This window comes from Crinia signifera, chromosome 9, assembly GCF_055691185.1.
Source record: "Crinia signifera chromosome 9, ASM5569118v1, whole genome shotgun sequence".
NCBI lineage: Eukaryota > Metazoa > Chordata > Amphibia > Anura > Myobatrachidae > Crinia > Crinia signifera.
In genome coordinates, this window is record NC_139225.1 from 125,816,607 (window position 1) to 125,877,195 (window position 60,589).

Sequence of the window (60,589 nt, forward strand, 5' to 3'; positions counted from 1 at the left end):
AGCCATCTCGCAAACTGTCAGATTGCAGAAATGAAAGAACGTTTTTTACAGCGGGGGTACTCATGTAACGTCATTGAGAGATGCCTTATCAAGGCCCAATATCGGTTTGCACACCTGATGGTCCAAACCAAAACTATTAACACCAAAGAGACAGCACAACTTGTTAGGGTGGGCAGCTATGCTCATACTGAATATACCACACAGAAGATCTATATAAAAAGCTTTGGCCACTGTTTATGAGTGATCCAGCACTGAAATTGCAGAGATCAGGTCCGCCTATGAATTAATACCGCCGCGGCCTGAACTTACAACAGATGTTGATGAGACCTACACTATATCCACCACTTGGCACAGGCCTACATCTCCTGATGTGCTGGATGTTCCAATTTCCACATAGTGATTACTAGCACTTCGATTAAACATCCACATAATGGCAGTAGGATTAACATCAGACACAGACTCACATGCACAGGCTCATTTGTGGTGTATGTTTTGATCTGTCTGTACACACTCTAATATGTTGGGATGATGACCAGGCCCTTCCGGGACAGAATGGTTAACCATCATTATTCGATCCGTACAGCGTTATCTACAGGCATGTCTATAAACCAGTGGCCAAACACTATCCTGCAATGGGCCACCAAGTGGCCACACTACGGTGCATATTGGTGGATAATGTACACAAACCAGTTAGGGGTGGGAACCGGACATCGCTACTTCCTCATCTGGAATCATGTTGGATAAATAGGCTGAGTATCATCTTGCCTAGGGGACTTAATGAAAACAATCCACTTACAGTAACTGCTTCCTCTTATCCTGAGTGCTGTCTGCGGACATGGGGGAACTTTTGATACTGAGTCACTGACCCTCTTGAGCCACTTGCCATGAGCCCATGGGAGCACTGAGACATCTAGGTGGTTATTGTACCATTGATAGGGAACTTTTGTGCCATTTTTTGCCTAATGAGGACTATATTTGTACATATGTATAGCTGTTATGATTATTATTTTTCTATATTTTTTGTATTTTATTTTATGTATTGTTGTTATTATTATATATTTTTGGTTATATGTATAGCATGTAAAATCAATATAATTTATAATTATATATGGATGCTGGCCAGTAAGTGGACTTACCTTTAGATGGTCGTTTGCATATTAGATTTTTCCAGAGGTGATTTATTATGATATATAGGGTTTTTGTGTGTTGCGCAATTAGCAGCAGCTGGCATGGGGGTAGTCACTCCCCAATATAAAGCTACGGGAATAAAAGTATGTATTGTGCCAGTGCTGGCTGAAATGAATTTGCAAGATGGTTATAAAATTAAATATAAATTTTAATAACTACACATGACAAAAAAAAAAAAACATTTATCTAAAAAGTGCCACAGTGTGCATATAAATAATAATCTAGAATATTGCAATTTTTAGACTGACTGATGTCTTAGTCAGACATGAGGAAAGCACATTCAAGTTCCCACTGGATGTATTGAATATTACCAATCCACACTGTGGGGGTTATTCTAGTTCACTCTTTCTGACAAAATCCTTCTTAGATGGACAAAACCATGTGCACTGCAGGGGGGCAGATGTAAAATGTGCAGAGAGAATTAGATTTGGCTGAGTTATTTTGTTTCTGTGCAGGGTAAATACTGGCTGCTTTATTTTTACACTGCAATATAGATCTCACTTTGAAGTAAAACCCCGCCCAAATCTAATTCTCTCTGCACGTTACATCTGCCCCACCTGCAGTGCACATGGTTTTGTCCATCTAAGAAGGATAGTGTCAGAAAGAGTGAACTAGAATAAGGCCCTGTGTTGGAGTAGATGCTGGATGTGAAGAGCATTAGAGGATAGAGATGTAAAATCTTACGTTTTTTAGAAGCAATGTCTCCCTTGTATCCTCATGAGTGTCTTTCAGACAGTAGCCAGGAATCTCTGGGTTCTCATACCGTGGTACAGTGGCGTAGCTACAGGGGTCGCAGCGGTCGCAACTGCGACCGGGCCCCTGAGCCAGGGGGGCCCAACCCCCGCCACTGTCCGGCCGTCCTGGAAGAGGGTATCCAAATGTACCGTTTTTTTGCAGTGTCCCTGAAAAAGGATTCCTCCTCCAGACTGTACCGCTCGGCTCAGCAGCCTGTGCGGTGCCCGGCTCTCCCCTTCTGAGGTTCCGTTCCCAAGAGTGCTTTGCGGCGCCGGCGGGCATTGCATGACGTCATGACGTCGCGTGCCACCAGCGCCGCACCCTGCGCACAGTCAGTGCACTCGTCAGGGGACGGATGAGAGAGTAACTGTCTGCCCAGCCTCACTGCGATCATGTGAGGCCAGATAGTGTGAGGTGGCCGGCCAGGGCGCGCATGAGGGGGGATCTCTCCAGGAGGGACCGGTTCCGGAGCCAGCCGCTGCCTGCAAAGCAACGTTTGAGAGAGGAGTCTCATCTGCAGCAAGACGCTGTAAGTCACACAGTATTAAACGTCTAATGTATCCAGCCTGGCCATGTTCCACCTTTCTGCAGTGTCTGACAGTGACCTGGTGGCTTAGTTTTTATAAGTGGGCTGCTGGCATATTAAATCAGTTTATTATATTTAATATACTTAAAAAAAAAAAAGTATATTAAATATATGCTGATTTAATATGCCAGCAGCCCACTAAGCCACCGTCTAACAAAGTCACAGTGACATGCAAGCTTAGTAGTGGGCTGCTGGCATATTAAATAAGTATATTTGATATACTTATTTAATATGTAGTAGTACTAATATATATATATATATATATATATATATATATATATATATATATATATATATATATATATATATATATATACACACAACTAGAAAATGTACACATTGTAGTAACCCAGAGCAACAGACCGAGATTTTAATTTTGTTGTATGTAGGGGGGCCCCAAGCTGACCTTTCGCACCAGGGCCCATGAACCCTTAGCTACGCCCCTGCCGTGGTAACTGTATGCTGGATTAGGAACAGATGCCATGTCCCAAAAGAAGTGTCCAGTCGGAGTTAGGGCTTATTCACAGCGATAAATCGGTGGATGTAATGAAGATTTATTATGGTATACCATATGGGGTATGGATCATAGTATAGACAGCAACTAGGTCGACAAGCATTAGATCAACACCACTAGGTCGACATGCATAAAGGTTGACACAGTCAACATGGACACTAAAAAAGTGCACCGCGCCCACACGCATGGCTCACTACACTTGCCATGCTTCGGGCACGGAGCCTCGCTATGCTCGGCAAACTATTGTATTTTCCCTGCCATCTAGTGGATGGTAGGGCATGAAATAACACCTGTATACAGAAGAATAAAAGTCGATGTTCTTGTGCGCTAAAGCAGCCTATGGAGAGTTCAAACTAAAAATGGTGACCCAAACACCATCAAATACGCAGAAAGACAACAATAGGCAGATTGTCCTCTCCACTGGCGCTCTGGCAGGATGGTACCTCCCTTAAATTTGAGGTACGGTCCTCTTCTCCCAAAAAGTGATAGCAAGGTGTATTAATAAATACCATACATCCCTCAAGGTACAGTGACGCTCCTCTTCTCCGCCTCTGTAAATAGCAATCTGTGTCACCAAGATTTTGGTCCCTTCTGATAGATGGGTGGTCAATTAAGCTCTCCCCAAAAAGGAATACAGAAAATGGCAAAAATAGTATAATACTTTCCATGAAATAACACCTGTTGGCACATGTCGGCTCAAAAAAAAAACACCCCATGTCGACCTTTTGACTGTCAACCTAATGCCCTGTCGACCTAACCCATGTAGACCTTCATGCATGTTGACCTAGTGGTGTCGATCTAATGCTTGTCGACCTTATGCTTGTCAACCTAGTCACCGTATACCACCATACGACCTATTGGGTATTAAACAGGTCCACATTAGAAGTATGTTTATTTAAAAGTGGTGCAATAAGAAGCCTCTATGAGTATGTGACATACATTTGGGCTGGTATATGCTAGGAGAAAGGTATGTGTTGAACGTGTACATTATTTTTATACTTTTAAGCCACCATAATTTGATTTACACAGCTACAGATGGAGCGCCTCTCATTCAAGTCACAGCATACCAGGTCAATTTCATAGCCAACTGTAGTAACAGGCAGCAGCATACAGGTTCCTACCATAGCTCACACCTCGGCCTAATTGCTTGGGCAGCTAATCCACCATCAAGAGCATTTACTTTCTGCCCTGGAAACACTTATTTCAGGAGAGCACAGGTGCTGCTGATTACACAACCCTGCGGCTACTACTGTACTTCCAGACCAGCTAATTTGGTGGTATTTTTACAGCATGTCTTTAATATTTAATTACCAGCTATTAGACCAGCTATGTAAACAGCAACAACAAAAAAAAACTACAACAGAGAACTATACATAAAATAAACACATAAAGCGATAATGTATTTCAATAATTTTTAAAGATATCAGTGATCAGCGAGGAATGAAGCACAGCTGGTAATATCGCGGGAAATTCCCAAATCCACTCTGTAGTGGTGTTAAGTCTATTTCTTCTATGTCCACTGGGGATCTGAGGTTGAAGTTCTGTAAAATGGTGGTAAAAATGAGGAATAGTTCTGTTTTTGCCAGTCCTTCTCCGAGACACACCCTTTTCCCTAAGGGATAAAATATAATATATTTTTTTAAGGATAAAGCAGCTAATTGTCTACAATCTCAGTTATCAGCAATGGTAACATTAACATTATGGACAAGATGTAATAGGGTCTGATCTGATCCCTGATTGGCTGTAGGCATCTCCATGAAGATGCTTTCAGCCAGTCAGGGCTGAGCTGGGTCCCCAGCATGAAGGGTAGTGGAATTCCATGTGACGTCAGTCACAGGCTCTACCATCTAAATGGGAGAGAGGAAGGATATGTAATAAAGTTTTACTATTCTGTGTGTGTGTCTTTATTTTAACATTGTTTTTACAGGTGAACTATAAGTGTAAGGGGCCCATTAATGCCCCACATGCGGGGCAGGCCTTCTGTAAAAAGTAATGTTTTTAATCTAATTTTTAAACTCATTTTATCAGCCCAGCATCCACTGCCCAAGGATGCCGGGGACAGCCCCGGGCTTCAGTCCTGGACAGGTGAAGCCTGGGGGGACCCCTTGATTGGGGGGTTCCCACTCTCCCAGATACCCCTTCCAGGGCTGACCAGCCATGGTTATCATGTTTCAGCCAGGGGACCACATGTAAAAAGTGCCCCCGGTTGTGGCATGAGGCTGGCTGTTGGAGGCCGGTGCTGGTTCCAAAATATGGGGAACCCCCAGTTTTTTGTCCTCTGTATTTTTGGCACCAAGACCAGTCCAAGAGCCTGGTACCGGTTTCTTAAATAAAGGGAACCCCAGGACCCCCCCTGTATTTGGGGAACCAGAACCAGGACTGGCTCAATGACCCTAGGGCCGGCTATGTTTGGGGGTGGGGGGCCCCATGTAATTTTTTTTAAATGTTAACTTTAGAACACTTTAGAACCATGCACAGATCACACTGACCGGTAATGAGCTTTCTTATTTTATACCCCGTGGATGCCTATTACAGATCGAAGAGGACACAAGCTATGCCGGAGACCACAGTAAGTATAATTTTATTCCACAGGTACCGCTAGGATACTACTGGAGAAGTAATACAGCTATTGATTGACTGCTCTTGATATTTGTTTAATAGTATATTTGTATCTCTTATGCATATTGATAGCAGTCGGGGCATTTTGAGAACATTGGTGAATGGTTACTGGTTTTGCAATATGTATTTATATACTATGTATTTATCTTGTTTTGCGTTTAGATTGCTTTACAATGTTCTTATTATTTTTGTATATACATTTATATAAGTATTTATATGATCGTGTTTTATCTTTATTTGTATTATTGAATGTTTTGGTGGCTGGTTGCTAGGTGACGTCTTTATCCGTCCCGACGCTCCGAGCGTCTCTCCACCTCCTCGATTTGTGGCGGCCAGCGTGTCTCTGTTCACTTGGTAGTTTGCTTATTTAAGGTGAGTGTGTTTTTGTATATTTCATATATTGAAGACGGTATAATTAAATACCGAAAATGATGAAGTACATATGAATACTTGTCGTTATTGAACCAGCAACGTGAGTGCCACTGTTAAAGTGATTTTGTATTGGACTATCCGGGTTGTTAATCGGAACACTTTATGGGGGCACCCATTCAAGTTTACCGCGTTTTGTGAGTGCTGGATGCTATACATACATACATACATGCATACATACATATATATATATATATATATATATATATATATATATATATATATATACACACACAATGTTCCCAGGTAGGTAGAACTTCCAAATAGCATGTTTATTACCTCAAGATAATAAACATGCTATTTGGACCTAAGCTGCAGTGACATGCTCGTTTCTGGGGAAGTTCTACCTACCTGGGAACATTGTCCATATGTTATTTAAGCTAAGGCACGCAGCAAAGCTGACCAGTCGTGGTGAGTGCCAACCCGACCCCTTTGTGTATACAGGTTGAGTATCCCTTATCCAAAATGCTCGGGACCAGGAGAATTTTGGATAACGGATTATTCCGTATTTCGGAATATTTTAATATTTCAATGATGTATTTTGAAGTATCTTGCATTTATGCTGTATAAACACATAATATACACACAAATATATTTTATTACCACATAAAATACACACAAATATATTTTAATTGTTCAAAAAACAAGGTTTCAAAACGTGAAACAAAATGTGTGTACTATCTCAGATATTGAATTTGAATGCCAAGCAATCATTGTCTTGCACATATATAGTGCCAGTTACATATCATGTCCCCAGTGATGCTGTTACAAATGTCCCCAGTAAGTTTTTAGCAAAAAAAAAATTTTTTTTTCACTTTCTGGAATGTCCGTATTTCGGAATAATTCGGATAACGGATATTCGGATACGGGATACTCGACCTGTATATATATATATATATATATATATATATATATATATATATATATATATATATATATCACACCCTGATGAAAAATGTGATAATACATTTGAAACCTCGGTTTATCAGAATTGGCTATTGAGTCGTTTGTTTTGGAGTGCCACCCACCTGCTTGCTGTTATATATATATATATATATATATATATATATATATATATATATATATATATATGGTACTTGTTTCCTATCTGGGCGCCCACTAAGTAAATTGAGCACCATGCTATTCTCCGTAGTGAAATCTGATCGCATCGCATCGTACACATACACGATATTGAACGATGCGATGCGATGCGATGCGATCCGATTCGATTTCCCATAGGAAACAATGTTAAATGGCTCAATTTAGCCAAATTATCATAGGAACAATAGTAAATGGGCCAAAAACACCCCTGAACATTGAAATGTCCCCCCAAAAGTAGTTGACGCCACCCCACCATCAACGTGAACCCGAAGCGTGGCGAGCGCAGCGAGCCCGCGAGGGTCGGCGGTACGCGTCCTCCGACCTTTTCATGCCCTACTATCCACTAGGGCGTGGAGTGAGAATAGAATAGTGTGGCGAGCGCAGCGAGCCACCGAGCCCGAAGCGTGGCGAGCGCAGCGAGCCCCGCGAGGGGACGCGGATACCTTCACAGGTAAACGCGTCCCTTTGCGGGCTTCCCAGGTGTCCGCGTCGCCATGGACACCTGGGAAGCCCGCGAGGGGACGCGTATAACTGTGAAGGTATCCGCGTCCCCTCGCGGGGCTCGCTGCGCTCGCCACGCTTCGGGCTCGGTGGCTCGCTGCGCTCGCCACACTATTCTATTCTCACTCCACGCCCTAGTGGATAGTAGGGCATGAAAAGGTCGGAGGACGCGTACCGCCGCCCCTCGCGGGCTCGCTGCGCTCGCCACGCTTCGGGTTCACGTTGATGGCGGGGTGGCGTCAACTACTTTTGGGGGGACATTTCAATGTTCAGGGGTGTTTTTGGCCCATTTACTATTGTTCCTATGATAATTTGGCTAAATTGAGCCATTTAACATTGTTTCCTATGGGAAATCGGATCGCATCGCATCGCATCGTTCAATATCGTGTATGTGTACGATGCGATGCGATCCGATTTCAGTACGGTGCCATACGTAGAAAACCTGGGCGCCCAGATAGGAAACAAGTACCATATATATTTATTATATATATTGCTATTTTTCCGCTGGAACACCGTTACTGAAGTTCCATTGAAAAATGACCTCATCAGGAATGGTGTTCCTGGACTTCTAACCAGCGGCGGTACAACTTCCACAGACTCCGCGGTGGCTGAGTGAATTGAGTTCCGGCGACTTGTTTGCCCAGGTCAGCCCCTGCCTCCGAGTCCATAGACGCACGTCACGTCACTGTGCAGTGCGTATACATAGTGTAACACACTGGTAACTTCCGCCCGTGGCCTGCCTGGGACACGCGCACTCCCACATCACAGTGTGTGGCATACAGTATGTATAATGGATATCACGGTGTGTGGCATATGTATAATGGGCACCTCAGTGTGTGGCATATGTATAATGCGTATCATGGTGTGTGGCATATTTATAATGGACATCACGATGTGTGACACATGTATAATGTGCATCACGGTGTGTGACATATGTATAATGTGCATCACGGTGTGTGACATACAAGGGCGTAACTACCATAGGTGCAGGGGGTGCAACTGCTATGGGGCCCAGAGCTGAAGAGGTTCCAATTTGCCTGTCAAAGTATCATGTGCTGTATACATTTTTTAGCATTAGGTGATAAATAGGGGCCCTTGAAAACTTTTGCTATGGGGCCCACATGTATCTAGTTACGCCACTGGTGACATATTTACAATGGGCATCACAGTGTGTGGTATATGTAGAATGTGCATCACGGTGTGTGGCATTTGTGTAATGGAGCATTTGGTGGTGCTCCAAAAAATGTCACTCCGGGTGCTAGTAGGCCTCACTCTGTTTGAAGCTCCACCCCCGCAAAAGCTCCACCTACATATCTGCCTATTGTGCTGTGTGGGGCATGGCCAGCTCTCTATGAGCTGCTGCCCATGACCCATTTTCCCTCTGTCTCTGTAAAGAGATGCTGTGCACAGCGAGTGACAGGGGGACTCCCTACAATATATATATACTAGGTGATTAATCGCGCCCTACGGGCGCTCTTCACACCGTCGTAAGGGGCTGCGCCCCCTTAATTTGTGAACGTTTGTATATGAGAAATATGGTTAGAATTGTATGAAAGATGCCCTGTATTGCAACTTAGGTGTCCGCGAATCGCGGGAGGGGGGGTCACGGAGGGTGCCGCAAATTGCAGGAGGGGGGGTTGCGGGGGGTGCCGCGAATTGCAGGAGGGGGGGTTGTGGGGGGGTGGATGTTGCGAATCGCGGGAGGGGAGGGATTGCAGAGAATCGCGGGAGGGGGGTCGCGGGGTGGGTTGCCGCAAATCGCGGGAGGGGGGTTACGGGGGCGGGGGTTGCGGCGAATCATGGTAGGGGGGGTCGCGGGGGGTGTGCCGTGAATCACGGGAGGGGGGGTCACGGGGTGGGGTGCCGAGAATCGCGGGGGGGGTGTGTGTGTGCCGTGAATCGCGGGAGTGGGGGTTGCGGGGGGGGGGTGGGGGGTGTGACGCAAATCGCCACAAGAAAAAATCAACACAGAAAGGTCAACACATGTAAATGTTGACATAAGTGTGGCACTTCATTGGTGTCCATGTCGACACATGAGAATGAATATGAAAACATTCAAAAAATGAAAAAAAAAACTTCAAAAACTCATGTCAACCTTTTTCATTGTCGACCATAGCCGTGTCAGTGTTTTCCATGTGCAATTTAATTCTGGAGCTGCCGCGAATCGCGGGGGGGGGGTGCCGCGAATTGCGGGAGGGGGGGTCACGGGGGTGGGTGCCGCAAATCGCGGGAGGGGGGGTTACGGGGCGGGGGTTGCGGCGAATCATGGGAGGGGGGGTCGCGGGGGTGTGCCGTGAATCACGGGAGGGGGGGTCACGGGGTGGGGTGCCGAGAATCGCGGGGGAGGTGTGTGTGTGTGTGCCGTGAATCGCGGGAGTGGGGGTTGTGGGGGGGGGTGGGGGGTGTGTGACGCAAATCGCCACAAGAAAAAATCAACACAGAAAGGTCAACACATGTAAATGTTGACATAAGTGTGGCACTTCATTGGTGTCCATGTCGACACATGAGAATGAATATGAAAATATTCAAAAAATGAAAAAAAAAAACTTCAAAAACTCATGTCAACCTTTTTCATTGTCGACCATAGCCATGTCAGTGTTTTCCATGTGCAATTTAATTCTGGAGCTGCCGCGAATCACGGGGGGTGCCGCGAATTGCGGGAGGGGGGGGGGTCGCGTGGTTGGGTGCCGCGAATCGCGGGAGAGCGGGGTTCACAGGGGTTCCGGTGGGGGGTTGCCGCGAATTGCGGGTAGTGGGGTGTCACGGGGGGTGCCGCGAATCGCGGGAGTTGCGGGGGTGTGTGACGCGAATCGCCACAAGAAAAAATCAACACAGAAAGGTCAACACATGTAAATGTTGACATAAGTGTGCCACTTCATTGGTGTCCATGTCGACACATGACAATGAATATGAAAACATTCAAAAAATGAAATAAATCTTCAAAAACTCATGTCAACCTTTTTCATTGTCGACCATAGCCGTGCCAGTGTTTTGCATGTGCCATTTAATCCTGGGGCTGCCGCGAATCGCGGGGGGGGTTGCGGGGGGTGGGTGCCGCGAATCGCGGGAGAGCGGGGTTCATGGGGGTTCCGGTGGGGGGTTGCCGCGAATTGCGGGAGGGGGGGGGTCGCGGGGGGGGTGCCGGGGTGCCGCGAATCGCCGGAGGGGGGATGCGGGGGGTGTGACGCGAATCGCCACAAGAAAAAAATCAACACAGAAAGGTCAACACATGTAAATGTTGACATAAGTGTGGCACTTCATTGGTGTCCATGTCGACACATGAGAATGAATATGAAAATATTCAAAAAATGACAAAAAAACTTCAAAAACTCATGTCAACCTTTTTCATTGTCGACCATAGCCATGTCAGTGTTTTCCATGTGCAATTTAATTCTGGAGCTGCCGCGAATCACGGGGGGGTGCCGCGAATTGCGGGAGGGGGGGTCGCGGGGGTGGGTGCCGCGAATCGCGGGAGGGCGGGGTTCACAGGGGTTCCGGTGGGGGGTTGCCGCGAATTGCGGGAGGTGGGGGGTCACGGGGGGTGCCGCGAATCGCGGGAGCGGAGGTTGCGGGGGTGTGTGACGCGAATCGCCACAAGAAAAAATCAACACAGAAAGGTCAACACATGTAAATGTTGACATAAGTGCGCCACTTCATTGGTGTCCATGTCGACACATGACAATGAATATGAAAAAATAAAAAAAATTGAAAATAAATCTTCAAAAACTCATGTCAACCTTTTTCATTGTCGACCATAGCCATGTCAGTGTTTTGCATGTGCCATTTAATCCTGGGGCGGCTGCGAATTGCGGGGGGGGGGGGTGCCGCGAATAACGGGAGGGGGGTCGCAGGGGGGGTGCCGCCAATCGTGCAAGGGGGGGTCGTGGGGGGGTTCTTTTTGCCGCGAATCGCGGGAGGGAGGTCGCGGGGGGGGGGTGTTTTTCCGCGATTCGGGGGGGGGGTCACGGGGGAGGGTGCCGCGAATCGCGGGAGTTGCGGGGGTGTGTGACGCGAATCGCCACAAGAAAAAATCAACACAGAAAGGTCAACACATGTAAATGTTGACATAAGTGTGCCACTTCATTGGTGTCCATGTCGACACATGACAATGAATATGAAAACATTCAAAAAATGAAATAAATCTTCAAAAACTCATGTCAACCTTTTTCATTGTCGACCATAGCCGTGCCAGTGTTTTGCATGTGCCATTTAATCCTGGGGCTGCCGCGAATCGCGGGGGGGGTTGCGGGGGGTGGGTGCCGCGAATCGCGGGAGAGCGGGGTTCATGGGGGTTCCGGTGGGGGGTTGCCGCGAATTGCGGGAGGGGGGGGGTCGCGGGGGGGGTGCCGGGGTGCCGCGAATCGCCGGAGGGGGGGATGCGGGGGGTGTGACGCGAATCGCCACAAGAAAAAAATCAACACAGAAAGGTCAACACATGTAAATGTTGACATAAGTGTGGCACTTCATTGGTGTCCATGTCGACACATGAGAATGAATATGAAAATATTCAAAAAATGACAAAAAAACTTCAAAAACTCATGTCAACCTTTTTCATTGTCGACCATAGCCATGTCAGTGTTTTCCATGTGCAATTTAATTCTGGAGCTGCCGCGAATCACGGGGGGGTGCCGCGAATTGCGGGAGGGGGGGTCGCGGGGGTGGGTGCCGCGAATCGCGGGAGGGCGGGGTTCACAGGGGTTCCGGTGGGGGGTTGCCGCGAATTGCGGGAGGTGGGGGGTCACGGGGGGTGCCGCGAATCGCGGGAGTGGAGGTTGCGGGGGTGTGTGACGCGAATCGCCACAAGAAAAAATCAACACAGAAAGGTCAACACATGTAAATGTTGACATAAGTGTGCCACTTCATTGGTGTCCATGTCGACACATGACAATGAATATGAAAAAATAAAAAAAATTGAAAATAAATCTTCAAAAACTTATGTCAACCTTTTTCATTGTCGACCATAGCCATGTCAGTGTTTTGCATGTGCCATTTAATCCTGGGGCGGCTGCGAATTGCGGGGGGGGGGGGTGCCGCGAATAACGGGAGGGGGGTCGCAGGGGGGGTGCCGCCAATCGTGCAAGGGGGGGTCGTGGGGGGGTTCTTTTTGCCGCAAATCGCGGGAGGGAGGTCGCGGGGGGGGGTGTTTTTCCGCGATTCGGGGGGGGGGTCACGGGGGAGGGTTTGCCGCGATTCGCGGGAGGGGGGGGTCGCGGGGTGGTGGTTATGCCGCGAATTGCGGGAGGGGTCGTGGGGGGGTTCTTTTTGCAGCGAATCGCGGGAGGGGGGGTCGCGGGGTATTTTTGCTGCGAATCGCGGTAGGGGGGGTCGCGGGGGAGCGGGTGTTTTTGACGCGAATCGCGGGAGGGGAGGTTTTGCCGCAAATCGCGGGAGGGGGGCGCTCACCTGGTGGCTGTGGAGTAGCAGTGCTGGGCAACATGGGAAGGCAGTGGGTGTCTGGCACTGTCTGTGGGCTCACTGGGCTGGTTCTCTGTCATATACCTCCCAACATGACCCTCTCCAGGAGGGACACAATGCTCTGTTTCTAGACTTCCCCTTAATGTATGATTGCCATCACCTGTTTTAAACAGGTTAATTTCTCAGAAAGGTGTTCAGCACAGATGAAGGCAATCACACATTAAGAGGAAAGTCCAGGAACAGAGCGTTATAGACACAGACACCCACTTTGAGTGACAGATGTAGCCAAATATATAGGAGATATATATATATATATATATATACACACACACACATATATATATATATATATATATATATCTATAGATAGATAGATAGATAGATAGATACTGTATATTGCTAATAAATGTTTACATTAACATTCCAGTTGTTCTATTGGTAGCTTCAGTTGTGAGCTACTTACCTGAAGAGAAAGGCATAAATGCATCATTCCGATGGAAGTTTCCTTTATCATCCAAAAAATGCCCTGGATTAAACTGATCAGGGTATAGAAATTGTTTGGGGTCACGTAGAACAGAACTCAGCATTGTATAGACAGTGGTGTCCTAGGAATACAGTCAATGAGAAATGCATTAATCCACAAATTATCAATGAGGCAGGTGGGGAAGATGTAACATGTGCAAAGAGAGTTAGATTTGGGTGAGCTATTGGCCTTTATTCAGATCTGATCGCAGTACAAATTTGTTCTCAAAATGGGCAAAACCATGTGCACTGCAGGTGGGGCAGATGTAACATGTGCAGAAAGAGTTAAATTTGGGTGGGGGTGTGTTGAAATATAAATGAAACGTAAATATAATGCAGCCAGTATTTACCCTGCACAGAAACAAAATAACTCACATAAATCTAACTCTTTCTATACATGTTACATCTGCCCCACCTGCAGTGCACATGGTTTTGCCCATTTTGAGAACAAATTTGTAATGCAATCAGATCTGAATAAGGACCATTATGTTTCTATGTAGGGTAAATACTGGCTGCTTTGTTTTTACACTGCAATATAGATATAGATATCGTTTTGAAGCACACACCCCACCCAAATCTAATTCTCTCTCTGCACGTTACATCAGCCCCACCTACAGTGCACATGGTTTTGTCCATTAGCCAACCTGAATCACCCCCTTAAAAAAATACAATGCCTGTGAATTTAGGCAATGGTTGCATACCCTCCAACATGACCCTCTCCATTAGGTTCAAAATGCTCTGTTCCTCTACTTCCCTCTTAATTTATGATTGCTGTCACCTGTGTTGAACTAGTTCATTTATAAGAAAGGTGTGTCACCACAGATGATGGCAATCATATAAGTAAGAGTGAAGTCCTGGATTAAAGCATTTTGCACCTAATGGAATGGGTCATGTTGGAGGGTATGTGGTTGGTGATGCCAAAAGATCAGACTCCAACAGTTACTTTTGTAAAGCAGTGTATAAACTGAAGGCAGATACCAAAATACTGTTACAAAACTATGTTTTTAATTTCACATTTTCCATAAAACCCTCCAAAGATTTTCTATAATTTAATACACACCAGCCCTGATTCTGGTACAAAACTATTTCTGAGGGGGAAGGGGTTGGGGCAGATATTATAGGACCATATGCACTAAGCTTCAAAAGTGATCAAATGGAGAGTGATAAACAGCCAGCCAATCAGCACCTACCTGCCATGCCACAGACTGTGTTTGAAAAATGTCAGGCAGGAGCTGATTGGTTAGTTGTTTATCACTCGCCATTTTTTCACTTTTGAAGCTTAGTGCATGTGTCCATAAATGAATCAATGCAGCCTCCGGCACTCCTGCCACCCCCGATGGGGTTTGTGGCGGCACTCCTGATGAAGGGGAAACTCTCCACAAAACGTTGAAGTGTTTGCGGTCTCAATACACGTTTTGCTGTGCATATATATATATATATATATATATGTCGTAGGGAGTCCCCCTGTCACTCGCTGTGCACAGCATCTCTTTACAGAGACAGAGGGAAGATGGGTCACGGGCAGCAGCTCATAGAGCGCTGGCCATGCCCCACACAGCAATTTTTTAGGAGCGCATATTGTAGATCGCACGCAGGAGTCCCGACCCCACTGATTTTAAAAGTTGGGAGGTATGCATACATACTGTACTTACACACATAGCATACCTGCTCACTGCAGACACAAACACACACATAGCATACATACACACAGCATGTACACACACACACACACACACACACATATAGCAAAGATACACACAGCATGTACTCACACAGCAAAAATACAGACACACACATAGCATAGATGTACACAGTATGCACAAACACAGACATTGCATAGATGCACACATCATCTACACACAGACACACACATAGCATAGATGCACACAACATTTACACACAGCATTACCCTTCCTTCCCTCAGCCAGCAGCACCAGCTCCCTCAAACATTAGCGTAGTGTACACTACCTATTATCTGGAACAGACAGTCCCACTCGCTGCCGCCCCTGGCCAGCTCTCGCCCAGTCACACGGATCACTGCCTTTGAGGAGCTGCACACTGCCTCTGCAGCTACTGTACTGTAGCTCCCCCTTGTGTTAGTCAGCCCAGTGGCAACCTGTCTTCTGTACTTGGAGGCAGCTGCCGGGAGATGCACATCCTGCCTGAAGCTGTTTTAATATCGGACAGCTGGTCCGAAAGATTGGCGGGGAGGGGGGTTCTATGTACTAGGAACCCCCTCTGCTTGTGCGTGTGGGAGTGGGTGGGCGAGGTCCGGTGGACTGTCCACCCAGCCATGGGTATCAACCCAGATCTGTCACTCTGTGACTGCGTTCAGTCATAGAGTGACTCCACCCAGCGTTATACACACAGTCACAAAGTGACAGATCTTTGCTATAATATAAGAGATTATTAGTTTTACATTTTTTTGTCTTTTTTTTTTTTTCATTATTTCTTTAAATTACATTAGTTTTTTTTTGATGGCGAACAATTTAAAGGTGCCCATACATCTGCAGGCTCAATCCTCTTACTCGTCAGCACCAACATTTTGCCAACTGAATGCATCAATGAGTGGCCAGCGACGATCAGCAATTCTTCAAGGGAACTGGGAAAAATAAGCATGATAAAAAGTCCTGATTCCGCAATCCCAACTTAGATAAAAGGATGTGACCATCAGAGCAGAGCCGACCCTAACTAATTTAATGCCCTAGGCAAAATATTGGCTTCGGGGGACTCAGGAGCGCTGAGGAATTTAGGTGCCTGAGTCCTCCCGAGCTGCCGTGAACATCCCCAAACCTGCCACCTGTGGTCACTGCTGTGACTGGCGGCTGGGGCAGCAGCGGCAGGGGAGCTCAGCCTCCGTGTACAAATGCCGGAGCGAAGGTTAGGGGGGAGGCTCCTACGTTCGTGCTGTCTGACTTCCACTTGCCGAATGCCGCCTCTTTTATAGAGATCCGAATCCGACGCAGAATGATGAAGTTTCAGCCTCATTTTGGATTCGGGAAGATTGTGGGAACCGGCAAACTCCTCGGATACGGCATCGGATAAGGTAAGTTGGGGGGGGGGGGGTTCGGATCTCTAGGATCCGAACTCGTTCATCTCTACTGAAAATGAATGGAAATTAATGTTATTGAGATTAATAATCGCGTAGGAGAAAAGAAAATCTGCAATTTGAGCATTTTTTTCCAAAAAACTGCAGATCCAAAACACAAAACACGGAAGGGTGGAGTTTAAAAAAAAATCCAGATCCAAAACATGGAAGCAGATCCGAGCCAAAAACCCAAAACCCGAAAAAGTGGCTGGTGCCACATTCCAAGTAGCAAGGATTTTTTTTTTCAGGTACTGTATGCTCAGAATCGAAAGGGAATCCCTGTTAACTGCACCCTGTGGACTGCAAGTGAGATAACAGAATAGTCCCAGGGGATCAAATAGCCCCCTGTCCACAAAATATTATATCTCAACAAACCATTAACCACACACCAGCTGGTCTTAGATTGATTGTTATGAAGCAAAGGCGGAATGTACACTCAGTATATTCACCAGTATAAAACAGATCACATGTATACATTGCTAGAAGTGTCCTCACCTTTGGAATGATAAAATCTCTGAAGTGCACATCCTGAGTCACTTTGTGTGGAACGCCCATTGGGAGAAGGTCAATGAATCTTTGAATCTCATGGATAACAGCGTCCATGTACGGCATACGAGAGCGGTCCTCATTACATGGGGCACGGTTTCTGCCAATGACTTCATCAATTTCTTTATGGATGACTTCTACAGAGAAGAGCAATGGATATGCTTAACTATATCCGCTTTAACATTGTACTTTACATACAGTGAGCATGATTCTGACACTCCTGAACCCAGATCATAAAACATGATTGCAAATTGCGCATATTGAAACTGACAAACTTTTTGTAGGTTTGTAACCACAAAGTGTAATTAACATTTTTATTGCTCACAGAGAGATTGGTTCTGATTGGCTGCCTGGTTATTACAATGAGTGATTCACTGTAAAAGAGCAATTACTTTCTTAGCTGCAACAGCTGTCCATGAGTGATTCAATTTATCTACAGTATGTGAATTTTTCAGATTCCAGTTGAGTATTTACAGGTACATAGGACACTACATTATAACTACACTGTAGAAGAAATGATGGGACAGTGTTATAAAAAGGAGACACAATTATTTTTTTACTAAAGGGTCCAATGCTTGCAGTGCATTTATAAAATGAGGGGTCCTTATTCTAGACAAGGCTAAGTGACACTGGGCTGGAAGTTAATGTATTGTAAAAATGAATAAATCACCTTAAACCACATACCATGTGGCTTAAACCACATGTAAAGGAAATCCTGTGCTTGGGGGCTAAAGTTCATATCCAACATATAGACAAGTCACCACAAAATCTTGTTGGTTTAGCAATGGTTTACTGGAGAGATTGGATCCTACCTTATAAGTTCACAGCTGCTGCAAAACCCCTGAGACGTCATGCTTTAAAATAGAATAGAATAGAATAGAATACAGGTCCTCAGGACCCCACGCAGTGCATGTTTTGCAGGTCTCCTCACAGAATCACAAGTGAAATAATTAGATCCACCTGTAGATCTTTTAAAATGTGTCAGTGAGTAATGAGTGCACCTGTGCACCTGTCAGGTGACCTGGAAACCGTGAACCGTGCGGTGTCCTGAGGATTCCGATTACTAAGTCCTGTCCCTGACAACAAAATGCAGCCATTAGAGCAGGGCTGGGTAACACCGGCCCTCCAGATGTTAGAGAACTACACATCCCAGCATGCCTTGCATCAGTTTCAGCATGGCCACATAGCAAAACTAATGCAAAGCATCCTGGGATATGTAGTTCACTAACATCTGGAGGGCCGGTGTTGCCCAGCCCTGGATTAGAGGGTCTATTGCAAGGGGGCTGGCATAAAATTACCTGATTCTAATGGACTCTTGTTATGTTGGCTTTGCCCCCGCCCAAATTGCAACGAGGGGGTGGGGATTTGTAATATCATGCTTGCTTTCTCTCTCCTGTCAGAGAGGGTTTCTTGTTACTTCATTCACCAGTCTAACATTGTGTCAGTGGAACCCTAGACATCCCAGTGCAGGGGCGTAACTAGAATGATGTGGGCCCCATAGCAAAATCTTGGAAGCCCCCCCCCCCCCAATTGTCATTACAATGCTCATTGGGGGGGGGGGGGGAGACAGAGGAAAGAGTGAGAATGTATGAGACAGGGGGTATCGGGAGAGAGAAAGGGGGATAGGGCTTCATGGAAAAAGAGGGGGAGAGAAAACGAGGGGGATCAAGAGAGAAACGGAGGGGGCAAGTAGGAGTGAGAGATTGTTAGGGAGATAGAAAAAAAGGCAGCAAAGGAGAGAGGGTGTCATTGAGAGACAGAGAAGAGAGAGGGTGTCAGCGAGAGACAGGGAAGGGAGAGGGTGTCAGCGAAAGACAGGGGAGAGAGAGGGTGTCAGCGAGAGACAGGAAAGAGAGAGGGTGTCAGCAAGAGACAGGGAAGAGAGAGAGTGTCAGCGAGAGACAGAGAAGAGAGAGGGTGTCAGCGACAGATGGATGAGAGAGGGTGTCAGCGAGAGAGACAGGGGAGAGAGGGTGTCAGCGAGAGATGGGGTGAAATAGGGTGTCAGTGAGAGATGGGGGAAAGAGGGTGTCAGCGAGAGACGGGGAGAGAGGGTGTCAGCGAGAGACATGGGGGGAAAGAGGATGTCAGCGAGAGAAGGGGGAGAGAGGGTAACAAGGGGGAGAGAGCCTGACAGGGGAGAGAGCGTGACAGGGGGGAGAGAGCATGACAGGGGGAGAAGCTGTTGTGGAGAGACAGAACTAAAATAAAAAAGACGGTGTCAGGGAAAGAATGAAAAAAAGAGACTACCAGGTAGAGTTGGGGAGAGAAACTGTCAGAGAGGGTGTGTGAGAGAGACAGCGCAGGAAGAGAGGCTGTGCAGGTGCCTCTGTGTACCTTTTAATCACCATCCCCCCCCCCCACCACCTACCCAGTACAGGTGCTGCTATGTACATATTAATTAACACCCCCCCCCCCCTGCCCCCTTATCCAGTACAGGTTCTGCTACCTGTACCTTTTAATTACCCTCCCCCTCTCAGTAAAGGTCCCGCTATGTACCTCCCCTCACCCACCTACCCTGGATAGTGACGCTACCTCTGACAGTACGAGTATTCACCCTGCCGGGTCTCCACACTGCACGCACACCACCGGGTCTTCACACTAAACTACAAAACACTTCCCGATCTCTGCTGCACCTGGTCTCAGCTCCGCCAGCGCTGGGTATCAGCCACCACTGCACAGGACCAGGTCTCCACACCACCAGCGCCGGGTATCAGCCGCCCCTGCACAGCACCGTGGCTATGCACAAACCAACACCGGGTATCAGGCACCACTGCACAGCACCGTTTCTCTGGCGCCACTGCACAGCGCCAGGTTTCCACATTACGCAGCCATGTCTCATCAGCGCCAGAAGCTGGATAGGTAAGGCGGTTGTGCTTTTGTATTTCGTACTGGGGCTGGTCACTGGAGAGTGACGTTGAGCCCCAGAAGAGAGGGGGGGGGGGGGGGACTGATAGGAAATTAATAGCTGGATCACCCAGCTCATACAGGGCCTTATTCTGCCCCCCTGCAGTGCACATGGCTTTGTCCATCTAAGAAGGATTTTGTCAGAAAGAGTGAACTAGAATAAGGCCCACAGTCACAGTCACAGTGACAGTGCAGGGGCACTAGACAGTGGCACTGCCATCCTGAAAATGCCTGCGGCAGTATTTTAAAAAGTTAAGAGGGTGCAGGGGATTGCTAGCTTTCTCTCGGGCCCCCCCAGCCACCGGGCCCCATAGCAACTGCATCCCCTGCACCCTCCATTGTTACGCCACTGCTCAGTGGGGTCTATAGGATGGTGAGACCCCCTTTTGAACAGAGGACCCTACTTCTTAAGAGAACGGAGAATACCATATTTTGGGGGCCTCAAGTTCTGTATGAATTCCAACCAAAGGCTGGTTATGAAAAATGATATCTATTGTTTACATTATGTAAGTCTGCACAGATCTTAAAAATCTTTGCATACTTCCAATCCATGACCAGGGCCATCTTAACAGCAGTGTGGGCCCCTGGGCAAAGCAATGCACTGGGGCCCTTACCCATTCTCCCCTCCTAGGGGTGGGGGTGCTATCAGCAGCAGCTTTGATGTCCCACGGGTGGCAGGGGGTGCTCTATCTTCCATTCAACATGTAGGACCTGGAGCAGTAACTTCTGCTAATTACACCTTTACTGCACAGATGGTGGGAGGGTGAACAGGGGCTGGGAGGGTGAACATTAATGTGTGGAAGGGGGCACTGAGCTGAATGAAGGGTCCCTTGTATATGACTTCCAGGGAGGTAGGGGTGTTTTATACGCAGGGTAGGGTTGGATAATGGAGTGGGCTTAATATTCATCATTTTCCGGTGGAAGGGCAGCTTGTTTGACTGTAGATATCGCCATTATCTGGAAAAAGATTTCTTAGCCTTCAATAGTATAAAAACCTAGAGTCCCAACTTTCAGGAGGTTCTGGGGACTTGGGGATCAGAGATCAGGAGCCAGAGCAATCCGTTGACAAAAATATAAAACTGTACACCAAACGTTTGGAGCTGGAGCAGGGACCGGCTGCTGGAAGGCTGATATCTCTGGTTCTGGGCATGATAGAGACAAGCCGCTACTGTCAACAGAAAAACTCTAAGTCAGAGAGAACCTGAGAAATATGACTGTGAATTGCAATTAACAGGTCAGATGTTTACTGCTGTTTTGAAGTTGGATATCTCCAGTTCCCCAGGGCCGATTTTCAAAATTCTGGTGTCCCTTGAAAAAGGGGATCCTCAGCTATCAGTGCCCTTATACACCTGGGGTCCCTGGGCAAGTGCCCATTAAGCCCATACGAAAAGATGGCCCTGTCCATGACATGTTTGTAATGTCATGGATTGTTCATGGCCTTTGATAAACTAGTTCCTTTTTCCCCCCGGGTAAGGATCATTAGGTTACCAGCATGTTGGTCGACAGTCATTAGGTCAACATCATTAGGTTGATATGCATTTTGGTCGACATGAGTCTAGGTCGATATGCAGGAAGGTCGACATGAGTCTAGGTCGACAGGGTCATTAGTTTGATAGGGTCAAAAGATCGACATGGGTTAGATCAACAGTCAAAACGTCGTCCATAGGGTTTTTCACTTTTTTTTTGTTCCGAATGTCAACACAGTCAACATGGACATTGAAACGTAGCACTGCGTCCCCTCGCATGGCTCGCTGCGCTCACCATGCTTTGGACATGGTGCCTCGCTACGCTTGGCATATTATTTATTCTACCACCACACCCTAGTGGATGGTAGGGCATGAAATACCGCCTGTCGGCACATGTCAACTCAAAACAATGCCCCATGTCGAACCTTTTGACTGTCGACTTAACACATGTCTACCTTTTGACCCTGTCGACCTAATGACCCTCTCGACCTAACCCATGTGGACCTATACTCATGTCGTCCTTGCTGCATGTCCACCTAGACTCATGTCGACCTAAATGCATGTTGACCTAATGGTGTCGACCTAATGACTGTCGAACAACATGCTGGTGACTAGGGATGCCAATCCCGGGGCATTTTTTCAATCCCGGATTTCGGGATTGAAAAATGCTCAATCCCGAGATTCTCGGGATCCCGGGATTGGCATCCCTAAAAGAAAAACATGCCCTGTCCACCCGTTTAATCGACATGGCAGGGGGGGGGGTGGACATGGTCGGGCGGGCATCGACAAGGTGTGGGCGGGTTCGGGCATCGACATGGGGGGTGGGCGGGCGGGCATCGACATGGGGGGTGGGCGGTTATCGACGCGGGCGGGCGGACAGAGCAGCGCTGCGGGGGGTGCCTGCTGCAGCCCCGCAGATTACTCCAATCCCGGGATTGAAATCCCGGACATTTTGGGGCCAAATCCCGGGATCCCGCCGATCCTGATCCCGGGATTGGCCACCCTACTGGTGACCCAATGACCGTATCCCTTTCCCCCTATAGAAGCTTTTATGTTCTATTCCATACCAAAACTACCTCTTCAAAGCCTCGTGTGGCTTCAAATTGCTTCCTCAAGAAATTCCAGTATAGTACAAACCTTGAACGTTTGGATTTTTAAGGAGAACCATCAGTCCATAGCGTAAAGTTGTGCTAACAGTTTCTGTACCAGCAGCAAATAAATCAAATGCGGTGCCAATAATCGCATTCGCATGAAATTCACTTTCAGGGATATGCTCTTCCTGTGAAAATGGGAAAGAGAGATATGTGTCCACTTCTGTAATTAAATCAAATATACGTTGCCTATCAGTCATCAACTTTATGTAACATTCACCACATTATTGATTTTTTATGTCTAAGTCTGATGCTTAATTTAGATTAAGATACTACTTACTCCACTTATTGAAATATTTTATAATTACATGTATTGGGTAATATTTTGACGGCTGGTGACCTTGAAATTTACCTGCTCTACTTTAATGAGAAAACAGTCAATGAAGTCACGTGGACAATTATGATCCAAAGTCTCTTTGTGCTCTCTCACGCTTTCCGCAATGATCTCATGCATTTGGTCAACAGCTTTGAAGAGCGTTTGGTGAGGTCCTGGCAACTTCCCGAAGACTTTGGGAAATAAATTGTACATCTGACAAGACATTTGTGCACCAATGTCATGAAATGTGTACAGTGGGTGCGAGTCTCATTTAAACACAGCAATATTACAGGCTCAAAATTATTTCCTTACCTGTCCCCAAACAGAGCTAAAATATTTGAAGAGAACATTTAAGAGACGTAGAAGACGGAGAAACTTTTTGTCTTCATAGTCAAACCTGTCGCCGAATACAACCGACCAGATGATGTTTGAAATAGCTTTGCTGAAATAGAATGTTGGGTCCAGAGGTTGCCCTGTCAATAGAGAAGATGCAAAAATGATCGTCATAATTATATGTACAATATCTGCTGTAAATAAGTATAAATTAATGATGTTTGTGTTTATTTATGGATGTTCCACAATAACTCTTGAACGCTTAAACTAATCATCTTCAAACTTTGCACACTACCATATCATTCTACGGGACAATCTAAGTTCGAAGATTAGTTTAATTGGGAGACCCTGTAAGGGTGCTGTCATAAGCATCTACTGTATACTATTTATGTTGTTTTCAAGCAATGTGATATGTCGTTGGGAAGCTTATGACTTTCTCAGTACAATAGAGCTGCTGGAAGCACCACTGGGCCCTGGTAAAAAAAAAAAGGCATGGTCAATGGGATGGGCATGGCCAATGGAGGGGCATGGCCACGCCCCTGTAAATAAATTTAGCAGGGTGTGTGCTACTGCTGCATCTCTCCTCTGTTCAGCCCACGGCATCGAGCAGTGTGTGGGGAACGGGGGAGAGAGAATGTGCTGCTGCGGCAGCCTCTGCTCTCTGCTCCCACTGCATGGTCTCTGCAGGAGGGGAGCATGGGATCCAGGACCCTCCAACAGACCCGGGCCTAGGTAAAATGTACCATTCCCATTCCTCTTAGTGGCACTGAATACAACACAATAAACAGGCTCCCTTAAGTGGACCCTTAACCACTTGAGTGGTAGGTTTTTTCCCAGGCAGGTTGGCCTGCCCCAGAAATACTCACCACAGAAGGGGCATCAGCTGCCTTTTGCAGCAGCCCCTGGTTCCCTGGGGCTACTGCTGCCAGCTTCAACTGTTTGCGGCTGCTTGGAAAAGTTCAGGGCCGATTGGGGGGGCTCGGGAGCGCTTGGGTGTTTGAGCATTTATCTGTTTGGGCATTCCTGTGTTTTGATGCCTGAACACTTGAATGTCCAAGAGTGGCAGATCCTGCCTGAGTGGTCCTGATCTTCCCCGAGTGGCCAGGATCCTCCCTGAGTGGTCCCAATCCTCCCCGAGCAGTGGATTGGGCGGTGACAGGGAGGATCAGCACCGGGGGCGATCAGCGACAGGGGGAATGATGGTGCGCCAGTGGTTTACCGCTGGAGGCACCACTGGCGCACCCTTTATTTACATGCATGCACATAAATTTCTCGGGAGAGCCCGCTCCTGCAGTGCAGCTCGGGTGTCGGATGACGCTCCGACAGTGGGGATCAGTATGTCGGGGATCAGTTTCCCAACATCGGGATAACGACTGCCTGTGCTCCGACAGGGGGATGCAGACACACAGAGGCTATTCTCCCTTGTGGGGGTCCCATAGAGGGAGAATATAACCTGTGGCAAGCATAGCGAGCCACCGGGACCGCAGCGTGATTAGCACAGCATGCCCACAAGGGGCTTCTTTGTGCTCGACCCCCTTTATCGGAGCAATGGCAGTCGGGATCCCCACTGACTGTCGGGATCCCCACTGTCGGAGGCGCATACCACACCTGCGCAGCTCAGCCCCATACCACTGAAGGGGTTAACGGCCTATAAGGGTCCATTAAATGAAAAAACATTCCACTTTACATTACTTTTGAGAATTGCATAAGCATAAACTTTTGCCTGTACTTCGGACAGGCCTTAAGACTAGTATTAGTCTAGTAGCACTATGGAAATAAGTAAGCATTAATAGAGAGTCAAAGAGAGTGCTAAGAACTCCCTGTTTCCAGCTTTGTTTTTTTTTTTTTAAATACATGCCAAACACGGGGGGGGGCCCTAGATAGAGGATGCCCAGGGGTACTGACCCCTTGTGCCACAAACCCACCCCCCCTTAATCCGGCCATGGTACCACCCAATGGTGAAACATTTATATTACACATGTAACTCTGAGAGGGATCGGGGACCCCCTCGGCTCTGTAGCTGCACTATAGGTGCGCCCCCTGCACCAGTAGTAGTTAAACCATTGGTTTTGATAACACTCTATGATTTATAAGAAGTACTCACCATTACTTTTTCTGAATTCTTCAGTAAGGAACTGGGCCTCTTCCTGGATTTTTTCTTCAATGCTTCTTTTACCCATCCCAAAACTTCTTAGAGTCAACAGAGTGAAACGTCTTAGCTTTCTCCAGCGCTCACCATTACTAGCGACCACCCCTAATAATAATGTAATGGCACAGTAAATCACAATGGTATGGTATGGTTTGAAGGCTAAGCCATGAGATGAAATGTCCTGTTCAATGTTTTTCCATACCTTGACCTTTACAGGTTATCCTGTCCAACAGTGGCATATGCCCTCTGCCACTAAACTCCTCCCCATGGTCAATGAGAGCCTCCTTCACGGCATCGTAGCTGCAGAGCACCACAACCGGTTCCATTCCCATGTGGATGGTATATACTGGACCATACTTTTCACTGAGCTACATGTGAGACAACCAATACTGTCACTGTCATTAGGTCAATCTACTGTAATTGTACATGACACATTTATAACAAATTTAACTTTAACATGATAAAAGTATAGATTAATTTACATTCTGAATAATAAATCTGATTCATTTAATAGTTAAAATAACTTCTCTCTACAGTAATTGATATCTGTCTGCAGTGCAAGGTCGCCACCGGGGGACTCCAGAGAGGTAAGTATAATATATGGGTGTAGGGTGGGCGTTGTGAGCTCACTTGAACCGAGAGGCCAATGTTCATGGCACACAATGCGCCCATCATAGAAATGTCTATGGATACTTATGTACCGGTCCCCATGGTTCTAGGGGGCCCAGCGAGGCTCACAAACAAATCTAGCTGTAATCACTGTCTGCCATGCAGTATGGTCAGCAGGCAGCTACAAGGTCCATTCCTGGAGCTGCTGCACCTTTTGCAAAGGCAGATGGTGCAATAAAGTCTTTAATTGCGGCTGCATGCCATGCACAATGTCACGCAACGCCACATCACCCTCACCCTATGGTAGCTGGCTTGCAGAGAAGGTAGGGAGTCAGGAGTGTAAGTCTGGGGACATGGAGGGACACAGTGGGGACCTGGCTGCTCTGGAACATTGTGGTGGCTAGACAAACACGCAGGTGGGGTAAGCGACCGCACATGGAAGGAAGATATCTTATGTGGAAAGGAGTAGAGCTGTGGAGCTGTGTGTCTTGTGCCGCAGTTCGATTCATTTGAGAGAGCTGTTGGTGAGGGTGTCAGCTTCGGGACAGCCTGACAGGTGATCAAGCCGCATCTCTGGGAAATGCAAATCCTACTGCATCCGGTTCCGGATCTGACACCGGCACCGGCAGCTCTCTAATACCTCCCGGATCTGACCTGGTATTTGGAACACGGTTCCATGTCAGGTTGGATCCGGAATTTGCTCTGTTTACACTGTGGTGCCGGCCCGGGACTACCATGCTGAGGGCAAGCCCAGCATTAAGGTAAGCTGCTGGGATGCCCCCAGCCCCCGTGCACCCCAACCCCCATCCACGAGGTGAATGGATGGCGCACACAGATATCCATTCACCTCCTCCCTGCCTCCACTGCTGTCTGCACAGTACTGCAGACTGCAGCAGAGGCTGTGTGTACCCCCCCCAGACGCTGACCCAGGTCCATAAGACAAAAACCTGGGTTCTTCCATTGGTGTAAAAGCAGTATAATACACAGAATGAGCTGCGGCACAAGACATACAGCTCCACTCCTCTCCACCTAAAGTATCTTCCTTCCACGTGCAAACACTTACCCTCCGCGGCGCATTTGGGTCCCTACATTGCAAGTACTAGGATCCATCTAGCACCGCATTTGCTGTCTCAATGACAGGGGCAGTAGTTTTAGGAGTCATCAGTTATGACTCCTATCTGCCTTGCCTCTAATGGGATTATTTCAGCTTGAGTTTGTATTTACTCTCTGGTGGCCTCCAGTGGTAAGTCTGTGCCATAGCAGCTCAGTCCTCTGTGGTAATTATGCACAAGTCTGACTTAATCAGCAATGTTGGCCTGGATGCTACACAGCTGCCATAATTGCCTGAGGCCTTCATAAGGCAGCCTCACCTGCTCAGCCCTGCCAGTCATAGCCTTCAGTTCCCAGCCGTGTGCAAGTCTCACAGTCTGAGCTTATAGTCCTGTGCTGTTTGCATGTTTTTGAGTCATAGCTTCTGGTTACTGCCTTATTCCAGCTCGCCTGTTTGTGGAAGCACCTGATCTCGAGTCTGTCCTGGTTCCTAGATATCTTGCCTGTCAGTCCTGTCTGGTCCTGTGCCCTCAGGTGTCCTCTCAGCATGCTCCAGTCTGCTTGCAGCTAAGTCAGGGGTTACCTGCTGTATCCTTGTGAGCTTGGTATATTTCTTTATTGGTCACCCCTGTGCATTGTTGCGCCCACACTGTGTGTTATCCCATCTTACTCACCAGTGTGTCCAATTACATTTGTGTGTCATCTTTGAGTATTGTTACTCCCCGGGGGCTTCTGGGGTTCCCCAGCCTGTGGGATGATCAGTAGCCTGCTCTTCCTGGGGTTAGTTAGTAATCCTCTTGCCTTCTGGTCAGTCTCCACAGATACGTTGTCCCACCGTAAAACCTGCCTGTAACGGAGTCTGGGCAGACCTAATTCGCCCTTACAGCCGGGACGGGTACAGGAGAACACTAACCCTGCATGTATCTGTGGACACTGGGCCAGGGCAACAGAGTTAGAGAGCAGGGCCACTGACACTTCCCTAACAGTAGAAGGGAGTGTCAGTACCAGTGCTGGTCTTTTCTTATCTTCTGATTTCCTTATACCTGGCGCTAATGTCATTATGCCGACAAATGCAATATGATTGTTATAAACCACTATACCTTATTTAAGTGAATGTATTGGATAACACTGCATATGCTTGGAATGTTTTTTTCTATTTCTTTAAATGTGTTGCTTCAATTTTTTGAAAGTTAGTGTGGAAAGAAACTAAAATTGAAGCTCAACTTGGATGGACAGTGAGGTCTAGTATATGCACACCGGTACATTCGGATTGAATATAACGTTTTGGTTATGCTGATGTGTACAACTGATTATTATAGCATTATTATTTATGGAATGTGTCCGGACGGGACCCTGAAATTTATTTCTATTTTGTTTGCAGACAATATATATTTGATAGTGATTATCAAGCAAAATGTTCAAACTCATATTTCACCTTTTTTTATAAATTTTTACACTTTGTTTTGACTTTGTGTCTGATTTGTCGTCCACCAGCCAATCAGCAGCAACCTCAGGGGGAACTCCACTGCTGATTGCCTGGGGGACGGCCAATCCCACAGTTTGGGGGAGGAGCCACAAATGCAAACAAACATTTGCGGTTCATCCAGTTCGTGGAACAGGTGTGCGCTTTCTTATTTTAAACCCCTGTGATGCCTGCTACGGTCTGAAGATGACGTGATTTACGCCACAGACCACAGTAAGAATAGTTTCCTTCCACAGATACCACTGGGATTCTACTGGAGAAGTGGACGGGCCATCGTTGGAAGTTTGTAATGTGAATTAAAGTTTTGTTATTCATATGTGTCTGTTTTTTTTTTCACTATTTGTTCTGTGGTAAAACTACAAGTACTAGTGGGTCCTTTAATGTCCCACATGCTGGGACTTGTGGTTTTCCAAATCCCTGCCTTGTATTTCCACAACAAAACACAATAGTTTATTATATATTTTACACCACAAATCATCGCCGTTTTTTTTTTTTTTTTCATTTATATATATATATGTATGGGTTTTTTTACATAGAGATGCGTCTGTGGATCTGACTGATCCATGCAGGCTTCAGCCAAATACACCTGGAAAATGAGGAGTACTTTCAAGTAGGGTGGCCAATCCTGGGATCGGGTTCGGCAGGTCCCCGGGATTTGGCCCCCAAAATGCCGGGATTTAAATCCCGGGATTGGAGTTTGCAATCCCAGGATTTCGGGATTAGACTGCGCATACGCAGTCCAATGCCGGGCAGCATCTGAGCACCCGCTCAGATGCTGCCTGTCTTCTCCCGATACCCGGCAGAGCAGCACTGCGCAGTGTGACATCTCAGCTTGACGAGATCAGAGGGTATGCCCAGCAATATGAAGCCGCCTGCCCAACTAGCCAGCACGCCAGCCCACCCACCCAGCCAGCAGTATGAACCACCCGTCCCTCCACCCAGCAACCCGGCTCCCGGCAGTATTAGGCTGACCGCCCACCCGCCTACTTACCCGGCAACCCAGCCACACCTGCAAATGTAAGTAATACCATCTTGAAGAAAGACCACATGGAACAATTCTCAAGAGAGATTAAAGAACATCTAGAAGAAGGACTCCATCTGGGGATAATCAATCAAAAAGAATATGACTTCCTGGCAGAAACAAACCTGAAAATAGCAACTTTCTATTTTCTCCCAAAAATACACAAACATCCATAACCCGCCGGGTAGACCAATTATCTCCGGCATCCAATTTCTTACTTCCAATCTCTCCAAATACACAGACAGTTTTTTACAAGACCTGGTACACAAACAGAAAAGCTATTTACAAGACACCACCAGCATCCTGCAAGTACTAAAAAATATAGAGTGGAAAGAATACTACATACTGTGCACTGCTGATGTGAAATCTTTGTAGACTTCAATTCAACACAAAGAAGGCTGCGAACATACCCAACACTTTCTTACCAAACAATCATCATTAACCAATGAACAAATCAATTTTATCATGACCAATATAGAATTCGTACTGTCACACAACTACTTCTGGAACAATGAGAAGTTCTACTTGCAAATATGTGGTACAGCCATGGGGACTCCACTAGCCCCTAGCTACGCCAATTTATTCGTTGCCAAGTGGGAGGATGACCAAATATGGAAGAATAACATCTATGAAGAGAATGTAATAATCTGGCGGCGGTATATAGATGACGTGTTCCTCATATGGAAAGGAGAAGAGGAAGACCTGAAGAAGTTCATCAAATACATAAACTCAAATATATTGAATTTGGAATTCACAACCTCATTCAGCAAATCAGAAGTAATTTATTTAGATTTGGAGATTTTCATCAAAGATAATGCCATCAATACCAGAACACATGTAAAAGAAGTCTCAGGTAACAACACCCTACATACAAGCAATCATCATAAGAAATGGATCAGCAACATTCTAAGAGGACAGTTCAGAAGGATTAAACAAAATTGCTCCAATCAAAACACATTTGTGGAACTGAGTAAAAACATGTACTGTGGGAAAACTTTAAACAAAAAGGATACAGTGAACACACACTAAAATGGCAGTTAGAAGATGTGGACAGACTAGACAGAAAATAATTAATACAATACAAAGAAAAGAAAAAACTAACAAATTACTTCAAACTTTCATTTGTCACTCAGTATAATAGCAACCATGGCCAAATTAAAGACATCATGAAAAGAAACTGGCATGTCCTGCAATTAGAAGAAACACTAAAGACTGTATTACCTGACAAACAACACATTATATATAAAAAAGCAAGAAATTTGAAACAGAACATCACCTCAAGTTTCCTACTAACTGACAGTATAAAACATAAAGTAACAACTGGAGGCTTCAATTACTGTTGTAATTGCAAAGGATGCAAACAGAACCCACTAACAACAAAAACAATAAAAACATTTAATTCCAACATCACAGGCAAAGAATATAAGATAAAACAAAAACTCAGCTGCGAAACAGAGGGAGCAATCTACCTACTAGAGTGCCCCTGCCATTTACAATACGTGGGCTAAACAAAAGAAAAGTGAAGATTAGAATAGCCAAGCACATCTATAACATCAAGAGAGGCCTACCAACTCATAGAGTGTCAAACCATTTCGCAGAAAAGCATAACAAAGACCCGAGCGCACTCAAATTCATTATAATACAAAAAGTTCAAAGAAACTGGAGAGGGGGCGATTTAATAAAGGATCTACTGAAGAACGAAACAAGATGGATCTTTGAACTGAAAACACTGACCCCAAGAAGTTTAAATACAGACAATGACCTCAATCCATTTTTATGAGAATTTACCTACATTCCAACCTATTTATTTCACACTTTATATTTAATATTTATCTTTATTTTTTATTTTATTTATTTTTATTTATTTATTTATTTTTGCCATGATCAAAATATATTGTGACCTGATGAATGAGGAGGATAGGGAACATGTGCTTCCCACCAAGTTTAACAAAAATGGCCACCGGATTTCCTGTGAAACAAAAAGTTTTACCAAATAAAAAAAACAAAACAATTTTTAAAATCTCTGCATCTTTGAAAAAGTACCCTATAGGTTCAATTTTTTTTTTATCCTGGAACTTTTATAATTTAATTTATATAATATTTTTTATTTTTATGATTTATTATTTTTTTGACTGATCGATTATCAAGCGCTCCTAGCACCAAAAATCCCAGCAGTTCATATTTACTGGAGCAGCTCCTACAAAACCAAAATCTTTTTCCCTCATAAAGTATTTATTTGTGTACTAAAGATATACTGAGTATTGTCATGCCCTCTCCGGAATGTATGATATTATATTGTACCTTGGATACAGGTATTACATTATAAGATATTTTACATAAATGAAGAATGTTTTGTATGATATACAGTATAAAAGTAATGCAAATAATGCAATTTTTGTAAACCTAGGTCGAGATTTAATAGATTTGTAGGCTTTTGCTAATTTTTCGCAAAAAGCGGCCGAATATGCACGTTTTCTGAAAATCTCACATTTAATAGGATTCAAATTGCAAGAAAACGATTGTTTTTTGATTTGAAAATCACACATTTTTAAATGTCTTTTTTTCTCACACTTAAATTTGTATGAAGATGTTTTCCCATTAAAAAGTATATAACGTGCACATTTAACGGGGTGCGATTTTTGGTAAATGTTACCAAAAATTGCAAAAAATAACCAGTTTCTGACAGGCGAATTTGACAGAACCATGCACAGATCATTGAGATCTGTGCATGGTTCTGTCTTAAAAAATGTGTAAGACAGTCTGGGCTGACAAAAGGTGCCCATATACGTTACAATTATTGTATACAATATTGTTAACAATATTGCATCTCATCGTATCTCGGTTTTGCGATGAGATGAGATCTAGTACAAAAAGAATGTGCTGCACATACTTTTTGTACTAGATTTCATCATCTCATCGCAAAACCGAGATACGATGAGATGTGATATTGTATACAATAATTGTAACGTGTATGGGCACCTTTAGAGTTGCGGCGTCCGGGTCCAAGAACTGGGCAGGCGGCTGATGTCCTGTGATGCCAGTTGCCCTTCTCTGCTAGGCACATGCCTGCGTTCATTTGCATGAGGGCGCCCAGCCTTTTCCTGGGTGTACCCAGCGTTTTCATGGTTATGCCCAGGAAACCCTGGACGTCCCCTTGCAAATGCCCCCTGCATGTGCAGTGCTAAAACATCGGTCCCTGGTGCGAACATGCCGGGGACCAAATGAAGTAGAGTAGGGCCCTATGTATTAAAGATTGGAAATAGTTAAAGTGGAGAAAGATACGAACCAATTGACCTGAATAAGGTCCTTTATCCCTCGAACATTAATTTTCATATACATTTTAGAACCTTATTGTTGACACCATAAATTAGCAATGAATAAGCTTACCTTACAGAGTGATTTAAAGACCTCTTTGCCATTGAGTTCCAGAATGTTGCCCAGTATGGGCAGAGGGGTAGGTCCTGGTGGCAGCCTGCTGTTCATCTTCTTCTGTTTCCTACCTCGTATTATATTGATAACCATAATGACCAGGCATGATATCACTAACAGAGCAGTGGTTCCAAAGATCTCCATACTGGCTCTGTGGTCTGTAACAGTGAAACCAATATAATGATTACCAGTTTATGCACATTATGCAGAGAATCAATAAGACTTAATTAGGCACAGCTCCTTCTAGGTTACAAAACTGTCTGTTAGCTGTCTACCTGCCTCACAGAATAATTTACTTTGTCATCTTAGAGCTTCCATCCATTCGCTGTAGAATTGCAATGAGTGTGAGATGAGCTGCATAATCATTACTCTCTGAGTCATCCTCCTGTATATAAAAAGGATTACAGAACAATTACATAACCTGTCTACACCTGCAACAAAATACCTGTATATAAAAAGGATGACAGAACAATTACATAACCTGTCTACACCTGCAACAAAATAAACTGTACTTGTTTCCTAGCCCGGCGCCACCGATTTTAATTGTATGCAATCGGGTTGCAAAAATCGGGTCAATCGCATCCCAGGCAACCAAATTGCATGCGATGCGATTGACCTGACCGACCCGATTTTTTACATTGGAACCAATGTTAAATGGTCCCTGAGACCCGATTTTACATTGGCCCCAATGTTAAATGCCCCCCAGACCCCTTTCTTCATTGTATGCCCCCCCCCCCATTGTTAACGCCATGCCACGATCAACGTGAACCCAAAGCGTGGTGAGCGCAGCGAGCCCGCGAGGGTCGGCGGTACGCGTCCTCCAACCTTTTCATACCCCCACTATCCACGTCGGCGTGGAGTTGATATTATATAGTGTGGCGAGCGCAGCGAGCCACCGAGCCCAAAGCGTGGCGAGCGCATGCGCATTACTTCAGATGTATTACGCGCCCCCTCGCCGGGCACGCTGCGCTCACCACGCTTCGGGCTCGGTGGCTCGCTGCGCTCGCCACACTATATAAAATCAACTCCACGCCGACGTGGATAGTGGGGGTATGAAAAGGTCGGAGGACACGTACCGCCGCCCCCCGCGGGCTCGCTGAGCTCGCCACGCTTCGGTTGGTGTTCATTGTGGGGTAGCATTAACAATGGGGAGGCATTTGACGTACAAATTACCCATCTGGGTGGCTATACAATGAAAAATCGGGTATGGGGGGCCATTTAACATTGGTTCCTATGTAAAATCGGGTCCATCGCATTGGTCGCATCGCATGCCATTATAATGGCATGCGATGGACCCAATTTTAAACGGCCATTTAACATTACATACAATGTAAAATCGGGTCGGTCGCATCGCATACCATTATAATGGCATGCGATGGACCCGATTTTTACATTGTCGGGAAAGCTGTTAAAAAGCCCGAAATCGGGTCAGTCGGGTCCCATCGCATACCTTAAGTTAAGGTATGCGATGGGACCCGACGGGCGCCATGCTAGAAAACAAGTAGCAAATAAACATAATCTATATTTAACCACTTGATGGTTTTCGCTTACATTTTGTTGATGTGTCATTTTCACAATGCATGACTTCTAACGGTCATTATGGGGGAAATTTACCAATATGAAAAACCTAGTTTTTCGTATTGGTATTTCCCCTCCGACTGCATACGACTGTTTTAGTCGTATGCAAAGTCGTGTTCCGGAGGGGAAATTACAAAGCAGTCAGATACGACTGCTTTGTAACCCTCCGATGGTGTAACAATTTGTATTAGCGGCCGTATATACGGCTGCTAATACGAATTATTTCTAGCAGTCTGCACGGATCAGTCAGATCCGTGCAGGCTGCAGTGTGTAAAAAAAAAATAGAAAAATAAATAAATATTTAAAAAAAAAACGGCGTGGGGTCCCCCCCACAGCCGAAACCAGCACCAGGCTGACAGACAGGGACAAAATGACTAGGGGTCCCCCGTATTTTAAGAACCAGCCCCAGGCAAAACCAGCCAGCAGGGTAATGCCACAGCCGGGGGGAGACTTTTTATGCAAGTTCCCCCGGCCAAAACATTCATCCCTACCGACCAGTCAGCCTGGCCAGGGGCCCTGGGGGAGTGGGGACCCCCCAATGAAGGGGTCCCCCCCCCTCCAGGACTTACCTGACCAGGCTGAAGCCTGGTACTGTCCCCGATGCCCCTGGGCGGTGGGCATCGGGCTGATTATGGTGTAAAAAAAAAAAGATAAAACTATTGTTTTTTACTGTGGCACTACAAGTGCCAGCAAGCCTCCCCAGCAAGCTGGGACTTGGAGAACCACAAGTCCCAGCCTGCTGGGCATTAAAGGGCCCGCTGGCACTTGTAGTTCCACAGTTAAAAAAATAGTGCACAAAACACACTGACACACATTTGAAATAAAAGTTTAATACACACATCACAAACACACTGATACTTACCTATCTTGATCCCGTCGGTAGGTCGCTGGCTCCGGTGTCGGCGGCTCCAGTGTCGGTGGCTCCAGTGTCGGCAGCTCCGGGTCGGCGGCTCCGAGGTCGGCGTCCTGTCTGAAGAAAATCCATGTTGGACCTGTGGAAGTAAATCCTACTCACCAGGTCCTCCATGGATGGTCTTCTGTCTTCTCTCTTCTTTTCCAGGACTTTATTCTTTCTCTTCTGTCTTCTGTCTTCTTTTTTGTTTACGCTGCCGGCTGTCGGGACTTTCAGAGCTGGAGAGATGTTGCCTCCTCGACGTCTGGACTAAGAATGAATTCTAGCCAATCAGGAGCCGACTTTACTGGCTCCTGATTGGTCACTAGGCGGCTCCTGATTGGCTAGAATTCATTCTTAGTCCAGACGTCGAGGAGGCAACATCTCTCCAGCTCTGAAAGTCCCGACAGCCGGCAGCGTAAACAAAGAAGAAGACAGAAGACAGAAGAGAAAGAATAAAGAAGAGAGAAGACAGAAGACCATCCATGGAGGACCTGGTGAGTAGGATTTACTTCCACAGGTCCAACATGGATTTTCTTCAGACAGGACGCCGACCTCAGAGCCGCCGACCCGGAGCCGCCGACACTGGAGCCGCCGACACCGGAGCCACCGACACCGAAGCCAGCGACCTACCGACGGGATCAAGATAGGTAAGTATCAGTGTGTTTGTGATGTGTGTATTAAACTTTTATTTCAAATGTGTGTCAGTGTGTTTTGTGCACTATTTTTTTAACTGTGGAACTACAAGTGCCAGCGGGCCCTTTAATGCCCAGCAGGCTGGGACTTGTGGTTCTCCAAGTCCCAGCTTGCTGGGGAGGCTTGCTGGCACTTGTAGTGCCACAGTAAAAAACAATAGTTTTATCTTTTTTTTTACACCATAATCAGCCCGATGCCCACCGCCCAGGGGCATCGGGGACAGTACCAGGCTTCAGCCTGGTCAGGTAAGTCCTGGAGGGGGGGGGACCCCTTCATTGGGGGGGTCCCCACTCCCCCAGGGCCCCTGGCCAGGCTGACTGGTCGGTAGGGTTAATGTTTTGGCCGCGGGACCTTATATTATAAGTGTCCCCCGGCTGTGACATTACCCTGCTGGCTGGTTGTGCCTGGGGCTGGTTCTTAAAATACGGGGGACCCCTAGTCATTGTGTCCCCCGTATTTTGGGAACCAGCCCGGACCTGGAGCCTGGGGCTGGTTGTTAAAAAATCGGGGAACCCCTATTTGTCGGCTCCTTCAGCCTGGTGCTGGTTTCGGCTGTGGGGGGGACCCCACACCGTTTTTTTTATTTTTTTATTTAATTTTTCTATTTTTTTACACTGAAGCCTGCACGGATCTGACTGATCCGTGCAGGCTTAAAGCAAATAGAACAGGAAAATGGTGTTCTATTTTCCTGTCGTATTTGCATGCCTGTTTTACACCACTAAGCAGCCGTATTATCAGTACGGCTGCTTAGTACATCAGGAACCACCATTCTTTTGAATGGTGATTTCTGTCGTATCCTATCGATGGTGTAGGACATTCGTATTTGTAAATACAAATACGAATGTTCCATCTTTAGGACTACGAATTGTTGTATTTTTGGGATTGTAAATCCCGAAAATACAAATTCGTAAAAAAAAGGTGTATTTCTCCCTACGAATACACCTTTTTTCTACGAATCCATTTTGGTAAATGTCCCCCTATGTTTCAGCGAAAGGTTTCTTAGTTATGTTTTCACTTATTTTGCTATCATTTTCAGCATAGTCTTAATTTATTCTGTCCTCAGTTAGGCTTGAGACGTTTGAGTCCTAAGTACAAAGAAATACAGAACACTATTAAATTAAAGAAGAATTATTTGGGAAGTTGTGGCCTGCTTTGACCACCTGTACAACTTTGGGCACACCACCCCGAGTTCCTGCACTGTGGCGTGGTGGAGTAATAGATGAAGTACTTGCAGAAGCACTTGATATGCTGCTTATTGCTGAGGGGGCAGGAATAACAATTGGTTCTTATTAAACACTTAAGGTGCATACACACTGTTCCTTTTTGCTCAGAGTGTATGGGGAAAATCGAAAGGCTGAATATGCTCAGTGCATACACACTGAGGGTGGGATGTATTTAAATACATTGCCGCCCCTCGCAGTGCCACCGCAATGATGCTAGCGCATATGTACAAAAAAATATGCAACTAGCATCGCAATGTGGTGATGGAGACCCCCACGATACTGTGATGTGGTGTGCGGAGGGTCTCCATCACATCCCTGGTCTCTCCCTCACTCCTGCTGTAGGGGAAGTGTTCTCTCCCGGCGCCTCCTCCTCCCCCTGCAGCCGAAAGGACCTCCGGCTGTGACATGCTGCTAAGGGAAGGAGGAGTTTAATGGAGGATGGGACTAGTGTGGTCTGCGGCAGGTGGCGATAAGAAGCCCATAGGCTGGTGGCTATACCCTGCCCAGCGAAGATGCGGCGGCTGGGTTTTAGTACATTTAAAAATGGGGGGATTATCGCATTTTTCCCTTAATACAGTACATCCCGCCCTGAGCGTTTTTTCAAGCACTTTAGCGATTTTCCCCGGGATGGACAAATTTCTATAGCAAGATGCTATGGAAAGTTATCCCCTCCCTCGTGCATCTGCGGTTGGGCCAGCAATGATGCAGGAGCGTGCATCAGTGCTTATCACTGCCCCATAAACACTTTGCGACTTGAAAGCAGAAAGCAGCTCAAATGAGTAAACTGAGAGGCTTTCAGCTCAAAGTCGCCCAAATGTACAGTATGTGCCTTTAGGTGTGTGTGGAGAGACATCAATGCATTTGTTTGTGCCTTAATAGCATGTGTTTTTGCCCCTATGAATTATTTTTGTGCCCTAATGGCATCTGATTGTGCCCTTAGTGCCTGAGTAATTTTAGATAGGTGAGTATCTAAACTAACAGCCATCTGTATTCTTGTCCCCTCGTGTGGTATTTGACACCTTTCGTAGATGGTGGGACATACTGTAGTATGAAGGTAGCCTTGCATATTTTTAATTTGTTGGCTTTGGATTTGCATGGGTTCTAGTTGTTTAGTTTTAAATGAATCTAGAAACCTTGAATGAATCTAGAAACCTTGCTAGCTGATCAGCAGTTGGGGCTGGTGGTGGGGTATGCTGTGTTTCCCTTGGCGAATCAGGGCTCTCAGTGATGTATGATTCTGTGCTTTGCTCTTCAGGATCAAAACTCTCCACTGGCTCCGCAATTATTTCCTGCTGGTCTTCAATGTGGTGTTGTTGAACTTGTGGCTGCAGACATTGGTGTGATGGCCCTGTGAATACGTAGTGGTAAGTATCGTGTTTAGCAATAAAGTGATATAGGGGTGGGATTCTCTAATAATCCCGGCCGCACAACGCCGGCACTCACATTGTTAATAATCGCATATGCAGTAACATATTCGATTATTAATGCAAAGGCGGTGGCCGGTGATGTGCAGCGGGTCCCCCCTCCCTCCCTGAACCCTCAGACGGCTGTGAGAGGGCTCCACTTCCTCCTCCCTGCACCCAGAAGCGGTGCAGGCAGGAGGAGATCACTGGTTCGGGCAGCACAACAGGAGGCTGCCCGGACACAGGTGAGTGGGTGCGGCGCGGATCGGCGGGGGCGCGCAGTGGGGGATTTTGTGTTTGGTGAATCTCGCTCTTAATATGGTTACATGTTGGTATTGACATATTTATAACCATGATTTTGCTTGGCAAGTCTAAAAAATTATATTTTTATACAGTGGGGAAATTTACTAAGATGTGTATTTTACTTCACATGTGATATTGCTATGGGCTACCAATCAGATCCTTTCTATTATCTTCTAGAGGGTGCTAAATAAATAAGAAGTAGATTCTGATTGGTTGCCCATAGCACCATTACATGTGAAGTAGAATACACACAAATTTCCCCCAGTATGTGATGCACATTGCACTTTATGGGGTATTTTGTCATTTTCTTTGGTGTGGTATGTGTATTATTATGTTTTATTATTATTAATAAGGCATAACTGTGAATATTGCACAAATTACAACTCAGTGCAAAATTAAAAATCTATTTAGGAAAGACTAACCATACCTCCCAATTGCCCCAATTTTTGCGGGTACGTCCAGTTTTTTGAGGAGGTACCCACATCCCGCCCGGGGCCGGCAGTGTCCCACATGGGGGCAGTTTGGAGCTCCCCCTGTCACCCGACAGAGCAGCGGTCAATAGATGCAGAGCAAATGTCTATTCCCGCAGGCAGAGGGACAGTGGGCATGGCCAGCAGCTAGCAGAGCCTCTGACCATGCCCCCACAGTGGCAAAATGGGAGCTTGGCCTCGCCGGCGTGACACTATTTGTAGCCCATGCCCCAAATTTCAGACGTGCATCTTTGGCGCACGTGAGCGTCCTGCTGGGCCTGTTTTTAAAGTCATAAATATATGTGCCTAAATAAATGTAGGGGTGTGTCCCGGTCTGAATAGATTTTTTTACAGGAATAACTCACCAGCTGCTCATTCATCCAGTCATGCAAGTTGTGGCCTCTGATTAGCAGCACCCCTTCTCAGATATGGAGCTACAATAACATAGGAGGAGATTGTTTGAATCCATTGCATTATTATCATTTGTTTCCATCATGATAAAGTTGATGTGGAAATGGTTGTTATTAAGTTTTCAACAAGTGAAAAACAATTGATTTTTTTTTAGATCTGTTATTTATTAGATCATCAAAAAATAATAACTAATATTTGTACAACACATGCTTCATGGTCAGTGGCGTAACTATAGTTGGTGCAGGGGGTGCACTTGCTATGGGGCCCGGCGGCTGGGGGGGGGGGGGGGGGGCTGGCCCCAGCAAGCTACCCCCTGCACTATTCAGATTTTTTCTTTCTTTCTTTATATAACTCTTTGGCCAGCGGGAGAGCAGTGCCAGCTGGCGGCCAGCCGTGTGACCGCTGAAGGCTGGTAGGGTTTCCTACCACCCTGTGTCTAACTGTCACCTCCCTTCCGCCCTGCATCTCTCTATCCCCTCCCTACCACCCTGCGTCTGTCACCACCCTACCGCCCTGCATCTCTCTATCCCCTCCTAACGCTTTGCATCTCTCTATCCCCTCCCTACCACCCTGTGTCTAACTGTCACCTCCCTTCCACCCTGCATCTCTCTATCCTCTCCCTACCACCCTGCGTCTGTCACCACCCTACCGCCCTGCATCTCTCTATCCCCTCCATACCACCCTGCGTCTAACTGTCACCTCCATACCACCCTGCATCTCTCTATCCCCTCCATACCGCTTTGCGTCTCTCTATCCCCTCCTACCATCCTGCGTCTAACTGTCACCTCCCTACCACCCTGCATCTCTCTATCCCCTCCATACCGCTTTGCGTCTCTCTATCCCCTCCCTACCATCCTGCGTCTAACTGTCACCTCCATACCGCCCTGCATCTCTCTATCTCCTCCCTACCACCCTGCATCTCTATCCCCTCCCTACCACCCTGCGTCTGTCACCACCTTACTGCCCTGCATCTCTCTATCACCTCCCCACTGCCCTGCATCTCTATATCCCCTCCCTTCCGCTTTGAGTCTCTCTATCCCTTCCCTACCACCCTGCGTCTAACTGTCACCTCCCTACTGCCCTGCCTCTCTCTATGCCCTCCATACCCCTTTGCGTCTCTCTATCCCTTCCCTAGCACACTGCATCTCTCTATCCCCTCCATACCACCTTTCAACTATCTCCTCCATATTGTCCTGCATCTCTCAGTCCCCTCCAGCATATGAAAAATTGTACTGCACAACAGTGTAATGGTAAAGGGGTGAGCCTGCAGTGGAGTATGTTTTTTTTCATGGGGCCCAGAAAGCTCTAGTTACGCCTCTGTTCATGGTGGTTATTATGTAAAGGTGATGACAATACTTTTCAACATACAACTGTAACAGGGTTGCTTACCCTCCCGGATTGGCTGGGAGGGTCCCAGAAATCAGGTCCCCCTCCTGGCCCCATGGAAATGTGGGCAATCATCCTGGATTCCACAGGAGAACCCACATCTCCCCAGCTGCAGTGTTAAATTACCGCTTTTCGGGGGGGGGGGGGGGATCCTCCTTGAGGACCCACGAATAGCGGGATTTGCAGTACTGTGGACGGTGCTTAATGATGTCTACATCAGAACCCGCCCCCCGAAGTTTGGCAAACAGTCTCCTCTCCGGGCTTCTCCTGAGGAGACTTTGAAAGTAGGCAACCCTGATCTGTACTACTAGATTATAAGCTCCTCAGAGCAGGGCCCTCTTCCCTCCTTTTTGTTAAAGCCCTCTTCTCTTCACACTCACAGCTCTCCCATACTCAGCGACCATCTGAAACATATTTCCCACCATATTTCTAACCTCTTCAGGCAAGCCTATCATAGTTAAGTTCTAGACTCATAAGCCTCCGAGGCACTTATGTATTATATAGCTTCTCTTCTGGACCTACAAGCTATGCTATTACTGGTGCCTGTCCTTGTGTTTCCCTCCTATATCCCTATAGATTGTAAGCTTGCAGCAGGGCCCTCCTACCTCCAAGTCTGTCTGTTGTTACCCAGTTTGTTTTATCACTGTCTACTATTGTAAAGCGCAACGGAATCTGCTGCGCTATATAAGAAACTGTAAATAAATAGCTTCACAAAATCGTACATTCGTGGGTTGTGTAGTGCCGCAGTAGCATTATATTGAACAAACATTACCAACAGTACATATCATTGTTAAAAAATGATTAATGGTTATTTGTAAGCATTAATATGTGAGCACTTACCAGATAGAGGGGGTGACCAGGCTGATCTGTATCTGCGATGTGTAGGCCAGGAAGTACAGTACCTCAGACGGGATGATTTGCTTTAATTTCTCCTCGTAGGCAGTGTATTGTATAGGCGACACTGGTACCTCCCCGTGTCCGTCTGGCATCCTTTTGCTCAGCAGCCATTTTAGTTTTCAGGAGGCTCTTTATGTCATTAAAGAATTTCTTAACGTTCACAACTTTTCTCTTCTAGTGGCTGACAGCATTAACTGCGGCTGTAATGGCCACCCACATTTCGTGTTTTCGAGCCATATTAGTGTGCTGGTTGCCTCTACCAAGAAGGCGGAGGAATGCTGGTACCATTCCCCTGATTAAGGCACAATTTACCTCATAGGAAAAATGGACACCCCGACTGGGAGTATGGCCTTGCATAGAGGCAGCCTCATCCTCTTCCTCCTCATCCTTCTTGCCCTCCTCCTGTCTGAAAGGGCCCCCTGTCAGCCACCATAGATCGGATCTGTAACAGGCGTTACAACCTAATTCTTTAAACTGTAGCCTGCGCTCAGTGGTGGATTCAGGGGGGGACACCTGGGCCCTGTCATTTCATTTTGTAGCTGAGGACCAGGGCTTTTCCAACGAGCCCAGCCCCGTGTCTCTAGCCCCCCCGGGAACCAGAGATATCGCCTGGCAAAGCTGTAACGTTTTTGCGATGCGACCGACGCGACCGACCCGTTTTTTTAATTGAATCAAATGTGAATAGGGTCCACCTCAATATTTTTTAAAGCACTCTGGACTGCTCACTGTACGGAGGACCCGGAGGGAGGGAGGCACTTATTAGTACAGTGATTAGCAGCACAGTGTCTCCGTCAGTCTCTCTCACACTGTGACTGACTGAGTGCAGGGAGGATCTGCACGTCGCTCAGCTCAGCTGCTAGATAGACAGCAGCCAATGATGTAATGTGCATGGCAGAGTGGGTGGGCAGTGGCAGGTGACGAGTGGCGCTGCCGCCTACATATGATAATTCATGTCTGCGGTGGCGGCGCTTGTCACTCGCCGCTGCCCACCCGCTGTGCCATGCTGCTATTTAACAGCCTGACTGCCGCCCTTAACTGGTGCCGCCCTGAGGCCGGTGCCTCATGGGCCTAGGCACAAATCCGGCCCTGCCTGGATCCATGCAGGTTTGCTAACATCTCCAAGATCAGGGACACAATACAGATTCAATATCAAGTTTGCACATATAGTTTGCAAACAAATGTAAAACATATAAGCTATCTTGCACATATGAGATCTGCCCAGAATGTACACCCTGTGTTTTAAAGTTTAAACTAAAATTCGCAACGCACATATATAACTAGCACCAGCACTTTATAAATAATATATTAAATAACACGAAGCAGACATTTACTCTCCATTACATTTATTCACTTTAGATGAGTCACGTTTTAAGTTTTAGTTTGTTCATCACAGTATTTCCGGAGAGAAACTCTGCTGTTTTTTAATGCTTTTTTTAATGTTTATATTGCACAAAGAAGCATTTAATTCTCACTGCAAAGTATATTTGTACATTGTTTTGCACATGTAAGTGTTTTTTCAATCCTGTGGATCCGTTCTAGGTCCTCCACCAGCTGAGACGCATAGTAGACTAGTAATGCTGGGGAAATCACCTAGGAGACCAAGACGCTTGCGGGTCACGCATAGCAGTCGGAATAGTTCCCCCCACGTGACGTGAGATCCGGCCGCAGCCAACTTCCGATTTCCGACTTCCGGAAAACAGCGTGAACAGCGGGCAGGGACCTGGATGGGACACATGCGGGAAGACACCCTAATTAAGGTAAGATTGTTCACTTACACACTGTCTCACCTACATGCTTTGAAAAAGGAGCGAGAGCTCCGAAACGTCAGCAGCTTGTATCACGGAATACAAATTTGAAAAAAAGACCTCTGAGTGCCAAATAATGTAGTTCAAAATGGTCTAAAAAGACAATAAATTACTGGTATAGTTGGTATAGCTTTGATAATGAAATCCTTTTTGATGAATGATCTTGAATGATTTTGAGCTTTAGCACAAGCTGTTGAGTTTGTGATATGAGCTGCCCATTTATTGTTCTGCTACATTCTTACGTCTAAAAACAAAGTCGTTCAGCCAGAATTAATATTTGTATTATTGTACAGTATGTTGGAAGGCACTCGAGTCCTCTGTGCCACAGGCACAGAACATCATGTTACACAGAATGGAATTAGAACCATTTGGCCAATCTAGTCTGCACCCTTTTTAATCATTATGTTACGTCAAACGCCTTTTGATCCTTATTTCTTTATAAGGATATCCTTACTTCTATCCCATGCTTGTTTAAATTGTTCTACTGTCTTAGCCTTTACCACCTCTGATGGGAGGCCATTTCTCCATGAACCTACTTACCTCCCTCCAGTCTCCATGCATGTCCTCATGTTCTAATACTTCTCTTTAATAATTTGATAGGGACAGAGGAGTGCAGGTGTGATGGGGACAGAGGAGTGCAGGTGTAATGGGGACAGAGAGGTGCAGGTGTGATGGGGACAAAGAGGTGCAGGTGTGATGAGTACAGAGAGGTGCAGGTGTAATGGGGACCAAGAGGTGACGGGGAAGGAGATGATGAAGTGTGAAAGGGATGGGAAGGTACATGGGTGATAGGAGGGACAGGTGTGACTGGGACAGAGAGGTACAGAGTTGATGGGGACAAAGAGATGCAGGTATGATGGGGACAGAGATTAAATTTTTTACCCATGAAGCAGAATTTTTCTGAACCTACTGTACCTCCTTCCAGTCTCCATGCATGTCCTCATGTTCTAATACTTCTCTTTAACTAAAGAATATTTCCCTCCTGGACCTTGTTAAAACCCTTGATATATGTGAGTCTCTATCATGTCCCCCTCTCTGTTCTCTGTTCCAAACTATACATATTGTAATTTTTTTGTCTTTTTGGGTGTTTTGTGATGTTGGTCATGTAGATACTTCCGGTGTGGCCGGGATGGTCGCATGCATGTGGAGTTTCCATCTTAGGCCTCAGAGAAGAGACACTCTGGCAGGTAGTGAGCAGTGGTCCACCCTGCTGACCACCGCAGCTGAGGCGGCGATGATGCCACAATGCAGAATTCCCCCCAGCATCGCCCAGCTGACATAATCCTAGGCTGCTGCCCCCGGCAGCAGATATGGCAAATCCCTCGGTCTGGAGGATCTGCAGACAGAAGACATCAGTGGGGGAGCAATCTTCTGACAGAAGACCCTGTCAGGGGGGAGCAATCTGTCGACCGAAGTCCCTAGGTAAGGAGAGCAATCCAGCCAGTGGACACCCCACTGGCCTGTAGACCCATGACTGTGACCCCAGTGGGGGAACATCCCTGCCTGCAGGATTGAGATCAAAGGACCTAAGGTCTAGTTCAGTTCTGAACATTCATCTGCAGAATTGCAGCCCTGTGTAGATCGGTTATGGTATATTAGATCTACAATTCTCTAGGTATACAGTCAAAAGATCGACAACAATTGGTCAACAGGGTCAAAAGCTTGACAGTCAAAAGATTGACATGTTCAAAAGGTCAACATGGTCAAAATGTCGACAGTCAAAGGGTCAACATGGTCAAATTATCGACATTCAAAAGGTCAACATTGTAAAGGTCAACCTGATTTTTTTGTAGTGTACCAACTTGCCTCCAGATACCTTACTACCAACTGTAACCATTAGCAATCATTTACTGGATACATCCACAGCATTCCTAGTGTAGACAACATCTGCTTTGAATCAATTAGGACAACTGTCCAGATTACAGCTGTGCTATTCTCTATCTCAAATTTCCATCCACCGTGTCAGTAGTGAGGATATTGCTACCTTGGACTAATTGGGGCCTTAACCCGGACTCCTACCTCCAACAGTGATAAGAACTGGTAAATATTCACAGATCACTCAAGGCACAGTTAATATATTTGTAGGGCCATTTCCATGGTGACTCCATTATCCGATGGGGGTGTGTGTGTTTGATGTGGCAGCCGTACTGCTGGGGGGGGGGGGGGGGGGCAGTTTACTCACCAAACACCTGCTCCTTCCTCCGGCTCTCCTGTTCCTCTGCTGCTGCTGCGGTGGTAGCTTTCCAACTCACTACCGCCCTCCCGTGGCCTGTGCAGAGGTGCTATCATGCTAAGACTTGTAGTACTACACAGAATAAATACAAGTGTACACTCGAAGTACTCAGAATTCTGCTGATGAGAACAATTCTAACAAACTCTGCAAATTAACATGGAGTAAAATTGAGGTTCTTAGAATAATTCTTCCCCAAAATATGGTCCTACCTACCACAACCATAGGTGCCGATTTATGTTTTTGCTGGTGGGTTTGCAAGCCTGTTAAAAGTAGGCATGTCCTTTAGGGAGGGGGTGTGGCCCTCCAACTGGTTTTACAACTGCTCAGGGTCGGACTGGCCCACAAAGGGTACAGGGGGAAGTATAGGTGCAATCCAAGGAAACAATCTATAAAAATGTGTTCTAAATTATGGCAAGCAGAAGGAGCCAAAAATTACATTATGCCACACAATAGGAGCCAAAAGTCACATTATGCCACACAGTAGGAGATAAAAAATTCACATTATGCCGCACAGTAGGAGATAAAAATTACATTATGCCAAATGTTAGGAGCCAAAAATCAGATTATCATGCAGGTTATCTCCAGCCCAAACTGTAAAGGTTAAATGCATTCCAGACTAGGAGCAAGCATAAATATATTACATTTGATAAATCAAACTGAAGGTGAATCAAGATAAATAATCATAATAAAGTGCTTGCTTACCAGGGACTTCTTGCATGTTACAACTCTGTTGCTGTGCAGGCTTGTAGGCCCATGGCAGAGTAGAGAGTGCTATAAAAGTTCGCTGTGGCTTCAGCCCTGGGCAGACGCTGAAAATGGCACCGGGCAGCATCTTGTAGGTCACAGTGAACTAAGTTGAGCCAGCCCGCACCCGCGGAGTAATATGCGGAAGAATACACTCCTCCTACTGCTTGTACTGTCTCGCGTCTTCCGGGCAGTGAGCCAGCAGTGCCGTGGCCACAAATCAGGAAGTAAATGTGGCAGCGTGACTCTCAAGTCAATAGGTTACTGGCCCGTGGGTGCTCATCAATTTCCATGGGTGCTTGGGCCCCTGAGCACCCACGGAATCGGCGCCTATGACCACAACCCAGGGACCTCATCAGGTAAGTCCCCCCCAAGCCTGCACATGGAAAAAAGAATAAAAAAGTACCTCAAGTTCAGCATGCATAAATGCTGTAGTTTGAGCCCTGAGACTTTGTAAACGCAATAAAACTGACGTAAATATTTTTAAATGCACTTGAATGGCTTCTTCTCATCATACTGTTCCTAGCAATATGTGGCAGATTTGTTTTACATTCCACGCAATGGAATTTTCCTGGGAGTTCTTGAACTTATTTCTATATTTGAAACTGGTGTTGTAACGAGAACACTGTGTTCTGTATGTGTAAGGGAAATAATTGCTAACTGTGGCGAAATGTAGAATCAAATTACACAATTCCTGGCAAAAAATGAAAAATATGTGAATGTACAGTATACAAGAAAAACCTGCAAAATAACTATTTCTAGATATATAAAAGTCTAACTACTCTACTAAAAGATGTTATAACAGAACGTGAAAGCAATTTGTGCAGGGACACTGATCTGTTTTAAACTTGCTGGATATGGATAGAGGGAGCTGTGAAGAGATTGGAGGAAGGAGCAAATAGGGGTTGGGGTAGGGTGGAGAGTTTGTGGGCTAAAAACTGTCACAGCTCAAAGTGAAATTATTTGATAGAATCCAGCATTTTGGTAAGCTTTTAGCTAGTTATACCATAATGCTAAGTAGTACTTAAAATGTATGCTACAGTGAACAAATATGTCATCTCGCCACCTCAAACTCAACATTTACTAAACAGAATTAATTATATTCCCAGCAGCCAATATTAGTTACCAACCTGATATCTCTATCACTGTGGAGAACACAAAAATTAATCCTACTCCACAAGCTCGCTGCCTAGGGGTCATCCTTGACTCTAAACTGTTGTTTATTTCTCACATTCAATCTGTCTCTAAATCGTGTTACAAACATCTAAAGAAATATCCAAAATTGGTCCATATCTTACACAAGATACTGCAAAAACTATCCATGCACTCATTATATCATGCAGTGGGCGGTATTCAATGAGGCAGAATCGCCAAGTTTTATGGCGATTCTGTGTTTTTTTCATGTGTGCCGGCGATTTTTTGAGCTGAAAAAGCGAATCACCCTATTCAACGTCTTCTATTCGCCGATGACGACCGGTGAATGAAGCACCAATCGCCAAATGTTATTTTCTACAAATCGCCGTTTTTTGTGTATAGGGATTTTCATGGGGATTCGCCGGTAGTCGACGGGAATCGCCAAAAGTGTATTCAATGAGAAGTTGGCGATTCTTATTTCTTGTTTCATATCGCCGTTCCTCACCGAGTGTCCCTCGTCATCTTTTTGTGGTGAACTTTTATCGGAACCTGTGAAATAATTGGTTTTAAGTGTTCAATTTAACTCTGCAAGTGTAATGTATTATTATTTGCTGCCCTTGTGTGATGTGATGGTCGTAGAAGTGCTATACAAATATATATTTAATTTTTTCTGGTATTTTTTTTTTCTCCCACAACGCACTGTTCTTACCCATGGTGCACCTCACTTACCCATGATTCTCCTCCCCACCTCACTCCTTCGTTTGGCCTTTGAGGAGATTACACAGCTTTTGCAGTCTGCTGTATTGGAATCGTTTTTTCAGGGTAATTTGCATTTTTCTTGCATTTCACTGCAATTTCTTACAGTACTGAAGCTGTTTAGGGAAAAGCCGGATTGGCTGAGAATCGCCGTTGGGGGCGGCGATTCTCAGCCACGTTGAATAGGGTGACACAGCTAGTCCCGGCGAATCCCTACGCTTGGCGAATCGACGTAAAAAAACGGTGAATGGCTGGCGAATGTAAAATCTGAATCACTGTGACCAACGATTCAGGTCATTGAATACCGCCCATTGACTATTGCAATTGCCTCCTTACTGGTCTTCCTAAGAAAAGAGGCTCACCGCTACAATCCATTTTGAATTGAGCTGCGAGGCTGTTCTTCCTGGCTAGACCTTCATCGTCTGCTGATTCGCTTTGTCAGTCCATCCATTGGTTGCCTTTACATTACTGCATTCAATATAAAATACTTATACTTACATACAAAGCCATTACTCTGACCACACCGACTTATATATCTTTGTTTATCTCAAAATATATCCCCACCCAACCTCTCCGCTCTGCACAAGATCTGCGTCTCTCATCCAGACTCATTACTCGTTCCCACTTACACCTGCTGGAATTTTATTTGGGCAGCAACCACTTTATGGAATGCCCTTCCAAGCAAATTAAGACTCTCCTCTAGCCTCCAAACTCCAGTAGCATTCATATCTAATTGCATCCCATCAGGACTGTCTTGTAATCTGATGGGACTGCCATGCTATGGACTGGTTGGGCTGTGTGGCTCTAGTGCGGCACACCCTTTCATTCTAGTAACATCTTTTTTTATTTTCCTATTTATTTAATATTTTAATTACATTTCATTCTCTCTCTCTCTCTCTCTCTCTCTCTCTCTCTCTCTCTCTCTCTCTCTCTCTCTCTCTCTCTCTCTCTATACATAGCTTCTGCTTCTTACCACTAATATTTATTAACACTATAGTTTTTCACTGGTGTGCCGCACTGGGCTTTCTAGCCTATGCTAGTTTTTTGGGGTGCCGCACCCTGCACCTAGATATAGTGCTATGGACCCCCAATATACAGAGAAGCCTTGACGTGACTTGGGGGCATATCATACACCTGCGCAGGTATATGTAACCAATATATCTGAATTCTATTATCATGTAGTGTTCAAGATTGGTTACTAATACCATTCAGTGTGCTGGGGGAACCAATGTCTTGCTTTACTTACTCAGTATTAACCCCTCCCTTGCGTGCACCTGAATGGTATTACTGAACTAATTTGAGCATCTACCACTATCTGTATGTATGTTCTTAGAGGCAGAAGGGAGCTTGTATTAGGCAGAGATGCAAGTCCTGATATGCCACATGGAGTAGTCTGCGGTTGCTCCAAGGTAGGTAGCTCTTAGTTCAGATATATCAAGTAAGGAGCCATTATCATGTGGCTTCTTGCTGGTTAATCATAGACCCAATTTAGGGTAACGGTGGTTTGGGGTGTGGTGCCCCTGGACTGGTTGGGCTGGGTGGCTCTAGTGTGGCATGCCCTTACATTCTAGTTACACCTTTTTTTTATTTTCCTCACTAACACTATTTCTTTAATATTTTAATCACATTTCATTTATTCTCTCTCTCTCTCTCTCTCTCTCTCCTTAGCTTCGGCTTCTTACCACTAATAATTATTAACACTATAGTATCTCACTGGCGTGCCGCACTGGGCTTTCTAGCATATGCTCGTTTTTTTGGGGTGCCGCACCCTGCACCTAGATATAGCGCTAGGGACCCCCAAAATACTGAGAAGCCTTGACCTGGCTTAAGGGGCATATCATACACCTGCGCAGGTATATGTAACCAATATCTCTGAATTCTATTATCATATAGTGTTACTAATACCATTCAGTGAGCTGGGGGGAAAAATGTCTTGTTTTACTTACTAATTGCATCCCATCAGGACTGTTTTGTAATCTGATGGGACTGCCATGCTATGGAATTCTATCCCTATGTACCCTATGTATCCCTCCTATTATCCCTATAGAGGTCGGTTTGTTTCTACCCAGTTTGTTTAATCACTGTTGTTTCCAATTGTAAAGCGCAATGGAATATGCTGCGCTATATAAGAAACTGTAAATAAATAAATTAATTAATTAATAAATATATTGAACTTGTTTTTTGGGATGCTAGTGGCAGGAATGGACATCACTTTATAGTCTGTTTACCAGTTATCAAATTTGTTGAAGGTGTTACTCTCTTACTGAATGCTGAAATTTAAGCTCTATACATACTAGATGAACTGCACCATCTCCCATAACTTTTACGATACATGGCCAGAGCCTGCGACTGGAGAAGTGTGTATTTTTCAGCCATGTCTTGAACCCTCAAGGGAGCTGATGCTGCGTCATTTACAAGGGCCTTGACATGCATAATGCCTTTGTTTTTCCAATATTGGAAAGGTTGTAATGCCTGTCCTTCTTGAAATTCTGGATTTGCCGTTAGTGGTCAAAATAAGGAATGGTGGCTGTTCAATTCATGTTTATTTCTCGTGTGGTGCCAGACCATTCAGGATGTTTGTAGAAGGGGATTTTGGGCTATTAAGGGTGTAATCATCTGTTTATAGCAGTGTAGGAACAATAATAAATGTAAGCGAGGTAAAAAGATTGATCTATATCTGTGTGAGTAGAAGTATCATGTATCCAGTCCCTAATGTATCTAAGGATACATGCCTGGTTATAGATGCGAAAATTGGGGAGAGTCATGCCTCCATTAACTACGGGTTGTTGTAATTTCAACAGACTTATTCTTTGTCGTTTATCTTGCCTGATAAATTTTCGGAATACCGTATTAAAGTGTTTTTCATCTGTGGTAAATACTAGAAGTGGTAACATTTGTAATGGGTATACAATTTTTGGAAATGTCATCATTTTTAGTAAGTGAATGCGTCCTAAGTAAGATAACATTAAATGCTTCCAGTTTTCTAGCTCATCGAGGGCTGACTTTATGGGTTTTAGTAAAATTGAGTCTATATAGGGCTTGCATATTTTTAGGTATATAAATTTCTAAGTATTTTATTGTGCTTGAGGCCCACCTGGTTTGGCATCTGCCAGCCCACACAGGCTGGGTTTGAGAGCCCAGGTAAAGCCCATGAGATTTGTCTTGATTTATTGAGAATCTGGATAGAGAACCGTACTCAGTCCTCTATTATTATTATTATATTTTTTTTTTTTACTGCAGGAATTTTCACAGATCATTCTTCTTTTGTAAATTTCAACCTTTCAAATCATCTTCCTGAAACTTTATCCTTCACAGAGGTTTGAGGGATGCAATCATCCATGTATACAATTTAATTCATGCATGTTTACATTTTAAAATGAAAAAAAACAAAACAGATATTTATTTTAAAATGATATGTAAAGTTTTTAAAATAACTTTAATAACTATGCAGAGTACTGTACTTTAAATTCAAATGTCTTTAGGAAATAAAGATTATTTTTCTGAATACAGTAAAACAATTAAATTTTTTAAATTATTCATACAAAGTAAAGATAATCTCAAAGTGGTATCTGCAATAGCAATGCAAAAACTGCATTGTTCCTAGCTTCTTAACAGTGACAAGAACCAGGCTACTGATCACAAAGAAAAACAGAGTGCATTTGGACGGTTGTGGTATAGGGGTCCGACAGCCAGGATCCAGACAGTCATTAGCCCAACGTCCGGATCCTGACTGGCCAGACTCAGACAGCATGGTGATCGCAACAAAGCCCCTTGCGGGCATGGTGGCTTGCTACGCTCGCCACCTCTTCTATTCTCCCTCTATGGGGGTCGTGGACCCCCACAAGGGAGAATAGCCAGTGGCCATCGGGAACCGGGCTGTCGGTGTTTTGACAGTCAGGATCACAACGTCGGATAAATGACTGTCAGGATCCCGACTGTCGGAACCCCATCCGGCACCCATTTGGACAAGCTACCCTAAAGACTTCTACATACAACATATGTGTTGACACATTTGAAAAAGTAATTGCACTATTTTTTAAGTTCACTCTGTCTAGCTAGTCATATTTCACTAGATAACTAAAATCTTAACTGTTGTGTCTCACAGGAATCAATAGAAGATGGTTCCTAACTGTGACAAGAACCAGGCTGCAGATCACAAAGAAGAACACTTTAAAAATTTTAAAAATTATCCGCCTCACTTGCTACTATCTATCTATATATATATATATATATATATATATATATATATATATATATATATATATATATATATAATGAAAACTTAATAAAGTACATTAAAAATAATTTAGAAATTTGTGAAGCTAAAATTTTAAAAATGTAAACCTAAAAATAGAGATGCATTATTTTAACATATAATAACATAATAATTAAATAACTAAAATAATAATTTACAATAATAATTACATTGGAATGACATAAAGTTAAACCAGAATCCTGATCTATGTTTTCGGCAGTAATTTTGAGCAATTAGAGATGTCTAAAGCTACATACACCTTTGAATGAATGCAAATGAATAGACTATGCTTAGCAGATATTAGCAAAAAAAATTGCAGGCAATGAACATCCAGTCAATACAAAAAGGGCAGGAATATTAAATAATATTAAAATGTATTACTTTTAAACACAAATGCTCTTTCAGTATTTGTGCACTTCCAAGGCTTTTCTCCCATAGAGCACATACATTAATTTCACGGGTTTTATTATTTAAAAAAAATAACTAAATTTAATGAAATTTAGCAAAATATATTTATTTAAAAAACTACAAAAGCATAATATATTCTACATGTTCAGTCTTCTATAAAATGTGTTAGTAGAAGAGCCTTTCAAAGATTTTTCTTAAATATCTTCATTACATCTCTTCTTTTGAATGATCCATTAGTTAAAATTGCAATTTTGAATACCCTATTAACAATAATAAAAATAAAAAACTCAGGTTGTGTTATTAATCGTTCAAATTTGTTAAAATTAAACTTCTATTACTGAAGGCTGTCTATCAGCGACTCATCTCAGGTGATCTTTACTAGCCATGATGTAAGGACGGCATAGCGGCCAGACACAAGTGAGCATGTGGTGTACTGAATACATTCTTACAATTAACCTTAAAGTTATAATTCATGATGATTTGCAGAGATAGCACTTTCAGCCAATTAATGACCATCTTTTTATTTTTTTTTTTTATTTTAATAATACATTTAGAAATATGGAAATAAATTTAATAGGCATTATAACGGATAATTTACCAATTTCTGTGCTGAATTTTCCATTGTATGTGCTATGAAAGACAGGTGTCTGTTCATGTTGACAGGTGCCTCCTGAAATTCGTTATGATGCTTCTCTAGAAGTATTCTTGATTGTTCCATTTATTTTATTACTGCATTTGTACAATCAGTATTTTCCGCTTTAAGTTTTTCAATAGATTTGGAGATACCGAGTAGATTTTCTTGTATTTTGGCTCTGTGAAAATTGTGTTTTCTTTCCATTTTTTTTTTGCAAACTCTGCAAAAACGTGATGGAATTTGCTCAAACACTTCTTCAACAGATGGATCACCTCTAACATCTATGGATTTGTATGTGACCATTAGTTTTGGAAATATTTGCATTAAATCAACAATATTTGGGTCCCTACCTATAGAGAAAATATTAATTCAATTAATTATAAGACTAAATTCATATTTGAACTTAAAAATACTGAATGAACATTAAAACTCACCACCTCTATCAGTTTCTTCTTCATGTGTAATATTAGATGACACATCATTAACATCAGTATCTTTATTTTAAAAAGTGGAATAAAATGAATTTATTCATAAATAAAATCTTTATTTTGTTAAAAAAAAAAATACACACATGCATTTTAAATCATTTGACTTTCTTCTATTTTAAAAGTATTTTTGTCTAATTATCATGTCAAATTTTTATATGAGTGATGGAATTCTTAACAAATAATTACATTTGTTTAATTAAACTACTAAAGCCCTTCATTGTTTAGGCGAGTTCATGATAAAAATAAACCTTGAAATGAAACATATGCTTCATTGTTGAGGAAGGTGTTGTACAGTATGTGTTATTAATCGTTCAAATTTGTTAAAATTAAACTTCTATTACTGAAGGCTGTCTATCAGCGACACATCTCAGGTGATCTTTACTAGCCATGATGTAAGGACGGCATAGCGGCCAGACACAAGTGAGCACGTGGTGTACTGAATACATTCTTACAATTAACCTTAAAGTTATAATTCATGATGATTTGCAGAGATAGCACTTTCAGCCAATTAATGACAATTCTTTTTATTTATTTTTTTATTTTAATAATACATTTAGAAATATGGAAATAAATTTAATAGGCATTATAACGGATAATTTACCAATTTCTGTGCTGAATTTTCCATAGTTTTTAGATTCTTTATTTTCCATGACAGACATTATTTTAACTTAAAAGAATGTAAAAACAAATTTTAGAAATGTAAATATAAAAATATATAAAATCAGTCATCCCTGGGGCCATATAACCATGATCTGTAAATAAATAGATCTTTGGATGCACTTTCTCAACAATTTAAGGCTGTGAGGATGGGCAATAAATCTTTTTTGGACTGCATATTTTAATATGTAATTTGTTCAAGGAGGAATCTACACACTAACTAGGCAGAAAATATATATTTTTTTATCAGCCAAATGGTACTTCTGTATTAGCAGGGCACCCATTATGTGGTTTGCGTAGTGTTGTATTGAGGATACCAATACACCACTATGCTGGCTATGTAAACTACGTAATTTATGCAAATTACGTAATTTACGTAAGCTACGTAATTTACATAACTGGAGCTGTGCTAATACATAATGGATCATTTACCCACTATACACGTCATACCCCCATTATCCACGTGGGCGTGGAGTTAATTGTATAAAGTGTGGCGAGCACAGCGAGCCACCGAGCCCGAAGCGTGGAAAGCACAGCGAGCCCCGCGAGGGGACGCGGATATGCGGCCCCTCATGAGGCTCGCTGCTCTCGCCACGCTTCGGGCTCGGTGGCTCGCTGTACTCGCCACACTTTATGAAATTAACTCCACGCCCACGTGGATAATGGGGGTATGACGTGGATAGTGGGTATATGATTGTGTCAGTGGGTGTTGTGTATGTTTGTGTAGTGGGTGTGTGCCTGAGTAGGGCATTATACTTACCTGAATGATGTCCCCGATGCCAGCATTCCAGCTCCTCCGGAACTCGGCTCCCCGTCCTTCATGACAGTCCCCACAATCTACGCAATTAGCGTAGTGCCAATGGGGGAGCTGGGAAACCATGTGATGCTCCCCCAGTGGCATTACACTGAATGACAGGCATTGCTGCCATGACATTTCTGCCTGCGGCCTCCCTTCAACCCGCCGGGATGTCCCCCCTCCGGCCGCCAAAGCTATCTCACCCCTCCGCCCGCCCAAGCTATGCCGCCCGCTGTAAGTAAGTTACGTATTAGCCGGGCTCCAGGCAATGGCTACACTGACAACATAGCCTAAGCTACATTGTCAGCGTAGCGTAGCCAGGCGCCCGGCTAATACATAAGTACCTAATATGTTATTCAATTTCTACATTTTAAACTCTATATCAATTTACAACAGGAACGACTGTACAAAACCAACTTTGTTGTAGAAAATAAGAGGGCACAGCTTAATTCCAGATCTTTTAAATCTAATGTAAGAATTCAACTAATCTACACTGGGTGAAAATAATTATACACCCAGCCAGTAAAGTATAGTATTTTTTGTTTTTTTGCTAATTATGTTTATTGCCACAAATAATGCACCTTGTACAGTTTTAAATTGTAAACTTTGAAATTGCTGTGATATGTAATTTAAAGAAATTCATAATTTTTCTATTACCTTTTTCACAAATTTCAGAATTTCAGAATAGATCAAATGACAGCTCTCAGCGTCAGTACTGGAAACCATGCTTGAAACCCAGTAGTGACGATGAGAGCTGTCTTTTGATCCGTCCAGCCCCAGGAGCTGCCTGCACTTGCAGTGTTAAGACACTCATACTTACACATGTCTGGCCACCTTGTATCCGCTGCATAAACTGCTGTGGTAATTATTGCTGAACCTGAGTACAGTATGTGAGCTTTTATTACTAGTAACAGCAATCAGGCGGCATCTACCACCAAGGACCGTGATGCCCATACTGGTAGGCACCAGGTAAGAACATTTGTGGATATCATCATCATGTGCCGGATCCTGTGGCTTATATAAACTAGTCTTAACGCCCATCTGACGGACGAGCAAAAGTTTATGCTTATGCAATTCTCAAAAGTTTTATCAAGTATTATTTTTATTATTATAATTTTATTTATAGGGTGCCACAAGTGTTTTGCAGCGCTGTACAAAGGAGCAGTACAGGGAGACAAAACTTAGCATTACATTGAATAAATAACACAGGTAAAAAGCACCATAGTTCAATACACATTACAGCTTAAATATAAGTAGTGAGGACTTGATCAACTACAAGAGGTAAAAAGGTTTTCATTTTAAAGGACCCTTATAGGCCTTTAACCCCTTCCATGATATGGCCGGAAATTTCTCAGTCTGAGCTGTGCTGCAGGAGTGGGCTCTCCAGAAAAAATTCTGTAAATGCCACTGTAAAGAAAGGGTGCGCCAATGGTGCCTCCAAGCGGTGAACCACTGGTGCACCACCATCCCTTCCAGTTGCTGATACTTCCCCCTGTTGCTGGTCCTCCCAATCACCACCCCTGTCGCCAATCCTCCCCATCGCCACTTGGGGAGGATCAAGGCCACTCAAGGGCAGTTCAGCTGCATTTGGCCATTCGTGTGTTCGGGCATCCAAACTCAGTAATGACCAAACAGATAAACAGATGAGCGCCTGACAACCGAGCGCTACTAAGCCCCCACAGCCCTGAACTTCTCCAAGCAGCTGCAAACTGCTTAAGCCAGCAGCAGCCCAGGGGAGCAGGGGCTGCTGGAGATAGCAGTGGCTACCCCTTCTGCGGTGAGTATTTCAGGGGCAGGACAAACCTGCCCTGGTTGGTTTGTCCATAGGAAAACCCACCACTCAGGGGATTAAGGGTCCACTTAAGGTAGTCTGTTTATTACTGTATGTTGAATTCAGTGCCATCAAGGGGGGGGGGGGCAATTTTTAACCATGCCGGGTTTTATTAGAGGCAGCCTGGTCCCTCGCTCCCCTCCCCACCACTTTATACAGGGACGTAGACCATGCCCCTTTTTTTACTGGGGCCCGACGGAGCTTTTAGCGTCCCTTGTTGTATTCAGAGAGTCATAATCTTTCCAACGACATATCACAATGCTTGAAAACAACATAAATAGCATGGACCCTTATGACAGTACCCTTAAGGGCTTGTTTGATTAAACCCATCTTTGTACTGAGATCGTCCCTTAAGATGATAAGGTAGTGTGCAAGTTTGAAGACAATATAGTTAAAGCACCCGAGAGTAATGGTGGAACATCCATACACACACACACAAACATACTTCAATTATACTTATGTATATATATTCAGTGTGTACATTATATAATTATATACTTTCAAAAATTAAATGAAACATTATTATGCAACTTATGACAAATCTAAATAATCCTTAAATTAACCTTAGAGTAGCATGTAATTTAGAGTAGCATGTAACAAAATACACTGACACAATTTGTATTCTCCCCTATTTGACAATAATCGCCAGATTTTTTTTTTTTCCTTGTTGGTGTACACTGCGACCTTGTGCCCTTTACTACTTGCTAGTTGTCTATTACACCTTTTACCATGATTTCATTCTCTTTTTCTGCGAAACACTGGTTTCTCAAACTACGTGGACATCATCTGTTTCTTCAGATTCTTCCACTGCTTTCTCTGTGTTTGCTGAAGGACTTATATCTTTATTTTTCTTAAGTTGCTTTGCTGAAAATTAAACATTGTAGCAAGAAACAAGATTTATGCAGCCTATGGCAGGGCGAGGAAAGTGGTTCAGCATTGTCACAAGACAGACCATTTAAATTCTTCCATGTGACTTTGCCTGGCACTTAATTCACCCCGCCCTAGGCTGCATAGGCATAACAAAGAAAAAGAACATCACTTTAAAAAAAAAGAGCATTGTAGCAAGAAACAAGATTTATGCAATGCAGCCTAGGGCAGGGCGAGGAAAGTGGTCAGCAATGTCACAAGACAGACCATTTCAATTCTACCATGGGACATTTCCTGACAGTCGACTAACCCTGCCCTAGGCTCCATTCGCATAACACCCAAAAAAAAAAAAATCACTGCACTCACATCCAGAAGTATTTAGTAGTAGGGGTGCACCACTAAGGCAATTCAGTCCTAAGAGCCATATATATCCAGGGCGCTTAATAAAAAGCAGGGGCACTCACCATGATTAGCTTCAGTCAGCAATTTTTAATGCAGAAATATAACATAGTGGTTGACGTTTCAACCCTCTAGGGGCCTTTGTCAAGACAGGTTTAGTATCCATATGCACAGCAGGCTGAAAAGATGATCATCTTTTCTGCCTGCTGTGCATATGGATACTAAACCTGCCTTGACAAAGGCCCCTAGAGGGTTGAAACGTCAGCCACTATGATGTATTTCTGCATTAAAAATTGCTGACTGAAGCTAAACATGGTGAGTGCCCCTGCTTTTTATTAAGCGCTCAGGATATATATATATATATATATATAAATATATATATATATATATATATATATATATGCAAAGCTTCAAACGGGCACTGAAAACTCACCTATTCATCAAAGCATACCCTTCCACTGCATAAACCAGATGGTTCTCTGACCCCTTGCCTGTTTACATCCTGCTATCTAACCACCACCCACTTGCTTGCACCTCTTGTAATCTGTCTGTCTCCCCTTCCTACTAGATTGTAAGCTCCTCTGAGCAGGGCCCTTTTCCCTCCTGTTGTCAAAGCCCTCTTCTCTTCACATGTCACTCACAGCTTTCCTATACTTCAACACTCAGTGACCATCTTTGTCCGCATACTCATCTCCATTATTGGCATCTAGCCTCTAGTTGTATGTTGATTGAGTCCTCACTACTTATATCCAAGCTGTAATGTGTATTGAACTGTGGCGCTCTTTATTTGTACTGTATTCTTGTTATTTATTCAATGTTATGCCAAGCTTTGTCTCCTTGTATTGTTCCTTTGTACGGCGCTGCGAAACACTTGTGGCGCCTTATAAATAAAATTATAATAATACAATTATAATACCCGGTGATGAGGCAGCACTCCCACGGATTTCAAAGTAATAACCACAAGCAAACGGGTTTTGCAAGATCAAAGTTTCAATTACGCACAGGCAATTTTCGTCAATCCTGCCGAAAATTGCCTATGGGTAATTGAAACATTGATCTTGCAAAACCCGTTTGCTTGTGGTTATTTCTTTGAAATCCGTGGGCGTGCTGCCTCATCACCGGGTACTATATATATATATATATATATATATACAGGGAGAGAATA

At 44.6% G+C, this 60,589-nt stretch overlaps 1 protein-coding gene across 7 annotated transcripts; it reads right to left on the bottom strand.

Annotated features, from left to right (window-relative positions):
- Positions 1-3,396: 3,396 nt before the first annotated feature.
- LOC146035954 (cytochrome P450 2C16-like) lies at positions 3,397-47,718 on the bottom strand. 7 transcript variants are annotated; one of them, XM_083159677.1, is made up of 13 exons: positions 47,158-47,718; positions 40,089-40,157; positions 38,700-38,895; positions 33,455-33,543; positions 33,117-33,316; positions 25,769-25,934; positions 25,522-25,671; positions 23,397-23,557; positions 23,121-23,297; positions 22,755-22,896; positions 17,194-17,381; positions 13,552-13,693; positions 3,397-4,635 (listed from the first exon to the last, which is right to left on the bottom strand). In XM_083159677.1, the coding sequence occupies exons 5-13, from the start codon at positions 33,300-33,302 to the stop codon at positions 4,454-4,456; spliced, it is 1,494 nt and encodes a 497-aa protein (XP_083015803.1). In that variant the 5' UTR covers positions 33,303-33,316; positions 33,455-33,543; positions 38,700-38,895; positions 40,089-40,157; positions 47,158-47,718; the 3' UTR covers positions 3,397-4,453. The 7 variants fall into 7 exon arrangements, with proteins under 7 accessions (XP_083015803.1, XP_083015806.1, XP_083015802.1 ...); XM_083159680.1 differs by lacking the exon at positions 38,700-38,895; XM_083159676.1 differs by having other exon boundaries at positions 33,117-33,543.
- Positions 47,719-60,589: the final 12,871 nt, after the last annotated feature.

Coding starts and splice junctions, on each gene's coding strand:
- LOC146035954 (XM_083159680.1), bottom strand. CDS start 33,302: ATGGAGATCTTTGGAACCACTGCTCTGTTAGTGATATCATGCCTGGTC. Junction 23,298..23,396: donor TTAGCTCTGTTTGGGGACAG/GTAAGGAAATAA, acceptor ATGTCTTGTCAG/ATGTACAATTTATTTCCCAA. Junction 13,694..17,193: donor GAGATTTTATCATTCCAAAG/GTGAGGACACTT, acceptor CTGTATTCCTAG/GACACCACTGTCTATACAAT.